At 41.5% G+C, this 71906-nt stretch overlaps 1 protein-coding gene across 1 annotated transcript; it reads right to left on the minus strand.

Moving 5' to 3' along the window:
• Positions 1 to 28034: 28034 nt before the first annotated feature.
• Positions 28035 to 47770, minus strand: ADAM28 (ADAM metallopeptidase domain 28). Its single transcript, XM_084302150.1, has 24 exons — positions 47682 to 47770; positions 44853 to 44953; positions 44119 to 44195; positions 42493 to 42571; positions 41428 to 41504; positions 40447 to 40645; positions 39991 to 40053; positions 39337 to 39408; positions 38594 to 38763; positions 37744 to 37828; positions 36405 to 36535; positions 35405 to 35582; positions 34815 to 34904; positions 34190 to 34385; positions 33445 to 33547; positions 32697 to 32853; positions 31988 to 32068; positions 31351 to 31429; positions 30366 to 30456; positions 29868 to 29958; positions 29525 to 29590; positions 29124 to 29201; positions 28630 to 28692; positions 28035 to 28533 (listed from the first exon to the last, which is right to left on the minus strand). Exons 1-24 carry the CDS (start codon positions 47731 to 47733, stop codon positions 28501 to 28503), a joined length of 2412 nt encoding a protein of 803 aa, XP_084158276.1. The 5' UTR covers positions 47734 to 47770; the 3' UTR covers positions 28035 to 28500.
• Positions 47771 to 71906: the final 24136 nt, after the last annotated feature.

Raw genomic sequence — 71906 nt, forward strand, 5'->3', positions numbered from 1 at the left:
GCCTAGACACTCTGGGTTTTGAGGAGGCAATTGTACTGTGTGATTGAGACCACTGAGAATCCAGGTGAAGTGGCAGGAGGGTAATATTTATAAAGGGGGAGGAGACGTGATTGCTTTGCACCCAAGGTACTGGATGCTCCGTCCACTTCTGTACCCCAAATGTGGAAAAAAAAAATGAGTCAATCACACAAGCAAAACTGGATGTTAATCATTCTCATAATTTGCCAGTCCTGGGCAAGGATATTTTGGAAAGGCCAAATACCTTTGCTGTCTGACAGGCTGACCCTGACCTGCCAGTTTTAGTTGATAGCTCCATGCTCACACAGCTTGTTTGTATAAACATCGTTTGGGTAAAGCAAGACAAACAACAACAAAAATACACGAATGCTTGAAAGAACTCTGGCAAGATTGTCCTTCTTTGCAGAAGGCACATGTATGGGGTTGCTATACTGTGTAAGCAGGCTCTGTTGTATTCCTTGTGTGCTAAATGCTACCAATTAAATTTGAACCATATGAAATGGGAATCAAAAATATCTCTAGAATGATTTTTAAAATGAATTTGCATAATACAGGTCCAATTTAAGTAACTTTCCCCAAGGCACAGCAGACCTGTGAGCTCTCTGGCTGGGCAGGGTGGTTATATCTTTAAATCTCTTCATTCTCCCGTAGATTTTTTTTTCTCCCCATATAGAAAACCCCACCCATATCTCTGCAGTATCTGCAGCATGAATTAGGAAGTCCATTGGGACATCTAGGTCAGCATGAGCAGATCTGACATCAGCCTGCAGATTATGCCCACAATCAACAGTGCTGCAGTTGTTTCTTTCCTTCCTCCCTCCCCCTCTTTGTACTAGGAGAAAATTATTCTCAAATGGCAATTCTAAGAAACATTAAAATGGCTCTGCAGACGCTCTTGTCAAAATGCCACTCTCTTCATCAAAAAAAAAAATCCTCCCATGTCTTGTGTGTAGAGAATTTATATAATCCAATAATGTATATTTGCTAATGCAGTATTGACTGGGATTCAGAAACCCAGCAGAGAGAGAAAAAAGGAAGGAAGCTGAAAGCTGATGATGGTGCAGAGAGGAAAAATGAAGCTGGTATCTGATAAGAGTTTTCACAGCAAAACTGGTGGCCAGGTTGAGAGCCTGGTTGCACTGCTGTCTAATGAGATTTCCCCGCTGGCTTCAGAGTTGCTCCACCTACTTCCATAAATGAATTTGCCCCACGTTGGTAGGTCTGTACAAAAAAATACCACTTCTTGCTTCTGCCCGCTGTCTTCCAACAAGGCCCTACCCGCATTAATTTCAGCCCCCATGCTCCCTGTCCATGTATTAAGATATTCTTATAAATTCTTCAATTTCCTGTGTTTTTTACAACCTCAGGGTCTCTCTTACATCCTTGTGCTATTTTTACAATACTTTAATTATACTGGTCTCCGTGGAATTATGCCTGATGTTTCCTAGGGTAGAACTAAACTCAAACTCCCCGATTCTGAGCCTGGTTATACATTGGTGTAATTCGGTGGAATTAACCTTAATTTTTACCACGTTGTACCTTGGGACAAAGATTGCCTCCAAGGATGTGAATAAAGAAGCTGGGAATAGTAGCATTCACTTATAGTTTTTTTTCAGGTATGGTGAAAACCTTAAGGATTTCTTCCTTACGGAGTTGGAATTTGGATGATAATTCCCCTGTGGGTCATCTAAAAATGGAGTGAGGTAGAGACATCAGGCCTGCCAGCTTGTGGTTTAAGTAGAGCTGATGGGCAGAGACTGGGAGAGGAAGGAAGCTGCTGCACAAGGAATTTAAGGGATTTGCTCAGGGTTCTTCTGCAGGTCAGAAGCAGTTCTGGAAATACAACTCATTTAGTGTCCAGGTCATGTGTCCTATTGGAAGAAAATCCTTTTTTTTTTTTTTTTTTTTTTTTTTCCCATGGGGAGCTTTTGCACACCATAAGTAGCATTTCCCTTCTAATGCACAACCATGATTTTCCAGTATGGGAAATGTGCAGGAGAAATGCCAGGATTGTACCCTACCTGGTGAATGTCCGTGTCCTTTCAATGAGCTGCAAAACCGAGCCTGCGTTCCTGGTGACCTAAATGCTTGGGATGGGCCAATAACTCTGCACCTGGGTGCCTGAATCAGGGCACAATAAAATTCTGGGTGACTTCATGTCAGTCTGTGGAATAAGTATGTCTTATTGCAGCAGTATTGATTATCTGGTGAGGTATTTTGGTGTCTTTCCCTGCTGCTAAATGCAGATTTAAACTGCAGAGAGATGCTGCTATGCTTATAGTGGGATAAATAATAAATCAAAGCTTGATGGGATGGCTTTTTCTTAACCAAAGGCCAGTACCGATCGGTGCTTTTCCATCACATGAATGGTGGCATGCTTGCGTTGCTGTCCAGAGGAGCCTTTGTTCCCCTGCAGAGTCCCATTAACTTCCCGTGGACATAACGGTCTGTCTTTGAGGAGTTGGTTGCGGACTTATCTTCTGCTAGAGATAACTATAAGTGCTTTCTTTTATTATTTTCCTGACTTGAACACCTTCCAAGGTTTGAATGCAGTAAAAATGACATTTAGGGAACAAATTAGGACATAATTCTAAATTCTGAAGTATATTGGAATAGAAAGCTGTGTAGAAGGACAATGGGGGAAAAAAATCCTTCTAAAAACCATAACCTTTCCATCCTATAAGGAGACAAATATTTTTAAGCTTCTCTGCTGTTATAAGTGCACTACACTAACTTTATTCTTTTTTTTTTCCATCTTCTGGAAATTTCAGTGTAACATTAAATGTTGACAGTGAATGATCTGCTACAAAATTGTTAATACTTTTCTAACCTCTTTTTTCCTAATTATGGATCAGAGGGGGAGGGGAATAGAAGTCTTGAAAGTGATCTTGTATAAAAGACATTAATATGCTTTGCTTGCGATGCATTGCACGTTACATGCCAGTAACAGAAGAGCAGGAAGGCAAAAGTTGGTACCTTGATGTAGCTTCTATATGCCTAGATCAATCAGGAAGCTGTCTTTAATTACTTTAAGTCCTTCAGCAAAAAATGTAGATTCCTACGCTTAAATGTAAGGGTTAGCTACATAGTTTTTATAGCAATAGTGAGCCCAGGAAAGTATTAATTCTGAGTGGGGATGTAGCTGTTACTGATCTGGGTAACGAAAGAGGAAAAATTACAAAAGAGGAAAAGATTTTTGGGATAAGGATGAGTGAAGAATAGGGGTTTTTAGAAGAGAAGTCTTAAAATAAGTGGATTTGTAGCCTTGCTGGAAAATGTTTCTATTTAAGCACGGTGTAATTCCAAGGAATTCTGACTAGCAAGTAATCTGATCTGTCTAGATCAATTTTTCCTCTCACTTCCATTAGCATGCAGTTACTGTCAGGTTATTTTTGTCCACGGTTTCAAATTGGGAAGAAAGTGGTTGAGCCAAGGTTCAGTGCTTTCCACTTTGCAAGGTAACTGCTTTTGAGGCCCAGAAGCCAAATTTGGGCTCTTTTGGGCACTGCGTGCATCTCTAGCTGCCCCTCACACTTGTGCAGAATGATTACTCCTTTTAAACCCACTTAGTAGAGGAATTAATGCTCATGTGGAGCAGAAGATTAAATGGTATCATGGTCACGTGGCTTGTTGAAGAGAATTATATAAATCACTGGGACCTGCAGACACGGTGCAAAAGGTGATGTGACTCATGATGTTTAATGGCTTTGAATCTGTTCTGAAATATTTGGTGCTCATAACCTCTCTGGAGCAAACCACTTCATATTGATTATTGGCTTCATGCAGCCTTGTATCTGATATCAGCTGCGAAAGCATGGTGACTTCCTCTTATAAAACCAGGACCAAAATGTACTATTAAAGGGGTGGCTACCCTGTTGCAGAGTGAGTAGGGATGCTATCATAGCAAAGCAGTCTCTCAGAAGTGGTTTTATATATATGCTTTTCTCTACGTATGCTACAGATTTGCTGGTATATTTGAACTGGAGCTGCCTCTGGGTTTTTATCGAGAGCAAATGATCATTTTTGAGACAGCTTAATGTGTGAAGCTCCTCCCTGAAGGGTTAAACAGAGACCACTAAACTCTATCTACCTGCAAGCTGAAAGCAGATTGCCCTAAGGACTATATATACTCACAACACTTGTCCTATCCCAATGTACGTGGGATCTTACGGAGCCTTTATTCAGCCAGCAAGCACACAGGTATTGGAGTTCAAGTAGGCAAATTCTTGAAGACCTTTGCTCCCTCTGCAGATCAAAGCTTTTAAGTGAAGCCACTGATGCTGCATGCAGGTGGATGAGCCTTTCTGCTGGTTCAGCTCTGGGGCTGTGAAAAGTGCTAGGGTTGTAGATCTGCAGTCCCTGCAACAATCCATATCTCTTTTTAGTTTTCCCCTTTAAGGCTTCACACTATGAATTGAGTAAGAGTCATGGGACTCCCAGGCTTTGGGTAAGTTTGACCTACAATTAATATGGATCATCTAATTTTGCAGCACCTGTTTAATTGATGCAATTAGAACAAAGTGCCTGGACTCACCTGGTGCTTTGAGCCCTGCTGGGAAGCATTTGTATTTGCTTTTATTTCTGTGTGACTTTCTTTTCCATTTTGTATTATGCAACTTCATTAATTAAAATACCTTCCTCTTACAAATGCAAAGCAGCTTTCAGTGCTGAGGGCCATTGGGCTGAATGTGCCCAAAAAGATATTATACCAACACATACGGCATTAAGGACCTGATGAGATTATTAACAAGTAATGGGTAATTTTCTCCCAATTAGCATGCTGTGGCTATTATTAAACCTTCTACTAAGGGACTTCTGCATTCCAAGTCACAATACTGTTCTTATCGGCCATTTCCAAGCTCTGACAGGTCAGTCAATGCTTTTCTGACAATAATGGAACATTAATTCAGTCTCTCTTGCCCCTGTGAGTTGTATTTGGCAAAGCCAAGGTGCAGTAGGAACTGAAAATTGACATTTCAGAATCATCTGAAGGCAGGGCTCAGGACTCCTAGTTTGCAGATGTGTCCTGAGCATACATGATGTACAGAGGGGAATTAAGCAGCCATCTCATCCCAGGATCTTGAGCTTTTTTATGTGCTCAACCTCTCTCTTAAGTTTGTATCTGGAATTATAACGAAATTTAGAGTTGACTGAGCTGGCAGAGAGGCAAAAAAAAAAAGCCAGCTTATACCCAGAGCTGCTGTGGGGCTGACTTCCAGCCCTGCTAACTTACAAGGTAAAAACAGCCACAGAGCTTAGAAATAAAAATTATACCAAAGAAATCCCTAATTCCATGTGAGCTTAGCGCTGTCCCTCCATGCTGTAATCCAGGTCCAAACTCCAGGGTTTAATCATTTTGCTTCAAGAGCCATTTAACAGGAACTGGAACAGTTTGACATATAAATAAATAAATCTGTGAGATTGTTCTTTCCTTGGCATGGAGATCAACTCTGCTGACAGAATGCCATTAAAAAGAAAAAAAGCAATAAAGAAGGTGGCTGAAATGTGCTCGGTTATATTCTGAAGGACGGTAAGACCCTGTCCCAGACCCTGAGGATTGGTATATGAATCTGGAAGGTGCACACAATCCCAGTTCTGGAGGTGACGTGGCTGTCCCTTCCATGCTCCTAATAGGCTGCACTGGTGCCTTGCAGGGCCAAGAGGGGAATTGTGCTAACTGATAGCATCCACCTGTGGTTTCTATTTCTTCAGTCACTTGATTGCTTTTTCCAGCAACTCACCATTATAACCAGAATGACTTTGAGCATTGTATTTATCTGCAATTTTAGAGGTGAAAATAATGAATTTTGAAAGAAGACTTTTTCCCTGGACTCAGTCCCTTAGCAGGTAGCTCTGCTAACTCGTAGAGCTGTTCTTGTACAGTCAGGGCAGAACTAAGTGCCAAGCAGTAAGACCGCAGCTACACTCACCTCTGTGCAGACAGTCCCTGACACAAGCAACTGCAGGACTGAGCAGATAGAAGGGTTGAAAGGAAAAGGTTAAAGTTAGTCCTGAGCAACACAGTGTGCAGGGACAGAAGCCAGGGCTTGCTGCTTCAGTTCAAGGCTTTAGCCAAGCCACAGCAATGTCCCACGCTGGCTGATTGTTTTGGAAGTGACATTAATTTGTGGTTACACTGCGCTCTGATTTCATCACTGCAGTGCTTGTAACAAGCATGTTCCTCTGAAATAGCTGATGTAAAGCTCGGCCTCTGTATTGTCAATTCAAGGGCAAGTCATCTTAAAACAGTACTGCCACTTAAATTGCTTTGGTTGTCATGTCGAAGGCAAAGTGACGTGAGCCTTATTCAACAATAAATTGAATATATTATCTGTTTGAGCTAAAGTTTATGAAGTGAAGCAGGGGGGACGTCAGTTGATGCCAAAATATTTGGGATCGTCTGGGCTGGTACTCTTGATTTAATGGTTATTAGGGCTTAACATCTTAGTGTAACAAGATTATGTGGACCTTGATCCTTGAACTTGATTCGTGCACACTATTATTTTTGTTTTAATGGTGGTTTTAGATTACAGCCTAATAGATTAATTTGAATCTAGTCAAAAATCCAAGATCTAAAGGAAGCCTAGTGTCAAATAAAATCTTTGGAAAAAGGTGATGTGAAGTGATCAGCAAGGTTAAATGCCTGCAAGAATGCATGGATTCTACTCTGAATAACAATAATATATCTGGTATGAAGTGTTGGGAATGATCTGTGGAATATGGATCGGCAAGAGCCGCTGTGCTATAGCTAAGCTTCCTTAGTTATTAAGTGAATAGCTGAGCTTGTATTTTTTTCCTTCTGGATGACTTTCACATCTTCCTTAATCGAGACAGGCCTAGCTGCTCTTGCATTAGTTGGGCTTGGCTGGCGTGACTCAATTATACCAATGCAACGCAGCGGCGAGCCAAGCCCATGAAACCAAACCTTCATCAAGCAACTCAAGTCAGCATGTCGGAGCACAGGGGCCAGCTTCTGCCCTCCAGTGTCTGCCTGCAGGGTTCTCTGCGTGCTGACATCCAGCCTCCAGATACAGTGATCGATTTAAAAAAAAAAAAAAAAAAAAAAAAAAAAAAAAAGACACAGTTGCAGAGAAATTCAGGCTGCCTAGAACGTTGTGTTCTTTCCTGACAAATATTGTCTCATTAAGGAAGTAAATGATGATAACATCTTAAAACTTCAGTTGGGATGTGCCTTTGAATAAGATTGAATCCTGACTTTTTTTTTCTGATAAGCTTGGAAAATCTCCAGAAATAACTAATTGGCTTCCTCAGAATCCGTTGAATTCCTTTGTGTCCTGAGCAAGTTTATCTTTGGAGCACTGTAATAATGTACCAAATGAACATTTTCTCCACTGATTCTGTGAGTGAGCCACTGCTCTGTCCAGTAACTTTTACATTTTCAAATAGGAACTTTCATTAGGATTTATTCAGGACACAAGGAAAGTATAGGTAGCTTGTGATGCAAGTCCCTAATACATGTTTTGTGAAACCAGTGAGCTGCTACAGTTGATGATCAGTTTATTTTGAAGAGGAGGTGCACATCTGCAGGGGATTGTAATGCTGCCTCATTTGAAGGGGACAATTTTTATGGCTGAGGCAGCCTGCAAAGTCGTGCTGACATGCCCCAGAGTCCAACCGTGGCATTTCCACTTGGTCATTAGCCAGCAAGATCTTGTACCTCACCTCCTGTTGAATTCTGACTTATTCCAGGACAAATCATGTGGAAGGCTACGAGATGGTGCTTCAGGACTGCAGTTAGCCATCTGCACTAAGGGGCTCTGCAAATTTCCAGTGCTCCCATGTTCCCGAAATATCCAGCTCCTTGGTTTGTCTCAATGGGCAAAGCTTTGACTTCAACAGAATTGGGCTAGGGAAGGAACTAGTGCTAAAAAAAGCTCTTGAGGTGGACTGGGGACCCCAGTGAATGCAGATGAAAAAGTGAGACCTAAGGTGCCTGTGGGCATTGCACAAACATGCTGCACAGGGAGGAGTTCTCCCCTAAAGGCTCGGAAGATGAAAGGAGAGTACAGGGGAGAGCTGCGTTTAGTTTAGGGGGAGAGATCATAAATGCTGTGCTATCTTATGATGTGCTTGGAATAATTATTAATCGCATGATTAAGTGTTTGATGTTCTTCATAACCAACTTATCAACATGTTCAACATTAATTTTGCTTGTACTGCTTTATGCAACTTTCATGCCCCATAAAATGCATGTTAAGTACTAGGGATGTTTAATAATGATGTTTTTCACTTGGGCATGATTGTAAAACTCCCTTGGGCTAAAAAAAAAAAAAAAAAAAAAAAATGAAAAATAGCTATGGCTAAACTTTCATTGATAGGTTAGGTGAGGAAACAGGCCAGTTGCTATTTGAGAAAGGATCTTGAAACAGTGAAGGTAAATGGTAAAGGAGCTTTTATTTACTTTGTCAGTGGCACAGATTTGAATCATCATCTAAGTCAAAGTAGTGACTGGTTTTCCTTGCATTAATATTAATGTGATATTAAATAATTATAGTAGGTATAATTAATTATGTGAAAAGCTCATTAGTGGTGAATAATGAAAAACCTGATTCAATAGGAACAGATCTTTTTAGTTATCTCTTCAAGTTGTGTCCTGCTTGCCTGTGATACAGCAGGAATGATTTTCTTTGGTCATTTTAGGATGTATATATTCATGTATACACTTAGCATTGGCAGATGTTAAGTGGGTAACAAATGGATACAGCTTCCTTTGAACTGCTCATTGACAAAATGAGATGAGGAAGATTCTCCGCTTCAGAATAGCTGCGGAACATATAAAAGCTTCAAGCGATGTTGTTTCAGATTATTACGGCAATTTTATGGGCCAGTGGAAAGCAAAAAGTCTATTTCTCATACTCTGTTCCTCAGTATAGTAAATCAATAAATAACTAATGGCAGTCACTTTAACTTCATCCCTAATGGATTGTTGTCCTGTTATTAAATGTGAGCAAATTGAAAATCTAACAAGACTAGAGGAAAACGATCTTGTATGAGTGTTAGTTACCCCAGAACTGCTGGGAAATATGAAATATAATTCAGGGTTATTGTTTGATGTAAATATTTGCAATGCAATCCAAACATCAGTAGGAAGCACTGGAGAGAAGAGTTTGAACGCATCATAGTGCTTTATAATAATAATAAAAAATTGAACTGTAAGCTGGTTTGCCTTGAAGTCATGCGAAGGGCAGCTGTTGGCATAGGTGAGAGTGGGAAATGGCCCTTGGGGTGGCCAAGGAGATATTAAAATGAAAAGTAGAAAAATGAATTGCAGATCTAAATGCTGAAGCACATTTATTCTGTAGTTTCAGCTAGGAGTGTAACTTGCTTTCACTTCTGGCTGTAATTTGATTTTATGCATTGTTATTGAGCAACTTCTTTGTTCTAACCTACCTGTCACTTTCAGCGTTTGATAGAATGGTTTTCTCCTACTATGTGGTTTACACTAAGCCTTTGTTTGTAATGTGTTGTTTTATAAATATCCCTGATGTATTTACAATGTGCTAAAATTAGCTGCAGAAAGAGAGCATTAATCAATTGTTAGCTATGCCTGATAGTTTACTGCACCATCTCTCAAAGAAGCAGGACTGTCTGCAAAAACTGCAAGCCATTCCCCTGAACTGATGTTTTAGCTGACTAACCTTCCAATTCTGATGACTTTGTCATAGAGAACTGCCTCATAACCCATTTGGCCTAAATGTTTTCCAATTCAGAGAATTTGTTCTTTAAAATAAAAATGCCATGGGAAGTAATCCTAATTTGTCCACATCTTCAAAATGTTACTTATTTTTGCAGAGAGTGCCTGTCTTTCACGTATTTCTACTCTTACAATGAAAACAGTTCAAAAAAAAAAAAAAAAAAGCCAACATAGCAATAAAATTCACAATTGATACTTGTCTTCAGCAGGGTCGCATCTATTTCTCCCATTGGCTCAATCTGTCTTTGAGGTCGCCTTCATCTTTCTTCCTAGCAGGGATGATTGTTCTTCCTGATCCCCTGCAGACAAAGGGGCTATTGTCTGCACAGCACAATGCAGTGCCAAGCAAGGATAGCTGAGCTAGCTTTAAAATAAAATAATAAAATAATAAGCTAGTTTACTAGATGCATGTAGTTTCTCCACTGTTTGATGGTTTCTGGTATCCACTACAGCTTTGTTAGAACGTGATTTTTTGTGCTTAGCTCTGTATGAAGCCAGTCTTGCCTCATCTAATTCACATGGTAGGGACTTGCAGGTTGGTACTTAGTAGGTATAATTGAATTTAGAGTGAAATCAGTGTACAACAGAATGAACTTAGGAAGGAGGAATGTGATTTCACTGGCTGAACATGCTAGGTCAACTTTGCATGGTAGTTTTAACAAATTGCCAGATTGCTTACAAGTGAGAGAACTTTCACGGAATAATTTAATGTATTTGACAACATTGCAATATGTAAAGGTTTTGTTCCTGCAACTGAGACTTTATCTTGCCGCAGTGCCAGTACTTATAATTCATCTCTTCCTGTACATAAGGCTGGACCTTCTGTCTAACACAGATCTCTTCAACCTTCAAGAGCTTGTCAAGAGTACCCAAAAGTAGGACAAAGCCGAGCACTGTCCTAGTAATGTGTTGCAGCATTTGGTTTCAGTTTCCTGCCAGTCGAAATCCTGGTTGGATGCATAAACATTTCCGTGCAGTCGTAGTAGCAACGTGTCACCGTTTAACTGCATGCAAATAGAGTGGGTAGTTCCTAGGAGCTTAGGAGTCAGTGTCATTGCTGGGTTGTTTCTCAAATTAATTTGGTTTCAATGCTAGAAATTCCTGTGTCAGAGAGAAAATAGCTGTCATTTGGGTTGTACATAGCTTTGACCTTGCTGGCTTGTCATTCAGGGGCTGAGATGTCTGTATTTCAGTTCTAGCTCAATAAATAGTTTATTACTCTGGCATCTATTTCTTTGGAGACCCTCGTTTGGGGAACGGCAAAGATTTTTCAAGTTTCTTGATGTGGTGCATGTAGCAAACTTCTTGCAGTTGCCCTTCGGGTGACATTTCCTTACTTTCCGGAAAAGTTTAGTATAATATAATACTGTTTTACAGCATTAGCATACTTGAAGTAGTTTAATAAAATAAACAGAAAAGTAAAATGCTGTAATATTTTATCACTTGCAAAATATAATCTAAAATTACCTGTTTGTTTTTTTTTTTTAAAGAGATCAGGGAGGGAAAAATTTGGATATTAAATCAGATAATCAGCAAAGCCAGCATCTGATGCTTGAATTCTTTCATTCATTCAGCCCATCGAGTTGAAAGGAAACCAGAGACCCAGACAATGTTTCTTTATCTGGATCCTGCTTCAGACAAACTCTGTGAATGAGTGGAGCTGGTGCAAGGGAGTTGCCTACTCTAGCCTGACTGATTTCCCAGTTCTCTGTAAAGACAGGAGACATTGACAGTGTCTTTGCAGTGTCTTTAAATATGAAATATTTAAATATGAAATTAAATTCATATTTCATGAAATTAATTTCATGAAATTAATTTCATATTTAAATATGAAATTAAAAGTATTATACACACAAGGAATTTGAGAGAACTTTCACAGTATAAACAAATCTACATTAAAATTAAAATCTGATTAAAAATAAATATCTTCTAGTTTACTGCACATTATGAGGCTTCCATGGTTGTGTTCTCCCACATCTTTCCATGCCTTTCAGGGACTTCAGTATCATAGCTTTTACTATAAATGAGCGTTTGTTTTCAGTATAATAAATACTGATGTAAATATGATGTGCTTGTGAAAGATGAAACAGGAAAAGTCTAGGAGGAAGCATTTAGGTAAACTTAATGTCTAAAGATCTAATGAGCACACTCATTTTCAAATCATGTATTTTACAGCAAGAGAGATTAGGCTGTGCAATTGCTGTAGACTCTTTATTTGGTAGGACTCCAGGCACTGTACAGAGGGGGGTAATGATGTTTGCTGCCTAGTTAGAGAAGAACATTTAGAAGGTAAAATGTTGATTTTTTTTTTATTTTTTTTTTGTCCTGCATACTTCACTGTCTGTTCTTAGGCATTCTGGAATACATTCTACAGCTGCATTCATGAACTTTAAAATATTAAAATATTTTTGTGCTTTTTTCAGAATTAATATTTGGTTATTCATAATTAACCTCTCATTAAAATGCATTGTTTCTCAATCCCATTAAGAATATTCATAATTAAATGAGCAGCTGGAGTGGGCTGCCTGGAGTTGCAGGCAGCAGTGTAACGAGTTATAGCAAGGATTCAACTGCAATGCAGAAGTAAATTCGGGGTGGGTGGGGAGTCATCCACAATTTATGACACATAATTCAGAATTAATTTACATTGAGTTATCTTCCCATATCTTCAAAGCAGAGTATTTACATTAATGTATGGTTTGGCATCAGTAGGCTTCTTCGCCCCTCTCCCTTTCCTTCTGGGAGAAGGAAATGCTGTCCTATGAGTCTGAGTACAGTAAGGGGTTTAGGAAGGTCAGGTTGTGAAAATGTGACGTCATTTGTCCTATCAGCATGGGGGACAAATGCTGATGCCATCATTTAGCTGGTGAATTGCTGTATCTCTGCCTTGCTGAGATGGAGTGGGAGAAATGCAGCGAGATGAAGAGTGTCTGAGGGTGGGTGAGATAAGAGGCTGATTGAGTAAAAGCTAAGATGCTACACTGACTTCTAAGGCTTCTAATTAAACTGACCTGTGTCTTTTTTCAAGGTTAGGATGTGGTTGGAAGGAGAAAACCAGTAATTCCCAAGAAAAATGATGTGTTGATGGGAAAATCAGCTAAGAGTTTAAAAAATAAATCATACTAACAAGCAGTGCCAGGGAATTGGGACAATATTTGCAACCAGTGTTTTGCATTTAGAACCCAAACATAAGCAAAGCCCTTACTTCTAACCTCAGTCAGAGGTATTAAAGCAGGTAGGGTAGTTGTCATTTCATAGGCAAGGCACAGCAGATGTAATTCAGATAAATGACTTATTTCTGGTCACACACAGTACCTGTGACAGAGTTGCATGAGTTTCTGCATCCAGGATCTTTAGTTTAATTTCCCTGTGTTGCCGTGTTGAATGAATGCATTCCCTGGTGATCACGCTGTACTCTCCACCTGCAGGTACTGCCTGCTTGGAGGTGGGAATACAGAAATAAAATTAAAATCCAGCCCTCTAATAAGAGGCTAGGAGGCTGTTACAGGCAGAGGAAAAAATAATTACAAACAATTTATATACTGCAGGTTGCTTTTTTGCTGTAAGCAAAGAAGAGGTTCTTTAACCATGGCTGAGTTGAAAGAGCTTTGTGGTTAAATTACTGCCAATTAAGTAGGTCTTTAAAATAGAAATGTTAGGCAACATTTTCCATTTGTCAGCTGAGTGTCCGCATGCTTTTGATTAATGCATAAAACAAAACAAATGTTATGGGAAAATAAGCCTGCTGTGTTTATCTATGTAATTCTTCATCTATCACTCCACGCCGTGAAATCAAGTGCCATCAATTCTCTGGACGAGGTAATCAGAGTGCAGTTCCATTTAATCCATCCATTATTTTTAACCTTGACGTGAAGTTTCTTGATGCTGCTTTTTTCACCCTTTTCTGTTAGTTTTTCTTAATTGCTTGTCTTGGCAGCAGGACATTTCAGCTGTCCCAGTGTAATCTACAATACCCGCTGGGAATGCTTCAACAAAGGTTTCTGCAGAGTCAGCCTTTCTGAAAATAAAGCAGATACCGAGGTTAACGTAAGAGGTGCATGCCTTGAGGTCACATTGTATTTTTTTTTTTTTTTTTAAACAAGTATAGCAAAGACAAGATTGCCTTGAAATCCTGTCTCTCCCTGCGTTCTGTGAAAAGAAAAATCTTAGGTGATATTAAAGTGTTGCTTGGCTATTTGGAACCTGTTTTTTGTTTTTCAAGCTATGATACTCATGTAATCTTGAAAACTAATCAAAAATTTCACACTGAGTCATGAGTTGTATGATAAGTAATGTTCTGGTCATTTTGTCCTATTTGTTCCACTATTTGTGTTTTTTAAAAAAGTCCTTTTAAAAAGGCAATTCCCTATTTTAAAGGGGAATGAAAACCACAGCTTAGAGCTGGAGATGTTCATACTGCTCAGACACACATGATAAATTTCACAAAGATTAATTCTTTGAAAGGAAGCAGCCTGCTGTTCTCAATGGAATCCAATACCTGCCGTGGAAGGGCTCTCATCAATCATGCTATTTTGAGACATTAATAAAGACATTTAAGGTGTTACAGTTCATCTCAGGCCTGGAGCAGCCTGCGATATATGTGTCCTTTCTGCAGCAAGTGTTTTGTTAAAGACCAACCTTCTTAAGATTTATAGGACAAACATTCAGCCTGCTGCTTGCAGATGTACTTATAAAATAATATTACTTCTCCTGTTGCCTCATTTCAGTGAAGTACTGAGAATTAGTCCCTGTATATCTACACTTTAACATCTGTCTTTGCCGAAGCTGATGTTCTCGATGTGTAGGATTTCTTAGGCATCAATTTTCCTTCTGTTGAGATTTGTCAAGTTACTGTAGAGATCCAAAACTGCTCGTAGAATGGATGCTAGTTTTCAGTGTGCATGCATGGAATTAAAATAATACTAGGATTTAAAGTTTGGAGTCCTGCTTGGGTGCAAACCCATACGTGTTGGCTGCAAAGCAGTCAGGAACTGGAATTCTTTTCCTTGTCAGTGTGTTACTGTCAGCAGTGCTCCTTGCTGCTTCTGGAGTTGTTGGGCTTGGCTGCTGCATGTGGCTGCAACCCAGGCTGGGTAATTTGATGGAGAGAGCGGCTCCCACCTCACCAACGTGCTGGCAGTGATGCTGCATGTGCCACCCTGAGGTGGGTGGGTGAAAACGTGTCAGATGAAGCAATGGATTTTAAATTCTGTGTAGTGAAGCTGTGGGGTTCATTGCTGTGTGAAATCAAATGTGCTTGTATTCTAAATGTACTGGTATTCTCATGCAATGTGTGCTAATGTAATGGTAAAGGATGTAAAGTAATTCTCTACAGTTAAACAATCCTCATCCCCGCGTACAGTCTTGCACAGGTTTATATCACTGGATTTACTTCTTGCTCTCTAAATGACCTGATCCTATAGTATTTTTGCCTCCAACTCCTTCGAGGATTAAGTCTTGGATCTGCACTGACAAACCTTATTTCTAAGCCATCTGTTTCAAGCCCTTTCCTCCCCGCTGTGCCTGATGTGTTATTTCTGTAGAGGTTGAAATATCTGCCAGAAGAGGTGTAAGGCTGCCTGTGAAACCTCTATTTTCAGGTGTTCCTGATTTAAGTGCTTTTTGCTGAGGCAACCCTCTCGTTCCAGGTTTGCTCAGCTACTAACACTCCTCTCTCTGACAATGTAATCAGTGAGAATGTGGAAGGAAGTTGTGTCAAATCATGCAGTGATGTAGTAAGGTTGCACAAGCTGGGAAATGAATTTTGTAGTCAGATGAGTCCTGTTATGCAAAATAAAGCTGGTGTGTGCACCCCCAGATCTGGGTTTAATTTGGTTGGAGGCACTCAGAAATGATGCAATGCTGTGACCTGATACTAATCTGACAATGGTCTGTCTTTGAAAGGATGTGGTCCTGTGCAGGCAGTTCTGGGATGATTACCAGCCTGAATAAAGGCTGTAGCAGCCAGGGAATTGCAGGTAATCCTGGCCTCGTGCTTGGACATCTCTCCATCATCAGCAGAGCACTTAAGCACGCACTTAGCTTTGTGATCTGAGCCCATTTGGAAGCACTTTGACAAACAGCAGTCACCGAGAGGGTGCCTCTGCTCTCATTTCTGAGACATCCGAGGTTGGCTCCCTGCGGCGTGATGCCCTTAGCTCAGCTCTGACAGCAGATAAAGCATCGGGGTTCAGCACAACGACATGATATCTCCTTGTGCACTGCGCAGCACTCTTCCTTTTTTTCTGTATGGAGATACTTACAGCCTTGAGTTTTGCACGTATTTACTCTTACAGGGATAGCACGTTGTGTATTCCCAGTAAGTCATTACTCATAATTCCAGGCATTCGTAAATATTATGATAATTTGCTAATAACTTAATAATGTGATACTAATAACATATAAGATAAATGAATAGCAATGCAAGCTGCTCCCAAGGATAACCAATGAGAAAACATAACTGATGAGAAAACAGCACTTAGTTCTCTTGCTCAGTTCCTTGTCTGTCAGATTCCAAACAAAAAAATTCCCTTTTCTACTGATTTAAGTGATTTTTAGATCAGCCCCACAGTAAGAAAAATTCCTTTTTTTTTTTTTTTTTTTCTAGACTAGGGGATACCACTGATAACTTGTTCAAAAGCTGGTGTCACAGAAAATTACCCTCTTAATTGACAGCACGGGCAGTTTGTTAGGTGTTTAACTGATGGCTTGAAAGGTCGTGCCACTGCTGCTGTGCACTTCAGCACTTCTCCAAAGAGCTGACCTTACTGAAAAGCACCCTCTCGTCCTGGGCTTGGAGGTGAACACAACACCAGGAAAACACCCAGCTCGGCATTTCTTTCTTGCAAAGCAAAGGTTTTTCTCAGAGGCCAATGTTAACAACTCTAAATCAAACTCAGAAAGCAAGCACCAGCACAGAGCAGCCTCCCCGTTTTTAACAGATGTGTAGCTTTGGGAATAGACTATTTCCTGCAGATCAGGAATTTGGGATTGTACATGAAAGAGGTGAGGAGGCTGCCTTGTGAGCACAGATTGAGTTTGTACCAAAAGGTTTTGTCCTCAGGCTGCACAGGGCATTAGTTACAGAAAGCTGAGGTTTAACACCTTTCTGTTTTGCCCTTGCCAGCTGCTTCCCTTGTGACTTTGGAAAGATTGCATAAAGTTGCTGCCTCACTTTACCCATCTGGAAGGCTGCAAGGCTAAACTCTCCTGTGCTGACTGTGCAGGCCTATTTGGGGGATTAGTTAGTGCTTTCAAAGTGGTTTGTAAATCCCACGCACTAGTCAGATAACACGAAAGCAAGCAATAATCTGATTTTTTCAGTATGCTGCTCAATATTGAGTTTTTTTTTTTTTGTTTGTTTGTTTTTGTTTGTTTTTTTTTGTAACTTTACATCTGCCACAGTGCACAATTGTTTCTACTTCTCTTCACATGCAGTTTGTGCTCCTGTTTATTGGACGTGAACAGTGCATGACTCCAAAGCAATTCTGGTAGGTTCCTCTCACTGAATCATCGCTTCATAATCATCACTTAATTTCCAGAGCCTTCTCCAAAAGGAGACAGACATCCCTCCATATGCAGAGTCCAGCAAGTTTTCTATGCACCATGGAATCTGACTTTCAGCTCGAATCCAGCCCGTGTGGAGCTCAGGGCAGAACCAGATCATGTCCATACCTATTAACACACGCACAAGTTAATGAAATTCCTGAGGTTGCTCCAAGTCAAATACTGAAACCTTGCAGCGTGGCAGGTACAACTTGTCTAAAAGTCACTCTTGAGACCATTTAGGCCCCATCCATGTGCAAAATGCTCCTTCATACCAGAGGCTCTTTGGGGGAGCAGCGCTCTCTGCAGCCTGGAGTCTGATTTCCCTGGCTTTGGGAGTGATGTGCTCTGCTGGTTCGTGGCACCAGTGTGCTGGACCGAGGTCTCACAAGGCTTACGTGTGAAGCAGTGCTGCCTACTGCCCAAAAATACTGTCAGCACGGATGGGAGCTGACAAGCTGGCTCACGCAAGAGAAGCTGTCCTCAAGATGTTGCAGCTCATGTTGTTCTTACAGGCTGGGGTAGCTTCAGGTACTTGCAAAGAGATGTTACCTTATGTGCACTGAAGGTTTTTAAATTGAACATGAAGGTGCAGAACTTTAAGCTGCACGGGGGGGGAAAATAAATCAACCTTTGGTCTAGTCCTAATGCCTTACAGCCAAGGGTCTGCCAGTGTTTTGGGTGTTGAGGAATGGGGGGCCAGATTGCCTGATCTCTCTCCTTCCTTTTCCTCTGCAGACACACCAGCAATCATAAAGACCTGTCTAGTTTGAACCTACAAGTCTGACTTATTTGTCCCTCTTTATTCAACTTTTGGAGTCACAAAGGCAGGTAGAAAATTATCTGGTTCAGTTTTCTATTGGGTGAACAGCCCCAACCTTGGTCAAAGTGCTTCACATCAGTGGTTCCTCTGCTCCCTTAGAAACTGGTCCCTTAGATGCTCTGAAAGTAAATGCTCAAACTATAAATACAGCCTGAGATAAAAAACTTTTCTGGATGTCCTAACCGTAGTTCTTAAAGCTAGCAGATGACAATGGGGGGAAGTAACTTTTTGATGCAGCCATCCTTGCAATATAACTCATGTAGCTGTTCCTAGAAGTCCTTGGAGCCACAGATTGTACATCAGTCTGTTGGTGAGTGGTGGTCTGCGGGCTTGGAAGCTCATTGTAATGTGTGTACTGAGGTTGGGTATTCAAAAGTATCTAAATATTTAACTTCCATGTTCATCTAAATAGTGTTGATTTGGGTTTTGTAAGACTTGTGCTATTTTTTTATCTGAAATAGGTTCTACTGTTTGTAGAATAACCCCCCTTCCTTCCCCACAGCCTTTGAATTATTTATTTCATTTTGCATGTCCTTTCAAAATCCTTTCTAAAGAGGCTTTTTGAATGTATTTACTTTTCAGGAGTCTGTCTCCACCTGTGTTTAATAAAAATTTACTCTCTGTCCTTGCTGACTACATTAAGCAGTCTAGGGTGATGGACTTTTTAATAAAGTGAATATAGGAGACAGATTTGATAAAAGACTTGCCACATCTAATGATGTTTAATGAAAATAAAAGCTTTTGGTTTTGGTGTCCTGCCCATTAACTTAAGTGTGATTATATTTATTGTCTGTCAGGCAGCTCGACGCAAGCTCAGTCAGAAAATGAAATTTTAGTGTTACAGTATAAATAGAAAACAGGAGTGTTTGTGAAGGTCACGTTAAATCTATGAAAGCGTTGCCACTGACCTCTGCAGAGATCGAACTGGGATGCAAATATTGCCAGGGAAGCAGTAAGAGTAATGTTACAGATGTTTCTGGTTATGGTTGAAGTTGTATGTGTGGTGTCTAACAGCATCCTTATCGCTTTCCCTGATGTCACAGTTGGAGGAGCTTTGTCAATGAAAGGGAAAAAAAGGGCAAAATCAGTGATGCTATAACAAATGAATGTTTCTTATCTAAGTATGTGCTCAAAACTAAATATAAAGATTGAAGGGTGCTGTTTACATTGCAGTCCTCGTACCCTGCGCAAAACACTTTGTCCCAACCTGAGGAATGTGGCACAAAGACACCGAGTTTGTGCTTTAATGCCAGATCTCATACCTCTGCTTCCCTGTTCATACTGCAGAAGCAAATCTTGTCTTAAAAAGCTTCTAGAGACGGTTGGAAAAGCATAAAAGATTTAGGGAATGTAGTTTTTTAAAAATTCACTGAAAAAATATTTAGAGCTTTCCATTTGATGTAATAAAAAGTGATTATTTCATGGAGGGTAGAAGAGGTCGGTTTTATTCTTTTTCCCTCTTCTCCTTTCTTTTCTTTGCGTAAAATAAATTAAAAAATCAGGACTATAAGTACCAAGGAAAGGGAAATAAAGAAGCCTGGAACAGGGAGTGAAACTACTTTCATTCTTCAAAACAATAAAATTCTGCAGAGGTTTAAAAATAAATAAATAAATCAACAACCATTTTGAAGATGGACCCCCCCCCCCTTTTTTTTTTTTTTTTAACTTATAAAAATCCATGGTCCCGTTAATTTCAGAAATACCACAGGGTGAAGTACTGTTTGTCCAGCTGAGCACAGTGATCCAAGTCATACATGCAAGGGAAAAATTAGTAAAGAAAACTACCTCTTTGTTTTTTTTTTTTGTTTTTTTTTTTTTTTGTTTGTTTGTTTGTTTTTTTGTTTTAAGTTTAATTACTATTTCAGCTGCTCAGCAGTTTTAGAACTGTTTATAGATTTTATTCCATATCTGATTTACCTAAAAAACAATGTAAAATAAATTCTGCTGAAGGGTTTTTCTAAATGTCATGTGCAAAACACACCAGGCTCCGCTGGCCATCTATCAAAGGATTGCCTGGAAGAGATATTAGATGACTACAAATGTTGGGCTTAACAGATTGAGTAATACCTTGTGATGGAAAGAAATAAGTTGGCCCCAAAACATAGTGATACATATATATAAAATTGTAATAGTTCCATGTTATGTTAAATATTTTCTAAATGAATATCTTCTCTACACGTAGATGACATTAAATGGCCAGTGCTCTGCACTTGTATGCACATTTCTATCTGGTTTATATCATAGAATGATTTATCTATGTGTCTTTAGCACTTATAGATGTTTATGTAGCAGTTTACATGTGCCTTTACATACCGAGTATTCTGGGTATGAGCACAGTATTCTTCTCATGCTTTACATGTATTCTTAAAGACTACAACTCTCCTCCTTTGTTCCTGTCCAATTCCAAGCCTGGGCGTATGCAGCCCTCTCCAGAACACAGCAATACTCTTAAATTATAAGAGCAGCACTCATGATTTATTCCATGAGCTGATGGCAGTGAGTGTCTCTGTGAATGCAGCCCTACGGGGGGGGGAGCTGCCTGGGACCACAGGGCAGGATGAGGCTCCACGCTGCATTTCTGGGCTGCACAGGGCAGGTGCTTTTCGTGGGGAGCTTGTGCAATGAGGGGCTGGCTCCTGGCACCCTGTTTTGGGGAATGCAGCAGCTCGCAGGGAGCCCTGTGCTGTTCCAGGTCATTTTTTGTCCATTGGCTTAAACCTCTCTTGTGTGCAGGGAGGGCACAGCCCAGCGCTGGGGGCTCCGGGGAGCAGTCAGAGGTTGAATCCTGCACGCGGGGATGAAAATTTGCTAGGAGACAGTTGAGTGATAACTTCTCTGTTGCGGCTAACATTTTCAGATAAGATGGGCTGAGTCAAAGCCTCACAGCAGCCCTGCTCCAGGTTTGGGTGGATTCACAAAGCACACCCTGGCTGAAGGCTCTGGGATGTGCCATCAGCAGCAACGGTGGCTTGCAGGGAAGTGAGCAGCGATAGCAGTTCCAGCCAGGGTCTTGTTTCTTCCCAGGCTCACAGCGACAGGACACGCTGCACCACCCACGCTTTGCAGCAGGGTCGAGCACCAGCAGCTCTCACTTCACGGGGAAAAGGGTGGTCCAAATCCCAGCTTTTGCAAAACCTCCCACTATCTGCCTTCTGCTGCAGCTGCTGGGGTATGGTTTAGCAAACTGTGTTCATGCAAACATGTCAAAATCAATCTGAGGGAAAGATGCTACACAACTTTGAGATGGTTTCCTCTACCCGGGATTGTATCCTCTCTTTCCTAACGAAACGTGGTGTATAAATTCAGTGGGCCAAATATATCCACCATTTTTTTCACTTTGAGTAACACTTTCTACCAGGTTTATTCTTGGTGTAAAAATGCAACTGCTGGCCCATTATTTATTTATTTTTTTTAATACTGGAGCTTCTACTTTCCTCCCCCACACCATGGGGTACTCTGCAGATGCTCAGAATTTGCACGTGGATACCTGCTTTTTCTTCCACTTTCTGTTGGGCATAATTCAGCGTATATCTTAAACATCCATGCTGCTGGGCACGTTTTAAATAAGTAATGAGAAGGCACTACTCTTCTGATTGCAGCGCTCCTAATGATGGCAGTGATTGAGTAAATGACTCTAACCCTGTGTCAGGATGGCTTTTAAGGCAAGGAAATGGTAACATGAATAAGGAATAAGTGTAAAATCAGTAATATAATCATTCAAGGGAAACAAAAAACATTATGGTGGTATGAATTAGCTCTTGCTTGTTACTGACATAGAGGTCTTGTGTTTCCACTCTGGTTAAATTCAAAGAGTTTGGGGTCAGCTCTTATCAGTGAGAGGGGGAAGTCTGCTGATTTACAATGTCTAGACAGCTGCCCAGAGGTACTGATAAGCGCAGAACGAGACCCATTCTGTCCTCTTCTCTGTGCTTTGTCTGCCTTGTGACTTGTGCTGCTCAGCCCCACAATTTGGGAGGACACACCGGGTGTCAGTACCAGCCAAGCTGTGGTGGTTGAGCCCCAAAATCACCCTGTGAGGCTGAGCTAACCCAGGTTCCCTGCGTGGTGCACCCAGAGCAGCTGCTGCATGCCCCAAAACCTGGAATCCATCACTCTCCCATCCTAGTGCCTGCGGGACAAAGCCTGTTATTTTAACTCACTTGTTTTAGACGAGAAAGGAGCAATTCTAGCAGGCTATCTAAGGTTCCCTGTCCTCGTTTATGGATCTCTTCCTGCCTGCACTCTGCTGTGGATCATGAATATTTCAGGTTTATTTTCCATTCGGCTGTGTGCCTGCCGCACACAGCTGATTCTAGCATGAAAAATTCACAGTGAATTACAGCTCTCTGGAGGTCTGGTGATTGCCGGATGATTCAGGCTTGAGGTCCCCACTGCGTTTTCTGCCTCTCCCTCACCCTTTTTGGGTGCTGGGCTGCTGCAGCGTGCCTGGACCTGGGCAGAGTTATTTGTTACCCTTCTCAGGGCTTCACCAGAGGGATTCTCAAACAAAGATCTCTCCCAGCAGAGTGGTGTGTCAGTATATTGCGTGTTAGGTGGTCACATCAGTGGTTTTTTATATACACCTTAGTATGGTTACTGCAAGCCATTCTTTTTCTAGGGAAGATCAACACAGAGCCCTTAAAGCATGTGCTACAGCAAACACCTAAAAAAAAAAAAAAAAAGAGGAGAGGGGATCCCAAAAGGCATGGGGACACAGCATGAAAGTTTAGATACCTGGTCCCAGCAGGTTCAGCCCAAAATGGAGCTGGGCATCCCCTCTGCAGCCTGCAGGGGCGAGTGAGGGCCTGAGTTTGGAGAGGAAAGAGGAGGTGGTGTCCTCATTTTGAACACGTGGAGCTGAAGCACAGGGAACTTAAGGCTGGAATTGAGTTTCCAGGTGAGTGAGCTTGATGGACTGGGTGTATAGGAGATGCTAAACTCTTCTGAAAAGCCAGCCCTCGACTGCAGCTGTTAAGTGCCAAGAAATCTGACCGCTGGCATGGGAGCCAGTCCCTCAGCACCTTTGGAGAGTCACAGAGGGAGCGGTGCCTTGAAATCTGGTTGTAAGCTACATGAACGGTGTCACGCTGGCAGTGGGGATTTTCGTGCTGTGCTCAGGTGTGTGTAACAAGAAAGAAGGCATCAAGGCATCGTATGCAGTGTGAGAGCTGTGGACTCAGATGCCCGCAGCCAAGTATGTAGGAGCTCAGTCGGCATCTCTGCAGGGGGGGAATCTTATTCATCTGTTCCAGCACCTTGACTGGGAGACTGTGCTGTGCTTTTTCAGTTTTCTCGTCTGTTCAAGTCATCCCGTGGGTCTTCTACTGTTGTGAAGCCTTATCACGGAAGAGGGCTGGGTAGTGGTTTTTTTGGTGTTTTTTTTTTTGGAGGAGCTAATTTATAAAACATGTTTAGCAATTCGTCGCAGCACTTTGACGGGAAGTACCCGCTGATGGGATTCGGGGACATGTCTGTGACAGCTGCAAATTGACATGGAAAATACATTACTCTAGTGCACTTAAGGACTTGAAAAGATAGTTTCAGTGCATGGTAGGACAGTTGTTTTCTCTCTACATGCATGGACGGATGTAAGAGACCTTTTCTGTATTTGCAGCACAAAGTAAGCACACACAGACCGTCCTCACCTGTACTGGGGCTTGCTGGAAAAATTCTCCTGTCTTTCACATCACTTTTTGACCCCTGAAGAGGGGAAACTGCTGTTCCCAAAGTCCCATTAAGCGGTGCTATTCCTTTTATTTATCTTGCTGCTTTGTTTTCTGTACTCAGATCTATTTCAGCAGGCATATGACCAACGTTACCCTTTGGTCCTGGGTATCAGCATAGACCAATCCCATGGCAACTGCTCTCCCTTTTTTAATAGCTCTTGCAGACACATCTATCAATATTTCAGCCTCCACTTTTTTTTTTTTTTTTTTTTTTTTTTTTTTTTTTTTTTTCCCTAGACCTTCAAAAGGCCGGGGCCATGCATTATGCAGAATTATTTATGGATCTAATGTCAGTAACAGCCCATTAATATCTGTGCCACTTTTCTAAAGATTGCTTTAAAGTGATCCGGGGGCTGTGGCAATTGCTGGCGGCCCGACAGACATCCCTGCTCCTTCCCCAGGGCCTCCCATTTCCCCGGCACCGGAGGAAGATCAGAGGCATCCAGTAATGCTGTACTTGGGAAGTTATTGATAACCTGACGATTAAAGCCTGGCACTTCTCAGCCCCTGGTAAATAATACCAAGGAGCTGATGGCTGGGGTTCACACTTACTGATATTACCCGTCAGTGGCAAGTGACATCGTAGGGAGAGACATTTTCTTTGTGGCACTGGATAGCCATTACCCCAGCTGGGTAGTAGAAAGACAGAAGGGCCTGCATTTTCAGGGTCTGTCAGTTAGGAAATCTGCAATATTTCTATGAATTTTGACTGATTTGCACATCAGTAGACTCTTTCTGCAGAAGCTATGAAAGATCTACTGGCATAAGGAAGCAAAAAGAGGAGAAAATCTTTAATTTCATGTTATAAGTGACATTTGCTATTTGTTTTGATAGGTCTGATTCTGAGTTTGGACAGTATTTTATTTTCTGGTCAGTAAACCCAGAATCAATTAGGTCTGCCTCTTGCTGTGTGGAGCTCAAAGCATGTACTGTCTGTGGTGTCATGTTAGGGCTGGGTTGAGGCTATTTATTAGATGCCTGGTGCCTCCGTGTCTGAAAATCTGAACGTGCTCCAATCTCCCCACTCTTCCTGGCTGATGGTGTCCTTGCTAATGTCTCCGAATCCATAGCTCAAGGTCAGAGGATGTAGTAAATTCAGAATTGATTTGTTTGAGGTGATAGCAGTCATCAGATAGCCAGCCAGAGAAACTTCTTTTCCATGTCCCATTGCCCTCTAACGGCCAGTGTTGCATTTGCACATCAAAGTGGACAAGTAAGAGAGCCAGACGAGAAATACTGAGGAATCTGCTCTGTTGTGATGGTCCAGTGTTTGCCTGTTTCAAATAGTCCTCCAAAACTATTAATAATGAAGGTCGATTTGGGGGTGTAAGAGCAAAGGGCTTCTGCTTTCTTGGTAGTGACATCCTTCAGAGACTGAGGGAGGGAGGGAAAAGAGGGATGAGAGAGGATGGTAAATTCAGAGGTCAGAAAGAATCAGAAGAGATATTTTGGGGTCCCCAGGAGTAAGGGGAGAAGGAGTGCTCACTCATACAGACAGAAGAAAGGACCAACAGTGTGAAACGGCTTTGCTTTTGCACTGGGAGCAAGACAAAGGTGCTGCAGGTGGTCCCTGTAGAGAAGATGCAAATTCAGCCAGGGCCAGTTCTCTGAGGGTGACTGTACCATGCTCAGGATCCCTTCTGCATCCTTCTGCATGATGCCAGCAGATGGCTTGCTGCTCTCCCGCACCACGTACATGTGGCAGACTGTGCTGAGCAAGGGACCCTTAGCCAGGAATAAGGGGACAGCTGGACCCAGATAAACTACTGCAAGTCAGCACAAAGTGTGAGAGCACAGAGGGAAAAGCAGCTGATAACGCAGTAGTCCTTTGGGACTACGTACTGCGGGCTCTGGACAACTGGAGCACTGTAGAGGCCTTCACTTTTCTTGGGTTCACTTTCCTCTTGCAGTAGAGACTTTTTGACAGTAGATGTCACGTTTGCATAACAGAACAGCAGGCTGTACGTACAGCGAGCGCTGCTGTGCGAGGCCTGGCTGGGAGCTGTAAGACACGTGCTCCTGCTCCGTCGCAGAGGATGCTATCATCCTTTTTTCCATCGGATGCTGGGGCCAAGAAAAGCTGTAAATCATAAACAGCTACAGGTGTGTTCTGTAATACATTTTCCTTAGGTTTCTACTGCTGAAGATGTTTGATAGCAGCACAGCATTTGTGGTTGGGTTGCAGACTCTGCCTATTGAAAGTGTTCAGATATTAAGGCGGTTTTTGCCCATGCAGGTCAAGCACAGTCAGCAGGAGAATGCAAGCCCAAGCTGCATGGTTTGGGAGTTGGGTCTTGGAAAGGTACTCACACAAACACACGTCTAAATTTCAGCTTGCTTCAAATCTCTACATCCTCAGAAAGATCTTGAGTACTCACAAAGTGGAAAAGGTTGAAAACCATGGAGAAATAGGTTTTAAGTAGGTAGAGAAAATGTGATGTAGTATTTTGTCAACCCAGCTTTACTGGATAAGCTGGCAGGGGTTTGAAATACTTGTGAATGATCTTTTTGGTCCAAACTGGGAGGTTTAGGGATTTGGTGATTGTTTTATATGATTCCACTTTACACTATTGTCAAGTGTATTGGATGCAAATGATTGTCATTAAACTGGAGGTAGTTGTTTTGTGATAGAACACTTTTAATACAGAAAATATTGTAAATACATTAATTACAGTTCATAAAAAAAAGTTCTAAATCTTTATAACAGAGTCAAATACGGATACATTAAAATCCATTTTTGACTAAAATAACAAAGCAATTATACAAAGCGGAAGAAAGCTATGCTCTTCCAAAAGTACCTCGCTCCTCAAACTGAAGACGGTAATTTCATCACAACTGTATTTTGCAGGGTCTACCATAACTGATTGGCACTGTCAAAGCACACCTAGCCCCAAAGAAAAAAATGAATTTTATATGTATTTCTGTCTCAGAGATGATGCGTCTGCAGTAATGATCACAGTGTGTAAGGAGGCTCTGTTTTTAAGAAGTGACTGTCCCGTTGTGTGGCCAGCACCAGAACAAGATAATACGGGTTGGGATTTCAGCGGGTGTGAGCTGGTTGGTGAACATGAGTAGAAGTTCTCGCACCCTCTGAGGATCAGGCTTATTTTAAAATCCTAACGTGTGCTGGGCAGAGCCAAATCCAGGTACAAGCATGCACAGTGCTGGCCTGAGGCCCCAGATTTTGTTTTGGCAGTTTGGCAGCTGTGCCATCTTCTCTGGCCACTATGCCCAAAGGCTGGAAACTGCACAGGCACAGTGTAATTGATTTGGAAAGCCAAAGGACTGCTCTGATTTTGATCCCGATCCAAACACAAATCCAGTTCAAACTGGAATCTCCATAAAATCTTGAGTACTTTGGGTCGAGGACAATTTTGTTCCCTTTTTTTTTTTTTTTCTGGTAAAAATTTTTTTATTCCTTGAAAAACACTTCTGTGTGCTTTAACTTAAAAATATCGATGCCAACCACATGAAAGGTATCGGTGCCAACGGTAACAATAGCATCAGTGCCAGCACCCTCACAGTATTATTAACAGCAATGCCAACAGTATCATGCAGATCTATGCCAGCAGGCCAAGAGTGTCAACAGTGTGGATGCCAACAGGCCAGAACGAATGAAGAACCCCTCAGTAATGAACCAGTGTGCAAAGCCTCATGCTGCGCTGCAGTCCCACAATAACAAACCCCTGTGCCCAGCCGAGTTCTCATTAGCAACTTTACAATAACACACCCCGGTGCAAGAGCAATTAAACGAAAACACCAAGGTGTGTATACCCTGGAAGGGAGAAATATCCAGATATTTCTGGAGCTGAGGGGTGAATAAAATTAACGATTAAAGATTTTGTTGACTGCGCTTTTCTAAATTTTTCTGTCCAAGTGCAATGATGGCAGCTGGAGCTCTTTTTTAAGCTGGCACAGCCTGAGCTCTGGGAGCGCTTGCAAGCAGCAAGTGGTTTGATTCCCGCGTGCTTTGCTGCTGAGCATAACTCCAGTCCTACCAACTGAACAGAGGAATCCTGTTTAACAGGTAATCTAAGGATTAATAAGAGTATCTGATCCCAAAGAATCCTTCCAGAATCAATTGGTTTCCATTCTGTAATCTTATTATTCCAAGGCTTGTTCAGGCCTCAGGGTCGCAAACTTTTCTCCGAAGGGCAGGAAGGATTTTTCTTGTTCCGGAGGTTGCAACTTTGCACGTGAAGCAAAAGGTCTGGTCTGTTGCTGAAGAGAGGGCTGGCAAAGATCCAGAAATGCACCAAATAGTTTGTAATTTACAAAAATAATCAGCGTACCGTGCTTTTCCCTGGCTTTCTCAGGTCTCTACAGAGAAAAGCAGCACATGTGCAGGTATCCCAGTGCAGCCACTTCTTGTGGGGGTGGCCTAGGAGTTGGGACATTAAGCAGCTTTCATAATGTACTCCTAGTTTACACCTCAGTGCAAGTAGCAATTCTGCTTCGTTTCCTTTCAGACAGCAGCTTGATGTCATCACCAGAGGGTTTCTTGCTGTTTGAAAACCAGACTTTTCATTTCAAAGCAGCTGTCAGTAAGCCATTTTTTTTATATATTAAAAAAAAAAAAAGGAAGCCTTTACCAAAAGTGGAGTAATCACTGGACATTTGTGATATTGTCCCTGAACGTTTCAGGGACCTTGATCAGCCCTACTTCGGAAGCTTCATACACGGGGATTAACTGGAGGTTTTAAAGCCTGCATGAAAAAGAATCAAACAAATGACTGTGCCTGATGCAGTTTCACCAAATTACATCCCAAAAGATTTGCAGTTCACATTTAAACTCGGGTTACCTTTGGTGGAGGTGGAGGTTTGCCTTTGGGAACTGGGAGGCAAGCAGGTTTTTTCTCTCGTGCCTGTAACAAAAATGTAGTTTAATAAGCATTATGCTTTCATGTCTAAGCAGCTGCACAACCTCCTCAGACCTCAGCTGCTGCTGCAGTTATCTCGTATTTACTGCAGCATTTTCCTAGTGGAAAAGCTCGGGGTGAGTCAGGTTAATCTGACTGCATACAATAATATAAGTACACAGGGGAAATAGATATACTGCTTCAGAAGAGCACTGGGCTATTCTCAATGTGTAAATTCATCTTTATCAAGTAGCTGTGCTCAAATAAACTGCTCAGGAAGCTGAAGCTGGTTGTGTGCTCAAGGTACATGTTGAAGAAAGCATCTCTGAAGACGGGGATTCCTTTAATCATAGTCAGAAACTGAAAATACTGGTTGGCGTCTGCTATTCATCTGCAGCTGAGATGAAAGATGTGAAACATTGTAGGGTTATACTTACAAATAGCTCTTGTGTGTGAGAAGAGGCTGGCTTGGTGGGAGGGATGGGAGGTGGGGGACCCTTTGGTCTTATGATGGGCTGTAAGAGAAGAGAGTACAAAACGTGTTGGTCCTATATACGCATCTTGTATGTGTGCATCTGTATGGTCCATGGGAATGTGTGGGCTTGTGTTTTATACAGAAAGTACATTGCTGGCGGTAAATGGATGTATTCATTTCAGAAATAGATCTGGGATGCTTTATGCTGCCTGGCCCTGGGAAACATGCAGGGCTTTATCTAGAGTGCAAAGATTTCCCCTGCCCTTGGGATCAGATGGTCACTGCAGGTCTCCACGTGAGCTCCTGTGTGCTGCCCTGCCCAAAACCAATATAAAAGCCAACACTTTCTCTCAAAGTACTTACACTCCGAAGCTGTGGTTTGTTTTCCTGCGGTGGGGGTACAGGAAGGAGAAGTTTCTTATCGTTCATCTGAAAAAAAGGGAACAGTTAAGTCTGATGGAGACCTCATCTTGTCTTCGCATGCACCCTTTGCCACAGGCAGGTCAGTTAGGGGCTTTTCTTAATGTCATGCGCTGTACCCGCTTCCTCCCTGTGCTGGGACTCACAGCACGCTCCTCTCAGCCCTAAACAAGCACTTTGAAACCCTCCTGCAAGTGTAGGCCACTTCAGCTGGTGAGTTTTCACATTTCAGCCCCTCATTTACAGCAGAGAGGCTGTAGCTGACCCAGCACCTCCCCGCTCTTACCTTCTGGGCAGGTATGGCCAGGCCTGGGTGCTCTCCTTGTTCTTGATCCACAAAGACTTGGTTTGTAGCTCCAGGTCCCCTTCTGGTCTGCCTGCTATGTGAATTTACAAATAACTGTAAATCTTACCCTGTCTGAAGTGGGTTTTTTGTTTTGTTTTTAAATAACAACAGCAAAAACCACCCGCTAAAGTCAAATGCCTGTCTTAATCCTACTGGTCTGTTATAAAGTCATGTTTTTTCTTTCCTCCCTCCCATCCACTTTTTTTAATTACTGCAGAATTAATCCTGAGTGCTACAGATTCAAGTATACAGTCCTCTCCTAAATTCAGGACCTCTGAAGCAGCTCAGTAAAGCTCCTTGACCAACTTCCGTGGTTGTCTAAGGTTTCCTTCACCCACATTGAAAGCCCCAGCTTAAAAACTATCGAGGAATTCCTTGGTTTTAGTGTTGTTGCTTTTTTTTTCTTTTCTGTTTTTCTCAATAGGGTAAATACTTTACCTCTTCTTGAATACTCGGAAGTAGATAAGTAACGCTGCTGCAATTATTGTGACAGTAAGGATGACCAGCACAACAGCAATGATAGCGAAACCTGTCAGGAAGACACAAGTTGTTATTTCTTAAAAGATGTGCTATTACTAAGCAGATTCCTATTGGCAAAGTATTTTTTTCTTCAAGGTCTAGACACTATTTATCTTAATAGTTGCTCAGGCTTATAGCTTTTTCTCCTATCACAAGTAATCATTAAAATTTGTTTCTGCTGTTTTTGAAGGCTCTGGTTATTGCTTGGGCTGTCTTTCAGCTAAACAAATCCATCCTCAAAGATCATTGCGCTGTCATTCTTCCTCTCTTTCTTGAAGGGTGTTACCAACATAGGCACAGCCCTTTAGCATAGCGTACAAGTGAGGCTTCACAATTTTCCTTCAACAAAACTACTCTACAGCCTCAACCAAGACTCAGTGTTGAGAGCTGCTGGTGCTTTAGTGAATGTGAAGAGAGGACAAAGATAATATCAACAGCTTAAAATTCTTTCCTTAAATCTTTTTTTTTCTTCCCCTAGATAGTTGGGTATTTGTACAGAAGGGATTTTCCCCAAGAGGTAGCTCAGTTACAGATCAGCACCATGTAAATGCTAAAGCAATGACCCTGCCTGCCTCCTTCACAGCAAAGCCTCTGGGAGCTTGGCTCCACTGAAATTTGACAGCGTGTGCTCGTTATCTCAGGACGGAAAAGGAAAAAGCTCACCACCCTAACGTTATAGATACACCCAGGAGATTATTTAGAAGAAAAAATAATTTCCTCCAGTCGTTCACACAAGCTTTAATTACTGAAAGATGCACAGAAATCAGAAACCTAGATATGCAGTATTTGCAAAGAAACAGTCTGACAGCCAGGGCAAGTTGGGGCTGTTTCACTAGAGTTAAAGAAGGTCTTGTTTCAACCAGTTGATGGTAGTCAACCCCATGTGTGGACATACAGCACTTACTGGTAACAGCTGATGAGCTGTCACAGGTCGGTGGTGCCCATCCTTCCTCACACTGACATTGCAACTCGTGGTCGCATACCTGGGGAAACACAAGTATGGAAAAACTTCAGGATGGAAATAGGAGTGAAGGTGATGTAGTAAAACATCATTGGCTCAGGAACAGGGCAGCATTAAGCTTATTACAGTTAGATCTGGAAACCCCCTCTTATTTTGCTTGGACTAAACTTTAGCACTGGGAGTAGCAATTTTGCACAGGCTTGGTTGTCTTTTGCAAGTATTTTTACACTGGAAGCTATACCACAAAGCAGCGCCTTTGGTCTTTACATCTGTAGGTCTCTCAATGTTCAATTGTGAGCACGGTTATCCTCACAAAACGGGAGGAGACCTGAACGTATAGGTGTGATACTGGTTCAGAGGCAGGGCCAGGCAGAAACTGTGTCAGCCTCCTGTGAGCTCCTTAAAAATATTGGTACCCTATCAGGTTAGATTTGGTTTTATAAAAATATAAGAAGCTTCTGACTTTTCTAAATTCCTATTCCAGTAACTTAGATACTGGCATCAACAAGGTCTATAGCTGGCGTGCATTATTATTATTATTATTTTTTAAGTTAATAGCATCAAATGCTTATTATCTTACAGCATGTCCTGGACACTTAGCAGAGCAGTCACTTGATCTAAAGACATCTTCAGCAGAGACACATTCTCCATTGCTGCATACCTGCGATGTACAAGGCAAATGTCACCGAAGAGATTTATAGCTTTCAGAAAACACAGAGCTTGCACATTATTGTGTAAAGGTATGAAGTGTGAAAGGAGGTATGCAAATCACTTAGACTTATAATAGCGTTTGATATGTTGACAGAATTTTTCATTTGACTTTGGATACCTTATAGCAAGGGAGTGACAAAGATGTAGAGATATCATTGTTTTCCTGTCCTCTGCAATCCTTTTTTTCCCTTAATAACCATCCCAGGTGAAAATATGACAAAGAAATTGGACATAGCACTCAGTGAGGCCTAACACATCCATTATAGAAATTATTAAAAACAGTAATCTATATATGGTCTTTTAACTTTTCAGTACAAAGTATGTTTCTTCTGCCACATATATTTTTGTCAGTGAGAAATTAATAAAATAGTCAAACGAAAGGAAGTCAGAAGGACAGCAGTTCCTGTTTGCTGCTGATTCATGCTAGATGTAAGGCAGAAGTTATGGCAAATCTGATCAGCAGAAGCTCCACATCCACTTCAGCCTTTCTGGTTTAAAGTCCTTGTCTGGCAGAAAATGCTAATGATATAAGCAAGACTGAAAGAGGGAAAAAATAAGAAAAAAAAATCTCTACTAACCATTCCATCTCCACACTTGGTTCCATTGAGGATCATCCCCAAATCTCCTTCTCCATCCCTAGGAAAACTTGCTTTGCAGGACTCAAAAGTCACCAGGCTCCCATACGTAGGCATCTCCTGCCCTCCGGTACAGAACAACTTCCCACACATTATATCTCTGGAAGGAGAACAAAAGCCACTAGAACAATGCACAGCAAAACCCTCTGAGCTGGTCTGTTGCACAGCCTGAATTTGCTGTGGCTATATGGGATCTCCAAAGAAATAACTGCAGGTATCAGTTTTGTTTCGTGATGGTTTTGGGGTCAGTTTGTTAGTAGAATGTGGCAGGTCCCTAATACCTCTTGAGTTTATTAGGGAGCCCACGGGAATTTGCAGAAATGAATACTTAGCTGGTCTGGCTCAACTTCTGAGGTTCACCTCAGGTTACCTATTCAAAAATCCTTTCCCAGTCCTTACCTACACACACACACGTGCATGTACACAGTCATCCTCACAAGCAGGCTTGCACACATGCATACTCTTGTTCATTCTCAGGCTGATCTTGAGATAAATTACTTTGCTTCTTTCCCTGGATAGGAGTACTACTTGGAAATTAGATTTCTTAGAATTATATTTCAAATGGAATAAGAAACAAAGACTTGTAGACTTATGTGCCACCTAAAATAGAGTACTCTTTGCTTCGGTCTCTTAATTCAGATGGGAATGATCTCTCTTCACAAATTCTAGCAAATTCTGTAACAGTGCTTACTTTTTTTTACACGGGATGTGACTACCACTTTTTTTCTTGCAGTATCCGTAATATACCCCTCTCTCGTTCATCCGGTAACAGGAAGCTGCACCTTCAGTAGCCTCTGTTAAAGAGGAAAACAAGAAATGCAATGATGCAAAGAGCTTAGGAGAGGAGCTGGGATTAGTTTAGGTTCTCTGCCTGCAAAACCTGTTAATACTGCATTTCCTTTATCTGTTTAGGATATGGCCTTTTCCAGTAAAGTTACCCATGAGCCTAAATGACTCACTGACACTTCATGCATTAATTCTGTAACAGTAATGTGTGCATTCAGCAGCACCTATCCCTCTGTTCACTGCCTAGTACAAACCGATGGACTTTGCTAAAGAGAAAGGACATAGTCAGGACTAGGAAGCTGGTAAGCCACCACTCCTCTCGAAATACAGATACTTCCTCATTTTATCAAGTGCACGTTGACTGTATCAAAGTCATCTTAATGTTGTGCAAAAGAGGAATATGCTTATGACTTCCTATTTCTCTAGAGGTATACTATATTATATGCCGTGACTTTCAGTTTGGGTGGCGATAAACTTTTACGATGTAAATATAGAGCTGATAAACTACATGGTATGAGCGAGAACTCAGCTATCTAGCTGTGCTGTTCCTGATTTCCAAAAGAGCTTTGTTGGGTTGCTCTCAGGCAAAGCCTCCTATGTCTCTCTCTTTTGACCTTGACAACAGTTTTTCAATGCCAGCTTGTACTTACGTGGTCCAAAAGCAGCTTTGCACTGTTGTTCCCGGGTGGGGCAGTTCCCCATGTAACAAAAGCCTTCTCCCTCGTTGCAAGGATGTCCATTCATACGGAATCGATCTGATGGGCAATTCCCAGAATAACCGGTGCACATCTCAGGCAGGTCACAGTCATCCTTAACTGCTCGGCAAACAGCTCCTGCTGCTTTATACTGAAGTGGGGGGAAAGCAATGCTACACTTAATTTTCTTCCTTGCCATTTAAAAGTCACACTGAACCAGAGGGCTAAAATTAGGGGAGACAAATCCCATCCTCACTGTAAAAATTGCATTTTGGGCCAGATCCCTATCTAATGTAAAGTTGGTTACATCAATTTACAGGATTTTGCCTGGCTGTGCCTCAGCTTTTCTTCCCAGGAGAAAATGGGTAATCAAAAGGCTCATTTCTCCAGGGTGAACTGGGTGTACTGGTTGTTGTGGTGTGCATTGGGATGGGCAAAATGTGCCTGTAATTACAACGCTATGTCAGTAATTACCAGTAACGAGGATTGATTCTCTTGAGAGATGTATCAGTGCTTTCTCAAAGGCAGAAAACCCCTACCCTAGAAAATATGAGGAGACGGAGATGCAGAGGAGTCTTACTTGGCAATTCTCACAGCACTCTCCATGAGCACACTTGGATCCCGCCGTCAGTTTGCACGTCTCGGGGTTGCAGCAGGTGTTTGTGCACTCCTGTGACAGAACAGGCAATCAGCTCTGGTACAGCACGACGTGTTCTTGGTCCCCTCCTCACTGCACTCTCAGTGAACCACCCTGTACTGGCTTATTGAGGGAGGGAGGGATACCTCGAACCTGACTTTGCTTCTCTGAAAACCACTGTTTCTAGAAACCAGACCAGACATCATGAGAGAGCACAAAGGATGCTAAGTGGGATTACAAATGCGCTGACAGAAGTGGGGAACTTGCTTATTTCCTCTGAGACAGTTTCGAATGCATGTTTTTTCCCCATTCTCAGTTCCTGTGTCGACACAACGCAAACCATGCCATCATCTTTCTCATCACGCACTTCATAGGCATGTCTGTAGTACATATAAGCAATTTGATGACCAGCGTTCCTACAGAAGTATTTCAGCTAGCTTTGAGCTGGCTACCTCAGAAACCAACTACTCTACAGCCTCAATAAAACTGTTTGCCTCTTCCAGGTATTATTTTATCCCCAGTTATGCAGATACCTCGGCAGTACCGCAGTCGCATTCCTCTCCTTTTTCCACAAAGCCATTTCCGCAGGTTGGAGGTGCTACGATGGTGTTTATATCTGGGATGTTGGTTAAGCATTTTGGCATGTCATTCAGCATGTATTTCTCAAAGTCTTGGAGGCTGCAAGAGCTGAATACCTTGGGGATGATCGAGCTATATTGAGAAAGGAGGAGGACTCGTATTAGGATCAGCATAGAAACAGAGAAACAATACCCCTCAAAAGAAAAAGGACACAAAGTGAGCATAACCCCAACTACTGGGTGCAGCCACTTTTCCAAATGTAAAAAATTAATAAATATAATGGCTATCTCCTAGCAAGAAAAATTAGGGAAGCAAATCAGAAGAAAAGTTGGGGTAAATGTAAATATTTCACATAAAGAATCCTACATCTCAAAGCTTTAAGCCCGGTCTACACGATTTGTGTCTGGATGCTTCAAGCATGAAGAATTTTCCCCAGGGCTGTCCAAATCAGGGTATTCAACTTAAGATGAAAATCAAATTAAGCCTCTACCAATTTAGTATTTATTGAAGATGACAACATTCTGTGTGTTTTTTACAGGAAATATTTTCAGGGTTTATAACAAAAAGATATTTTAGGTAAGTCTTGGAGAAACTCTGTCATCTGAGATAACCACAACAATTTCATGCTAACAGTTTTAAGGAAGAAGCGATTGCTGCAATTTATGGCATAATGCCAAGGCCACAACAATGCATGCAAAGCAAAGGTCATCCAAAAGGGACTAAAGATTATTATTTTGGGGGATGTCTATCTAGGAATAACTAAGAAGGGCCTGGAACTGAAAATGGGATGCTCACTACTTTGTGGAGTTTCTTCCTTTTTCTCTTTCTGTATAATTGGAATGAGATAATCTTAAAGGACAAAACTAATGACTTTTCTATTTTGTGAAGCTTATCCAGAGCCCGTGCTTTACTACCCCTGTTCATTAATGCACTTGCCCTTTTCCAAACTCCTACCTGACGGTATCTGTCATGATACAGATTTTAGCATTACATATGCAGGCTTTGGTGTCATGACTCATGCCGAGGTTGTGTCCCATCTCGTGTGCCATGGTAGCTCCAACTGCAATTTCATTCCTGCTGTGATCCTGTGGAAACAAGAACCACCTATTATTTCTACGAGCATTTTAGAACAAATAGGAACATCAGAGAAGCTGTGTGGCTAAGAAAAACATTTTTTTTTTTCAAGTGAAAACATCCTTATCCTGTGTAATGTGATAACATTGGTCTGTTCATGCATTTATTCCAATGTTTATGCTGCATTCTGTGTAACAGCAATGAGATCACACCGCTAACCAACATCAGTAAATTGGTGTAATTAGTTTTTAAATAAACATGAGGGAGTTAGGCAGCCAAGTAACAACTGAGCGTTAAGGGGAACTGAGCATCTCAAACCCTTAATCCTCTCTTTGGATAGCTGTCTTGTGCTTAGGGTAATTATGTGGGTGTGCTATAATTACTGCTCATTACACCAAGTAACCGTTGTGTACACTCTTGTGCGTGCACAGAAGGGAAAGGCAGATGCTGTGCTCCATCTTCGCCATTAGCCTGGTGCTATGGTGGGAGGGAGGAACGGAAAAGTCCCACTCTTTGGAGTGGAATGCAGATGTTTAAAAGCAGCTGGCAGAGGAAATGCATAAAGCATGTGATGCAGTGTACTGGTCGTGCTCTTCCAGCGTGGCATGGCAAATCGTGCTGCTAAAAAATGCATCTGCCCCCCAAAATAACATCCTGCATTTACAGTCATCCCAGGATTTCCTTATGGTGTGGGAAAGCTGGAATTTCATGTGATGGGTTGTTCCTCTTACCAACAGGCCCAGCCTCTGAGGCTGGGCACAGCAGACGAGTTCCCAGTTCTGTTGGTAAAGTTTGGGGTCTATGTTCCTGTTTAGGCTGAGGCTTATTATAATAATTTAGGCAGTGGTAATATAGTGGCTAAGTGCTATGACAGGCACAATCAATTCCCCATTTGTAATGGGAACCTTAAGCTGGAGGCATGAAATCATTTATTTTTCTCCTTTGACTCTACAAGTGTCTGGAGCTCTAAACACAGGTGTCAGAGTTTGATGTTGGCATTTAGATAACCCAACTACCATGCTTTGTTTGTGCTTTTGTTACCTCTGCACTTCATTTAAGATAAAGTCTGTGATTGTGGTTTCTGCAGCCTGATCTAATAATGATATGAACCGGACAGAGAAGTGAAAATGTTGTACACCACCAATTTCCATAACCATCCTTTACTGGTTGCATGAAAACATAGAAAAGCTTTCAAAAATTAAACAAGAATAAATCAGACCTGAATTATACCTGCAGAGTATACATCACTGCATATGGATTTTAGAAAAGCTAATCCAATTGTTGTCCCCTCAAAGTCATAGCCCCTGTAAGGAAGAAGAAAGGCAGAGTGAGATGAAGTGTTATTACAAGGGAGAACATCTGAAGGCAGCACCAGCTCCATTAACCAAGCAGAAGGCTTGAAGCATGAACTCATTTCCAGCTCTGGTTTGCATCCCTGATTTAATAAAATGTTTGAGGACATGCTGAGGATCACTGCAAGCCAGTAAACAATTAAATACATTTTCATTTTATTTTTTTTTACCTAAATTACATTGCAGCTCATGAGATCTGAGCACCTGTTTGGGTGCAAAGTGCTTGATGAAGTGCTGTAAATGCAGCAGTGCTTGGATGAATCAGGGCCATTGAATGTGAGCCAGAATAGTGAAGTGAGCGTTGGTTTGGTTTGGCAATCTGCATTTCCCAGCCTTTAAGCTTCATACCGTGGCTCTTCAGGCTGTCAGACTATGCTGCAGTCCTCAGGACGCCCAACTGTTGTGTGACCAGAGCAGGGAAAAGGAAAGACAGAGATGTGACAAGTCATTGCCTGGCTTTGCAGTGTTTCAGGTAGAAGGGTTAGATAACATGTCCTAACAGTACGTCCTAGGAGCTAATCTGTGCTCCGTGAAGAAAACAAAAGCAAGAAATGAGAGCCTGCATTTATCTTTTTGTCCTAGAATTAGTGCAGCTGGGTGCTGGAAAGGATGAAATCCAGTTCTGTACAGTGTCTCTGCTGGGTTGGTGACCAATTTTTTTAAGAACAAATTCCTTTAACACGTTTGGACATGCAGTTAGAAAACAATGATACACACGTGATTAGCTGAGCATTGTCGTTTCTTTTCCTCTTTAATAAATCTGAGTTACGCCACTTTGAGAAGCTGTCCAGAGTGAATCCTGCAGTACGACTCAAGAGGCATTTATCATTATCTGTCCAGATTTCTAGGCCAATTAGAGCCACGTAAATATTTATGGCCTTATAAACCTGCAGCAGAGAAACATTTTTGCTGTAAAAACAAAGTACTTTATGAAGACTTCTGAAACACACTCAACTTGGTAATTGGTTCGCTTTTGTCACTTGCAATACAGTCCACTCCAAACCTGATTTAAGCTTTTCTGCACTTCAAAGTTGCAACAACAACAAAAAAAAGACCAAACAAAACATAAAATCTTATTTTTCCCCACTTTAAAACCATTTTTATAACTGGTTTAAAAATACTTGAAAAATCCTTAGATTTAAATTGTGAAAGAAATCAAGAATCAATTCATTCTTTGTGAAGGATTTCAATCATTCACTTTAGCAGGTGCTAAGAAAATAAGGTATAAATCTTTTTTAATAGGAGTTTATAAAAAAAAAATCCAGTCTGAAGGCAAACAACAGGATAATACAGATGTGTTAGATTTGTTATAAAAATGACAATTACATTACAATTTTCAAACAGTACATTTTTCATTCCTTTCCAGATGTATTAACAAAAAATCAGGACGTTTGTAAAAGTAAAAAAAGTATATATAAATCACATTTATTACAATTTCACTTTGTTGTTTTTTCTCTTACCACGTTGATGTAATTGACTATTCCAAATATCCTTTGTCTCACAGTTTCAACATCTTGGTTATACTTCTTATACTAAAAAAATTAAATATATGATATCAGGAACAGGAAAGGAAAAATAAATGCTTTGTCGGAGAAGAAATATCCCAGAGCAGATTGCATTGCAAATCACACCATACATGGCCTAGTTTTATCTTTTCTACTCCTTATTTTATCAGACAATGTATCACAAAGCCTGGAGGAGAGAGCTGGGAAAAAGTGCAGGCATATAACTCCACGTTATAGAGATTCTAAGCATAGGGGAATGAGTTGCATGCGTGATAGGGAGAGGAAAATGTGTCTATTTTTTTCTCCATGTTCACTCCTGAGCTTGCCAGGCAGCGCTGGATGCAGGGAATTAGCTCGCATGGGGTTTGTGCATGACACTGAGGAAGGAGGGAGCTTGGGTCTGTCAGCATAGATATGCATACCTTACCTCGAACGGTTTTGTGACTGTTAAAATAGCCATAAATCTCTGATTTGGTAGCATCTGGGACTGCTTTCAGTCCCAGCATAGTGTAGCACTGTAATTGTGGCAGGAGCCCAGAATGAATAGCACCGGCTTCAGAAAGCTTATCTCTAGCTGATGAAACGAGAAAAACTTATTTCAATACTCACCATAGTGTTGTCTGCGACTATGTACACTTCCAGATACTTTTTTGCTTTCAGATATGCCTTCATCTAAAGAAAGGATAAATTTTGATAAATATTAAAGCTTGTTTCAGTCTCAGTCTTTGCAACTTCACACCTACGTATTGGTTGTTAGGCAATTTCTTTCAATAAGTAATTTATAATTGGGCTTTCTAAAATGATGAAAATTATTAAAATGGTGAAAGTAGGTTAGATATTTAAAAGTATTTAGCTGTTTGAAGATGCACATGGGCACCAGTTAGCACCAGTTGGACAGTGATTACAAAAACTCAGATCTGTGAGATTCTGCACTGGTTGTTTAAGGTTTGGTTATGCCCCACTGTTTGCAGTTGCATCTCTCCTGGAGGTGCCACCAGGCAGTGGGAGTTGTGCCACTCATGCAGCTCTGCTAAGCCCTTGACTTCTTTTCTTCTATGTACTTACTTCTGGACTGTTGCTGGATTTGAAGATGTCACTGATGCGGTATTTTGAATGAACATCCCAACTACTATTGACTACACCGCAGGTTTTTATGGGCTCATCTTCTCTGAGTTTCTCATACTCGTAGACCGCGTGTTCGTCTCTGTCTGAAGATCCCAATGGTTCAATAAGGTACTTCTGACCACGGGTCTCAAAATACCCACTGTGAAAATTTTCTCTAGGTTAGACTGTGATGTTTTAAATCTAGAAGACTAAGTCAAGAAAGCAACATTATCTCTAACAACGTTTTGCATGTTTGTAGGGATCGTGGCACACATTAATGCCATGGAACATGGTTTGACAGCATGCAGGCAGAGTGTGCAATGGTTTAAAGGCAAAAATCAAAGGTATTGAGTAAATTGGAAGCTCTGGCTGGTCAGGTGAGGTCTCTTGAATAGGAAACTGTCAGTCAAAATGAAACTGGATTAGGAATGAATTAGTTTTACGTTTGGGGGTTTTGTGCTTGAGAGGGATGATTGAAAAGTGAATTTCAGTTCATTGGGGAATTCAAATATAAGTTCTAATTTTCAATTCAGATGAAATTTTGAAATATTGAAAGCAATTTAAAGTTTTGTGTCATTTCAATCAGTAAGTGTTAAAATAAGCATTCAGTGTTAACACGTAAACTGGACAAGCTAAGAACTATTCACAAAGAGTCTGCTATGCTATGATTTATGACCTGATCTAATATGGAATTAGTCACATAAATTTGACATAGAAATTCCTTTAGCTTCTAATTTGTAAACTCTGAGACTGAAGTAGCAAAGTAACTTTTTTTTTTTTTTTTTACTTTTTCCCCTTGCCTTTGTAAACTAGTTTCCTCATGAGCATAAACGAACAAAAGATGAAATCCATTTATCTATATCCTGATTCTATTTACATTAGAAAATATATCCTCACAGAACATGCTATCTGTGCCCATTGGAAACCAGAGCCCCACCTTACCTTAAACCTGTGCAAGCACTGATGCTTGCTATTGAATCAGCATCATCCTGAATATAACCTTCATAGTAACAGTGATCCTGTATAGAAAAAAAAAAAAAATCCTTGTCAAATTGGGCCAAATCTCACTGACTGCAATGAATTGGCCTAGTGATTTCAGAAAGCCATCTGAGAAGATCTCCCATTAGGGGAGATTCTTAAAATGAAAACAGCTGGTGACCGTTTCCATATTTGCTACAGTGCTATTATTGTTATCCTTCAACACAGACCCAGATGTTGGTAAATCCAGTTAAGGTGGGCTCTGGTTAATACAGAACACAACATGAAAATAAGAATAAGCAGATTTAGTGCTCAAAATGAAATGTAAACTAATGTGCTCTGAATTGGGCCGAATTTGGCCCATACGGAATTATTTTATCGTGGCCAGAATTCAGGGAAACACCCTTTAAAAAATAAGAGAAAAAAGTTTTGCATTCCAAACGGTATGGATTAAAACACACAGTGTGACATTGGACAAAAAGCTTCAGGTGAGAGCTTTTTTTAAGGATAAGACCAGTGGGCAGACAGTTAATTAAAAATTAACTAAAATGGAACAGCCACTTCCTCTGTGTCTGTATCTGAATAACTGATTTGTCATGGCTCAGAGAAACCACCTGGGGTAACCTGCAACGCGTGGGTGATAAGGTGAGCCAAGGAGGAAATCTGTGTTTATCAGAGCCCATGATCTCACTGAGATTAGGGTGTAAGAGCAAGTCACCGAGTTGCACAGAATGAGCAAAGTCAAATGAGCAGGGAAATGTTTGGTCTGTCCTAGCTCCACTCCCTTTCCTGACAAAAGAGAGAAGAAACCCAGCTCAGCAAGTGCATTCATCAAGCAGTGAGCTGAAAAGTGACTGCCTGGAGTCACGAAGAATATCTTCCCCTGACCCTTCTGAGGCATCCAAAGTTTCAGCATATCTTGATTTAAAATCTTTTATTTCCATATGATTTGTGCTATAATTTCAGAGACCCGAGAAATCTCATATAAACCTCAATACTGCAAATACAGGGGAAAGAAACCTTTATTACCTTGATCTGAGGACTTGTTGTTATTTGTTGACCATCATCTGAATAAACTGTTTCAGTATAGTCTTTAGCTAATAGATCCCTGCAAAGAGTAAAGCACAGTTATTATTCAAAAAAAAAGAAAAAAAAAATTAGTCATCTAGAAATGAGACAGTTGTGTCACACGTGAAGTATTTAGGGAATTCAAATGATTACTCAGGTTATGGTTAGTATCAAAAGACGGAGGAAGCAAAACTGCTGGGTGGGGAATTCTGCCTGTTTGTAATCCTTACTCAAAGAGACATTTCTAAAATAAGAAAGCAATTAAAGTCTACTTATTTCGTCGGTATAAAGTAGTCTCCTAGTAGATCTGAAAGTAAACATATATAAATCCAGTATTTATTCTTTTTTGGCCTCCAGTTTATGCAGACACTTCCAGCACTCCACAGTGGTACTGTTGTGTTCTCCTCCTGGTTTACCTGCACTAAGCTTAAATAGCCAAGACAGAGGTCAGTGGAAGAGCTGCCTTGTCTGCTTCACACACGTGTATGCGTGCACACAGAGATACTGCTCAGAGATCACACAAACATATATTTTCAAGATTGGTGCCACACTTAACTCAAAACCAGGGCTGCTGATCTAGCAGCAGAGCACTACTCACTTCTGTGCAGGCAGCTACCCCCAAATCCCACAGCCCAACTTCTTTTTAAAGAGTGGGGTTTAGTGCAAGCTGATTTCCCTTCCCTCCTTTCAAATACCCAGATTAGATTTAAAAAGGGGCAAACATTGAATTATAATAAATATTTGACATCAACTGATTATAGCTCTGTTGTATTTACACAGTCATTAGAAAAGAACCTACTAAAGCTGACTTGTTTGATACCATGTTAAATATTATGGTGGAGCCAGCAAGCAGAAAATCACAACTGTGCTTTATTTTGCATTTGCTCTGTACAGTTTCAGGTTTTTCTTTGTATGCTTTGTTCAAAGCCCACTGCTTCTCCGCACCTTCTTCATGGCCTGTTAAAATGTTGTTAATCTTTCCAGCAGAACAGGCAAGCTCTCCTTGCTTTCAGTTTCCATAAAGCATTTTGTTGATGCCTGTGTTTATTACACTACTCAAAGTTCAACAGACATAGTGCTGAGGTAGGGCATACTGGAAGCCTTTTCTGAGGAATACTGCACTTCTTATTAATATTTTCCATTTTTGAAGCATTTATAGAGCTAACACAGCCCCGTTTTCATGGATGTTTCTCTGGTTCTTCTCTGTATTTACTACCAGTATAGAACAACAAAAAAAAATACAACCCTGAGACTACCCATAGACACAGAAATCTTGTGAAATAATATGACCATCTTAAGCATTCAGTGGATTTAGCCATTTAAGGAATAAACAGGAGAGTACGGTTAGCGGTATAGGCAAGTCATTCTGTCATAATAATTTTGCATGCCTATGTGGTTATTTCTCATTACCAAAACAGTGACATGATGTTTTCTCTTCCCCTTTCTCTCTTAGGACTGGAAACCATTATAATCCATAATACCTTTATCTTATAAGAGCCCAAGTCCTGTTTCTTTGTATTCTGCAGGCCCTACAAACCCACTTACAGTGAGGATTAATGTTCAAGGAAGGAGCTGAACTGAACATACTTATTTTTTTCGAGGTGCAGTATGACTTCCTCTCCATTGGCTTTGATTCCATACTCCAATGTGTCATCATATTTTTTCTGTAAACAGATTTAAGTGTTAGAATATGGACTGTTACAATTTCTGGCCTCACCATGAGCTGGCAGTTGCTGAGTTGCCAACTGCATTCTTTTCCTCCTCTTCCCACCAAAAATAAGTGCTCTGGCAGTTACAGAATAAGAAGGAGGTCACCTTGTTTCATACTTCTTAGTTGGAGGAACAAACTTAACTTTGCAAATGCATTTCTACCATCACAAGCACATATTTGCACATTCAGTAAAGTGCTGAAGTGGATATTGAAATTCAACCATTTTCATAACTCTGTTGAAATATGGAAGAATGTGCTTAGTTTTAAGCATTTGATTTAATTTACTACAAATCAGGATGCCCACAGGTTATTCAAAATCTGAGTACTATCAAAACCTACATCTGTGCAGAGATACAAGTACAGAAGATGCACTTACTGCATACAGGTACTTGGCTGCCCACTGAGCCCACCTCACAGTCTATTTTTACCAGACATGGAATCACTCTTCCAGGTTTTCTTTTTCCTTCCTCTTTTGTAAGATTAAGTGTCTGGCTCACCGTTTTCTTATCCTTGAAAGCCAAAAGTGCTCTGACTCCAGAAAACCTTCAACCTTCCCCATCTCCCAGAGAAGAAGAAAAGAAAAAAAAAGAGTAGTTCTCTCTTTTAATACCTCTTTGTTTCTTTCTACATCTCTTTTATGTACTGTGTGCAATTTCCGTGGATAAACTATTTCATATCGCTCAACTCCAGGTAATATCTTGCTTGTGCTTCCTAGGGAGAAAGAGATGTATATTTATGAACACACAGCATTAACTTTCTAAACACCATATTTCATGTCTGCCATGACTGCTTCTCTGGGGCTGTATAGTCATCGATCTGTTGTGCCACTCATTTCTCATGCATTCTCTGCTCTGGCTTTGGTGTGTGGTCATCTGCTCTGCAAGGCAGTCCCCTCACAGTGTGAGCTAACAACGTTTGTACAGCCTGGATTTTGGATGAGTTGCCATACCTGGCAATTTCTTGGTGTCAAAATATCCTGTGCAATTCCCTCTGGATTTCTTTCCCCAACACCAACCAGCAGTTTCGTGTACCAACACGCTAGATCAGCTACGCAAGGTGCAACCTTCATCTTTTGCAAATGACATAACTTAAGTTGTATGGTTCTGTGAAATTAATAACCTTCAAACTTTATCACATAATGACATACAAGTTAAGACTGCCTCGATATAAGCAAATAAACTCATACAGTTCCCCACAAGTCTGGAACAAGCCTAGATTTCTGCTTCAGAAAGCTTTTCAGCTAATCTTCTCACATAAATACTTCCCAACAGTTCTTCAATAGACTTGCTCTTATCTATTGAATCAGACTGAGTGACAGCAGAAGGACTGGAGAAGGCATTTCAGCAAGGGCAGGTGAAATAATAGGGGATGACGAGTAAAATGGGAAAATCTTGAGGGTGGTAAGGAATCCAGATTAAATAGCTCACGTAACCAATTTTTATTGGTCTTGCTTGTGAGGTGTGATGTCTGCAGTGGCTATAAAGAACACGGAAGAAAAAGTGCTGATGAGCAGTGTTGCATTTTGTTCTCTGCTTTTGAGCATGAGTGAATAATGACAGAAGTTAATTTGTGGCACGCTTTGCAGGGGTGGTCAGCACGCACTGCAGCATTTGAAGTTAATGACAGTAGCTGGTGTACAGCACTGGGGAGAACAGGATCCTACAATGGATGTGTTAGTTTCCAACCAGTCAACGGGAGGTCTGTATGCTTCATAAACTCCTAAATCTCCTACAAAAGGTAATTTCACCTGAATAGACAAATTCTTGAGGGCTCAAGCACAAGAGACTGTGTTAAACAACAACAACAACAAAGAGAGAGTGCAACTCCCATTTTAATTGCCTGCCTCAAGGCCAGATTTTTACAAGAGTAGGGCATCCCATTACTGCAATTTTCTATAATCCTTAATCTCTGCAACAGCAGAGTACATCCTCATGCACATTGTTCCAGTAAAATAGATAGATTAATTCTTCAGAACTGGTTTATTTGATTAAACCCTTTCAAAAAAAAAAAAAAAAAGCAGAATAAATGTGGCTGTATGTAGATAAAGTTGAATGCTGGAGAGAAGGGCACGATGGTATGATGGTAATAAATCCTAAATTATCTTAGATCAGCAGAGCAATTACAAAGTACACAGTAACTATCCATGTGCATGCTGTTAAAGAGTAAAAAATGCAAGTCCATTACTGTAAATAACAATAGGGCTTTATATTTTAGTTTAAGCAGCACTTTTTTTTTCTTAAAAAAGGGAACCTTTTTCTTTGGAGACTTGGTCTTTCTATGATCTTAAAGCATGTTCTCATGCAATGATCAAAGTAATATTTTAGGCCTCTCAAGAGCTGAGTTCTGTGCTCCAATTTTATCTGCCTGCTCCCTTTTACAAGACCAACTGCAGCCCAGATAATTCAAGTCTAGGCTGGAATCAAATAAGGACTCAAAACTAAACTGGTGTTTCTCCTGCAGAGGGATGCAAGTCGCATTTCAAGGAAAACAGTTTTGTTCTGGAACAAACAGTTTCTTAGAGGTCATTTTTTAATCAACTCACTGCATTGCCTTTGGCTAGCTTCAGCCATTGTCTTGAGTCAGTAGCTTTAAGGAGGAAAGAAATTCCTTAGGCTTTCTATAATGGCTAGAAAAAAATGTTAATAATGAGCAAATAATTAAGTAATTTTCCAAGAGCCTGAACCAGGAAGAAATATCATTAGTGAGGATTTCATTGATGATGGAGGTTTGATTTTTTTCGAGGAACTAAATATATAATGCTTTAAGCATTAGTGCTGTACACATTTTCAGATATTCTGTGCAAATAACGAAATCAAAAAGATACCTCCTGAGTACAAATTACGTGTGTAATTATGTGTATAAAACCTGTGCGTGCTTGTGCATGCCAAGGTCTGAAAAAAAAAGTTCTCTGATGACATGAATTGAATGAAACAATGCACATGGGGAAAAAAAATATGGTGTGGTCTGTTAGGTTAAGCTTCTCTACTCACAGCTTGAAGTATGCCACAGATAGTGAGGGTGGTAACTGTTTTAATTCAGGTAATGTCATTAACTGAACTCAGATAAAAGTGTTTTCTTTTATAGCCAAAAGGCTGTCAGTGTAATCCTTTGCCCCAGTTGGATAAATTCTCCAATCACTTGCAGAGGAAGCACATTCTTAATTGGCTCACAAAACTAACCTGTTCTGGGTCTGTAGCCAATGTATGGTGAGTGTTCACACAAGTAAATATTTCTCTAACTAAATAGTCACTTTGAACTGAAAGAGAAAAAAAGCAAACTCCCCAACTTCAGTAATACCTTTTTCTTAAATGGCTTTAATTCACTGTTCTTCAGTGTCATCTTCATGTTAATGATTAAAAAAAAATCATAAAAGTTATACAAAGTTATTTAAGATTACCCATAGTAACCACTGATAAAGGATTTAAAGAAATAGACATACCTTGTTGGAGAAAACATAGCAAAAGAACAGAAATGAGAACTTTGTTTGTCATCTCAGTCGCAGTTGTCTGGCCGTGGTCTCCTCGGGCTGGGAAAGTTGGGTTCCCAGTCCCTCTGCTTTGAGCAGTCCTCTTGAGCAGCGAATGAGAAGGAGTGAGCTGCTCAGCTTGTTCATGTTCCTATATGAGGAAGTGTTTACTAAAGGTGTTGCACAATTTTCAAGTCACAGAGTGTTACAGCAAGCGGAAGTTCCTGCTGGTTAGTTAATGTCACACAAGTTGTGATGTATTGAATACCTCTTAGGAATAAGTTCCCTAAAACTGCTTATCAGGGGGAAGATGAGATACTGAAGTTCTCATAATGTCTTTTTTTTTTTTTTTTTTTCGTCTGGCTGGTGAAAAGCTAAAATAGAAACAGCCACTAATTTTCAGCTGTGTGTAAACTCAGGAATTGATACTGACAAGAAGCAAGCACCACTGGTGGAGGAATGGGGAAGTTTGCAGGAGGTCTGGGTTAAAACAGGTGGTCAGGGCTGGTGATACAGATGTTTCAGTTTCTGCCAATTACCATCTGTATGGAAGGGATGGGTTTAGAGCACCGGTATAGGTAATTCTAAGTCCATGAGTCATAGCTGTGTTATGAGCACAAAGTGCATCCTATTCTGCCCCTTCTATCCGTATTAATAATGTTTGCTATCGGTTCATGTGACAGATACCTAAATAAAAGGGCTTGTAGACAAGTGAGCCATCAAGGTGATTTCTGCCAAATAATATCCTAAATGTCTATGCTAAAAACTCATTGCATTAATTTAGCCAGCTGTAATATAATAGTACTGTGCTCTTCTCAGGGCCACAGCTATCAGTATAGAGCTGCTTTATAGAAGAATAACTTTTCATATGCTTAGAATAGGTATTGCAGAGCACATAGAACTGGAATGGATCATGCTATATACTGCAGTGCATGAATATGTATTAGTGATACCCATTACACAATAATATATATATTATTAATTTATTACATTCATTTATAAATTAATAATCATTTCAGTGTAAATCTACAGGACAATTTTTACTGCCTTAACCGGGTAAAAAATGTTCATACTTCTAATAGAAATAGTTTTGCAATAAAATGTATATCCCAAGTCTCAGGTATGTGTTAAGAAGTTCTGATTTTTTGAACTTTGAAATTGTAAATGTCCACTTTCCCCTTAGAATAAGAACACTTCCTAAATCTGCAGACATTCTGCAGACAGACTGGGAACTTCCAACAAGCAGACTCTGAGCTTTCTCTAAGAACAGTTAATAACATTTTATGTCCACTGCTAATTGCATTAAAGGTGTAGAACTGTCAGTTTAATAGTAAAACTTGATTCTAGGACAAGAGAATCTTTGTCTTTATTTTGTTTAGTCATTATAGCGAGGCAAAATGATTTTAAAATGGATGTCAAATGCCGCTGACTAGAAGCAGGCGAGCCTCATGACTCTTTGTATTTGCTTTGCAGAGATTCAGGTTATTGAGGCTGTATTCAGAATACCTGTCCTATAATCCCCTGTGCTAACATCGCACCCGAAACGCATTGTTCTGGCTTCAGTTGCTCCGAGGGATGCTGGGCTGCATGCACCAACAGAAGCCCTATGTGTAGCTTTCCTTGCCACCTTGCTCTTGGGTCTTTCCTCAGCATTTGTGTTTTATTTATATTATTATTCTATTTCTATATTTTCTGTATATTTTATATCATTTATTATTATTCTAGTCAACATAGCCTGTTGAAGGCTATGGCCTCTGCTTTGGCAGTTGCGTGACTTATTTACAGGGGGTGTGGAAATGTAAAATAATCCTTCACAAGAGTAAGTTTAGACCAGACTCGTTGTCTGGCCTCCAAGCCTGCTCCAAGATGTGTATATGCATGTGTGCTTACTGTGTTTTTCCTAAATAACATTGGGTTTGAATGGTTTCTACAGGGGCTGGAGAGCCCCTGGAAGAGTTTAGTGGCAGGAAGAGGGTCTGAGAGAGGAAAAGCACATCTGTTTGCCAGCTCTGGTAACAGGACTCAAACCTTTCCTCTGCTGTAGGACTGGAACTTGGGAGTTTTGGTGAGCTGCAGCAACAATGTCATAATTCAGGTCAATATTAATATTTTCTCCCCTGCTAGTATAACAGCATTAATTTTAGCTGGCACTGTGCTCTGACAAAGGACATTTTTGTAGACTTCCCTATCTCTCCCCATTGTGACCGCAACCTGACACTCCTGGGACAGAAATGTTTTGGTGGCAACTTCCTTGGGGCACCATAGCCAGGAGCCAGAGCGAGCTGATTTTGCTCTAAGGAAAAGGGCATACCATGCCAAACCATGTCGCCACCCTGGGTTATGAAAGAGTGCTTCAGGCAAGGAATTCATAAAGTGTCCTCACTAATGGTATGGACATACCCCTGACAAGGTGTTCGTTTCAGTTGCAGAGAACATCAGGGTTCTGTGTAATTTAATTGGTATTTTTTTACCCAAGTGCTATCTGCTTAATTAAAAGAGGGAAGCGGAAAAGGGGGAAATTCCCCCCTACACTAAGGGTCCTAGAAATCCTGCCTGTGTGAGGTTAAAATGTGTATTAAAAGCAAAAAGATAGTAAACGCAGGGGCACTGGGTTGAGCTGTGCTACTGCCTTGTCCTAAATCTAGGTCACTTTGAACTAGGTGTGCAAACATGTTAATGCACCTAAGAGGAATTTTCAGGCGTGTGTAAACAATGCAGGTATGTGTTTCCCCTGCGCTTCAGTGGATATAAGCTCTGGCACGGCAGTAAGGAACACCCATGCAACTCCTACAGCCAGGGTCAAAAAGTTGAGAGATGTTAACTCTGTTCTTCCCCATATCTCCATTTGTTCTGCTCTGCTTTTGCCCCATCTAACCCTGGGAGAGCTTCAGCAAACAGCTCGGTAGCTCTGCTTCTTACTACAGAGCAGTGTCCACATCCTGTTCCTCCTGGGAAGGCTTTCAGGGAAAGAATGTGGTATTTCGCACTCAGCCGTCACCAGACCAACCATGGGTCTATTGCTTCAGCTCAAACAGTAACCTGCCTTCCACCTTCCTCCATTTTCTTTTCCCAGAGCTTCAACCCAAGCCAGCTTGCAGGTTATTTTTCTCTGACATACAAACAAAACCATGTGGCTTTTGCATCTGCCTTCCAGCCCTGTGCTCCTGTTTGCTTCCTCTGTCTCTTCGCAGCTGCATTCCAGTCTCCCCACAACCTGCCTCTCCGTGCCAGCCCCAGGCCCTTCCCCTCCATTTCCAGAGCTGATCCAAAACCCATTGAAGTCAACAGAAGACCTTCTATTGCTTTCCAGGGCCTTTGGATCAGCTTTACAGTTCCTCTTTAAAACCTGATCTTTACATAAAGTATTTTCTTGTGTGTGTCTCTGTTGACTCACACAAGGTGAATTATCCTCGTTTTCCTCAGCTACCAGTCTTCCGTGTTTTGTCCTTCCTTTCTGGATTTCTGTTGAAAGACATAATCAGATTAGGCTGCTAATCAGAGCATTTGAACATTTACCTCCCTTCTAGCTTATAGGTGCCTGTTCCTCGGCTTATGTGCAGCACTTGGCTATGTTTCCAGGCTTTAACATAAAGTAAAATGCTTTCAGTAAAACTGTAATTGAAACTAGCAGCATCAGCTGAGATATTTCTCAAGTGACTCTAGCTAGATCACCATCTTTCTTCTGATTCATTGTAATGAAACCTCATTACAAACTTTTTACATCTCTCATCCTGTGTGCCTTGGAGAAGTTAGACATATATGGTATGCTCCAAGTATTAAGCTTCTTCCTTCTTTCCTTCCCTTTTTTTCAAAATAAATGATGAAAAAGGTTACATCAACTTCCTTTTAAATCTCTTTGTTAGCTACATTTTGCTTAATTCTCTTGCAGCCGGATAATGTGGTATATATAGCAGCAGTCTAATGCAGACTGTAGGTATCCAAGTCAAGGTACATGATAAAAGGTGATTTTCCTAAAGGCTAATACTTTTCAGAAAACACACAACCCCACTTCTGGCTGTGCTATGTGTTATACAGTTGTGGGCATGTGTATGAGCTGTTTAATGTTCTCTGCCTGCACAACATGAGTGGCAATGCAAATCATTGCAAATTAAGCACCATGGTCTTAGTTCCTTTTGTTTTTTTATTGCTTATTCTTGTAGTACCCAAGGCCTAGCTCAATTTTGCCAAGGTTTTGGGGAATCCTGCACTATACAGCATGGTATCTACAAGAGCATCCATCTGGGTCTAGGCACAAGGGCGAACAGTAGCTCAACTCTTTGAGCTGGGTTTTAGAAGAGAGAAGACACCACCCAAGGCTGTGGGTAGGCTTTTTAGGCTGTGTTAGATCTGTACAAGGCAATGTGTGTGCATGACAAAGAATAGGATGCACACCATAGACCTCCATTGTCTGGACCTCATTTCTGCCCATCCTCTCCCTCCTTCACCCCACAATATTCATGGAGGGCCTTGCACCTGCCTGCCACCCCGGCTCTGCCACAATCAGGCCTTTCAGCTCAGCTCCTTCCCTCCTGGGGAAGCTGGAGAAAGGCAAGACACACAGCTTTTTTTTTTTTTCTTTTTCTTTTTTTTTTTTTTTTTCTGGCAAACAAATAAAGGCGAAGCAGAGCTATTTTACCTGGATGACCTGTCCTGGTGCCTCCAGTCTGATGGACTCCAGTTGCTTCCCACACACAGAGTACATAGTGAACATTTTATTGAGTCATCCCATCTCTGCACTTGAGGCAAAAACACGAACAAAGAAGCAACTGTCCAACCTGAGCTAGCCCTGCAGCAGGAGGTTTTTCCTGGCATGGGAAACTTGATGTAGTTACCGACAAAAAGCTCCCAGTGTGGACATGGCTGTCCACCAGCCAAGCTGTGCTTTGGACCAGCAGAGTAAAGATGCCTTCTGCTCGAGTGAAACAAGCTGGAGTACAGCTATGGTGTGTCTACATTAGGATGCCATGTCTAGCAGAGGGTATCTTTACCCCAATTAACATCTTTATGTGACATAGACAATGTAGTGAAGGTAGTCAAGGCTTTGAGAGCAACTGTGGCTTCTCTATCTGTAGCCTAAGCTACCACCTTGGCTTGGTCTGCTGCCTCAAAAAACAATGGGTGGGTTTGGTTCATTTTTAATGAACCTTTTAAGGCCCCGATCCTGCCAAAGAATTTCCCCCAAAACACTTTTAGACTGCTCTGGCCTCCAACATGCAGATTTTGCATCCCAACGGTTTGAGAAATGGCTTCAAAAGACACAAAGCAGGCAAAAATCGAACCCATTAATGACCTCTTTGAAGCCAATCTGCTCTCTGTGACCTCAGCGACGTTACAGCGAGCAGTTAGGTGTGCAGCACCTCCAGACAAATACAGGCTGGCTGAATCCCTGCCCCAACCCACTTAATGCAAGCAAAAAAGAGGAGACACATGTGGAAATAAGTGCTTGGCAAGTTCTGTACACCCCACAGTCATGCTCATTGCACAACGAGAGACACCGTGACCTGCAGCGAACAAGCACGTTCTTTTGTTGAGATGAAAGCAAGTGTGAGGTGGTAGCTGGGGGGGTAACCTGCAGGTTTACCCCATACCTTTGCAATAACAGTTGTACGTGCATGCTCTAAGGCTGCTGAGAAGGCAGGCTGGTGAGAAGGGAGCTGTCACATGCCAAGTTGCAGGCCATCTTCTGCTGACCTCCTCGTGGAAGTGCTTGCTGTGATGAATGCATCCCAAAGCAGCGTTTGCATTTTGTTTCCTGTTTACCGCTTCCTCCTTTTGCTTCCAGCTACTTGGTGAGTCTCAGCCCAAGAGAATGACCAGGCTGTCTGCCTAGACAGGACCTCTACCCACGTGGGTGAGGACCATAGCTTTCCCTAATTGTCTCTAGCCATATTAGTCTAGGCTAAAAAGCCTGTAAAGCAACAGACATGGCTGTGACTGACCCCAGATATTCTTTGACACCGTCCTTGCAAGGTTAACATTTTCCCATCTTACAGGTGGGAAAACGTGGGGCATACAAATTGGGTTGTTTGTTGCAAGTCTGTCAAGTCTGGTGGCAACCTTGTGGACCAGACATACACCTCTGGGCTTGTTTGAAACTGAGCTGCAACTTCTCGATGAGCTATCACACCTTGAGAGAGAAAAGGGACCTTGTTTACACTCAGGGCCAGATATTTCTCATCTTTTTTTTTTTTTTTTTTATTGTTTTTATGTGAACGACCACACTGAAAACAACAAAGCCAAAAAAAGCACTGATGAGCTGCAGCATCTGTTGATATTTTGGCTACGGGGGCTTGCAGTACTTCAATGTGTTTCATTACTTCTTTTGTCCTCATTAGATGAGCCTTGAAAATACTTATTTAGTATTGCTGACAATAGGCAACCCCTAATCAGTGTAATAGGCTAACTCAAGAGATTGAGCTGTGCTGTATCCTTAAAGATGAATTCTGCTCTGTATCCATATCACCTCTTTTTACTTATTTAAACTGCTCTGCATACCACAGCTGTGCAAGCAGTGGCTGAACATTTTCTTAGCTAAGAGCATGCTAACAATGTGTTTGAAATGTTGTAGTATGTCAGGGAGTTTTGATCCCATTGTATTATGAGTGGGGTGTATGAGAAGTGTTACTTGTATAATGATGTTCACGTTGAGATGAGTCCCTGAAGTCATAGCAAAGTAGAGGGACAAGGCAGCTGGGGACTGAAAACCATGGCTTGTCGGGGGATTTACAGCGCAAGGGGTGAGGATGGTGCCAAAAGCCCTGTGTGATGAATGCGGATGTATCTTCCTTTGGAGAAGGGAGGACCATTACTAACGATGGCAAGATAGAAATTATAAATCAGCGTGTTTACCTCAGCCTGGTAGGCGTGAGGCACACAGTGCCTGCCAGCTCACATGGTTTGTGATGAGTCTCAGTGTATTTATTGTTTTCCTAAAATCTTGATCCCTGGAGTCATGTGAATAGGTCACAGTCTCAGTTTTCAGTGATTATTATTTTCCTTAAAAAGAAAGCAGTTTTCTAGGTCTCAGGGATCTGGGCAAATGCTTGAAAACATGAAGTTGAGCAACACAAACCTGAGAAAGCAAATAATAAGAATTCCAAATGACTTTTTTTTTTTTTTTTAATCCATGTGTTTTTATGGGTTTGTTTTGTTTGTTTTCTTCTATTTTTTTTAGTCCTGACTGATGGTTTTGAAGGCTTGTAGTTGGCAGTCTGAAGCCCTGATCTGAGCCATTCCCTTTTCCAAAGAGGCTGTGAGCCACGAAAAGACAAAAGGCAAATTAAAGCATATATTTAATCCGACTTTACAGATGGCACGCTCTCCTGCTTTGGAGAGTTTGAGACTAGGGACTCAAGGTCTCATGGGTGGTCTGTAGCAGCATGAAGAACTGATTTCACATCTTCTAAGTCTCAGTCTCCCCTGCAGCAAAATAGGCCAGGTTCAGCACTCTACTAATGATGCTGTGTAGCTTCTGAGCAGCTCAAAGTGAGCTGTTCCTAAGGTAAAAAAGATAAAATATTGTGAATGGTCCTTGGTTGGGTATATAGGAGCAGAACTCTGGTGATTTTGTCATGGAGGCATTAGTTCTAACAGGAATGTTCCTGGACCCCAAATGCAATTCAGTAGCAAGGGATCTCTGCCCACCAGATACCCTCTTCTGATCAGGAACTCATTTTACATGCATCATGTTTCTCCTGCCATCCTCGCCATGCCCGTGAGAAGGACAGGCACCGAGCATAGAGGAGAAAGAGCAAAGGCAAAGCCTGGTGTGGCTGTTTACTTAACTTCACGCGCTATTGTCTTCCATCAGATAAGCCTTGTGGCCGTGTGGTGAAGCATTTCTAGATCCAGATCAGCCAGAAAAAGTGAGATCAGAGACTAGGACACAAACACCAGACCTCTCAGGTTTCTTCTGTCCCAGGTGTGTACCTGCCCCATCAAGTCATGTGATGGGAACTGGTTGTGATTCTCGTGCAGAGATTGCCTTCTAGTTTCATCCTGCTCCAAGGTGTGCCTGCGACCTGTGTATGGTTTCCAGCACCAGACCTGTCCCACTAGGCAGGGTGAACTGTGCGGGGGGATGGAGGAAAAAGCGTATCTGCCATACAGAGGTGGACAGCTGCCCTAAATCTGCAGAGATATGAGATACAGGAAGGGTACAAGAGAGGGATCAAGCCTGTAAGTGGTATTTTGGGTGCATGGGGCTTGGCAGGCAAGCTTTGTGTTCACTGTCCACATCTTTGGACAGAGGCAACTGCTTAGTCCATCGTCCTCACCTATCATTACTCAGGTGTAAACGTCAGCTAACTCAAAACTCTCTGACTTGAGTTTGTTTTTCTTTCTAAGCTGGAACACGTCCAGTTTTTAATTGATATCATTCAGCCAAAACTTATTTACCACCTTTTCCTGGTTTCTGTGTGACTTTTGGCCTGTCTGAGTATTTTAATTGGAGGCAAAGTAAAGGCTGCTTTAAAATTACATTTGTACAGGAGGAGTTTTTAACCGTCCTGTTTAAAGAGGACATTTGCTGAGCGCCAACCCAAACGTACACAGGTACATTAAATAGAAAAGGTCCTTTCAAATTATTACCTGCAAAAGGTAAAATGCTGAAAATTAAATCAAGTAAAATAAACTTCCAAATGCATTTAATTGAAAGTTAGTATACTTTGCAGAATAGTGTACATTTATTAGCTGAGTATTTTTGAGCTGTTAATCCACACTTTCCTGTTATTGTTGCTGTTCTGACACTCAGAAAACAATGAAAACTCTTTTAAAAGAACAAACTTAGTAAAATAATTCCTAGGAATTCAGAAAACAGCAGTGATGTGCACTCCAGCTTAGCACAGCTCGCCAGCACTGTATGAAATATTTCATGTTCAAAATGGCAGTAGTTCCAAGGTTAACACTGACAGGCACTTGCTGTAGGGCAGCTCTAGTTGTCAGGGTCTTTCCTTAGCAGCTCCTTGCTTTGGTTGACTTTTCCTATGCTGCCACTCTTCATCACCTCATTTATTTGAGGCTCTGACAGGACTGATAGGATCGGTAAAGATTCCCCACATTCCCACACCATATCAATGTGCTGTTAGCAATTACTTAGGTTAGCAAACAGTGCCAGAGATATTAAGGTATTTGCTAATACCATTCAAATATAGCCATTAAAGTGTTAATATAAATGTGAGATAAGAGCTAACCAATTCCTTTTTCACTGCCCCGACTCCATTCAAATGAAGCGATGGCTTTAAATTTCCATTGCTTTAGAGAAGTAAGGAGAGGATGTTTTGTGTATTTTGCTAAAGAGCTATACCTCTTCCCTGTGTGCCACCAGCTGCAGGCATCACTGTCCCTAAACTGAGCATTTCGTTGGCTTTGTAGTGCCAAGGATGAACATCCAGCACTTGTCTTCCACACACAGCCAATATATTATTATTATTCACATTGGTATTGCTGCCTCCGGGTGTACAGCTATGGGTTTAGCTCATGTGCACAAATGAAGGAAGAATACTAAAGCTAAATACTAAAATAAATCACACAAATTAAATTCTGCTGCATATTCGAACAAATGGCTCCTCACCTGAGTCTTCATCATGGATATATTGTGTATATTCATTATCTTCATCTAGAGTCTTGTGCTTCCACATGTGCATAGAAAAGACAGAAAGAGAACAAGAAGAGGTATAGAGGAGATTACAAAATCTTTAAGTAAATAACCCACGTAGACCCTGCTTTTGTGTGTGTGGCAATTTCTCTGGTGGGTTGAGTTAAACATTTCCAAGTGCCTTTCTTAAAATAAGTTTGGTAGACATTTTGGAGCTCTGATCTGATGCCTAGTAAAATTAATGCTTTTTTTTTTTTTTTTTTTTTTTCCCCTTTTTGTTTTCAAGCATAAAAATTTGGAAAGGGCATAGTAACCTTGGAAGCTTGCTAAAATACTAATCTGGAGCCAGATTATTTTTTATTTTTTATTTTTTTTAAACTTCATAAAACTTTGGGGAAACATTTTTTTAATTTTTGTTTTCTTCAGAGCATCCTGGCCTTGGTCATTTCTGTGCAAAAAAGTGCCAGAATGCCTTAAGAAAAGCTGATTTTGCACTATTTCCAAGTTCGCTAGTGCTGTGAAGTAGTAAAAATTCATGAGAAAGAAATGTTACAAGATTTCTAGAATGAAAAGTTTGGGGATACAATTGCCCAATTCTTCTCTTAAAAAAGCACCCTAAATTTAAGAACTTTTGCTGGTTGTAGAACAGAGTATGAAATTGAATAAAAACCTTCTGTGTCTATTCACATTAAAGGTAAATGGTTTTACAAGAGATTCCAGGGCAAGTCCAATAGGGATATGAATAAAAATGGGGAAGTGTAAAATGTAATAATTTTATTGAATTGCAACATATTCTTGGTCTCTTCTATATAAATAACATCCACGGATATATTTAATCATTATACCTTTTCATCTATTCGGTGTTCAAAAATGGAAGAAAACAAGAAAAAAAAGTCTCTGCTTTCTGATTTTTGGAGGGCTTTGAGTTACTGCTAGAAGGGGTTTGGTGTGCAGCTCCTGCAGCAGTGTGTGCCTGGTTCAACCCAAAATCTCACAGGACACTTGTGCTCCAAGGGAGCAAGTTGAACTGAGAGTTGACTTTTGTCTGCCGTTCTTCTTTGACCATGCAAGAACATACACAGAAATAAATTAAATAAAAAGAGCCCAGGGCTAGTCATCTACTTCTAATCTCCCGTAATACGCTTCTTGTTGAAGTACCTGGCTGATTTTAAATAATCCTGTGTTCTGGCAATCTACCTTTATCCCATGGAAAGGATAGCCCTTTTCCTAGAAGAATGAGTACTCTAATGCAGCATGCAAACTGCTGCCTGTGTTCCGTATCTCCAGTAATAGCTGCAAAATTTAAACAAAAGCTTTCCTGTGATGGGTGAGAAAGTCTTTTCCTTGTGGTGGCATTTGGATAGTAAATATATGGCAGCCTAGCCCATAAACAAATCAAAACAGGAACAACCCTGAAGCGAGATCCTCTGTTCCTCGTGCTTTTCACCCTGGTTAGGGCAGGAAATCACCTGCAGATCTTGCACTGTTGATCATTTTTAGCTACTCACCATCTTGCAAGGCCTGAATTGGCATCCTAGGGGATGCTGCAGCATGACCTCAGCCAGTTACAGATCCCCTACAAGCCGTCTAGAGGTGGCATGGGACAGAGGACAGGCAGGACATGAAGCTCACCAGACTTGTAGCTGTTCAAGAGACCTCCCTTTCATTGCAGGGAAGGATTTACTATCAATTCTCATTGACAGAAATGCCTTGGACCGTCAGCCAGCTTCTGATGGGAGGAAGAAATCGAGAGCCAGGTCACTGAGACAACTGCCAAGATAACAGCTTATTCAAACAGTTCTGTTTATTCTGCAATTTATTCAGTAAATTGGCCTGTCCAAATGAAATTTGATGGGAAATTATTCCGGACATGGAACATAGCTTACATGGCAGCTGCCATGTATCTCCCTATGCAAATTAGAGCATATTTGATCCTTAGAAGATGTTACTTTTAAAGCTGAAATCTACTTAGCACGTTTCAGAAAATCTGTCCTGCTCATAAATGCCTTGAAAGCAAATTTCTACAGTACAGTGTTTGCCATAGCTTTAGGCTGTGAGATCTCTGCCACATCACTGTTATTTGTGCTCATCAGAGCCTCACTACATTCATATTTCCTTCAAAAGGTTCTGATGGGAAATTAAACTATTGCCATAGGAGTTGATGCAATGAGTCTGATAGTCTTTCAGTTAAAATCTGAAACTTCAGTGTAATCCCCAGAATGCCCTTTTTAAAATTAGCCCGGTGACTTTTAAAGCTTTGGATAACAGGTAGAATGAATGGGGAGAATGAAGCCCTAAAAGGGTTTCTTGTTGCAGTTCGGTAGCCAGTGCTTCCTGACTTGTCCATATAAATACTGCCCAGAGATACACCTGCCTGCATGGTACCAGCAGTTCCGATGCAAATAAAGCAGCTCTGCACTTTAAAATCCATTTTTGGCTGGGATGCGTTTCCTGAACATTTCCTTCCAACTTCTTGCTCACACACAATGCAAGTATACATGAACACACATTTGCTCACTTATTCATTCACACAGCGCTCTGCTTCTCAGACAGACTAAGCCTCTTTGCACCACTCTGTTTGTAAGAGGAAATAAAGTCACCATAAATCACAATAATTTCTTCCTTAGCTCTACATCACTAACGGCCACGGCCATAGGGGGTTGGTTAAACGAGATGCAGTGCAAGTGAGCTTTGGGGACGTATGGAGAAACACACACACACACATCTAGGTGCACAGAGACAAGCAGATGTCTGCGTGTTTACGCAGAGAAGGTGTTAATCTTCTTGATAAAGATCTATTTTCTAAGAGAAAAAAATAAATAAGGCTTTTCTTCTCCTCCTATTCAGGAATATATATTTAATCCCTTGTTTTATAATAATTTTCTGTGGGTGCTCCTGAACCTCTTGCTCATAGGATCAGTTATTTTAGCCAAGAGAAGTCAGATGAGGATAACAGGTTTTACCAAGGACTCATTGTTTTACTGGGAACACTCTAAATGTGAACTTTTGTTACTACACTGCACCTTTTAAAGACGTGCTTGCTTTTGCTGTAACACCAAAATGTTCATGCTGAGCTTCTTAGTTTAGTAAATCTACCTTTGTGATTAATTGCATGAGCTTGTGTAAGTGTCTTGGACCAGCAAAGCTGTGTAAATGTTATTAGCTCTATTTCACAGGTGGAAAGCAGAAGCTACTTTCCTGAGTTGTTAACAGTGTTATTGTCAGGGCTGGGGATGGGCTGCAGGGATTTCAGTCCCCACAATATTCCTATACTGGGATGGGTAATGAAATCCAGAAGCAAGTACCAGGGGTGATCTGAGAGTGAAGATCAGCACAGTTCATTCTCCAAGCTCCCTGCAGTTTTGGGTTCTGTTGGTCCCCACATTATTGAAGTTGGAGGTAGCATCAAGGTCTCTGGAGGCAGTCTACTGCGGAGGCTCAAACAGCTCAATAAAGCTTTTATGTTCTGTTGCTTCTAAGAGTCCATGGGAATACAGCTCCTAAATGCCAATGAGATGGAAATCAAGTTGTAATGATCGGGAGGGGAGGAAAGAGTGAGGAGAGTCACTTCTCTCAGTGAATTAGAAACCACATCATCCTTCCATCCCCACAAAGTGACAAGTAGGATTTTTGGCTTCTCAGTTGTGCATTACTGACAGAAATGTTACCCTTGGAAACTATGGGCATTTAGGACTTTCAGTGATACTCGAGCACTTTAGAGAGGAACAGTTTCGCAAAACTGGAATTTACACTAAATTATTCTGAGCCTTTTAAAAGGTGCTCCCAGCTGCAACCTTCCTTTTGTAAATGATTTTCTTCAGTATGCACCATGACAAAGAAAAACAGAGAGGGAAAGTGGAGACTAAGACTCAGAAGTGATTAAAGAGTGCGAACAAAGTCAATTCCCCCGCTCTCTATAGCTCTAAACATTTTTTAAAAGTACTTAAGATAAGGATTTATTGCTAAACAGTCGGTCTATACTTTGCCAGGTTTCACATCGCTGACTAATGCAGTTTAGTTGTTACAAGCCAATGACTTTACATTTGCGTCATCAAAGCACTCAACCCAAGTAAGTGTGTAGGAATTAACACTAAAAAAAAAAATCAGTGGAAGACCTTATGGAAGGGAAGGAAAACTTCTATTTTACTGAACTTTTTAAAGCTGTCCTTACTCACATTCTCTCATACCTGCAAACTCGAAACCACCAATATGTATTTGTCCAAGAAGTCTGGGCAGGGTTATTACTTGTGGTGACACAGAGAACAAAGGATGGCAGCCACTGTGTCCCCATTACATCTGCTGCGTTCCTCTTGAATGGTGACAATGAACCGGGTTTTGAATAGGTCTTTTGTACCCTTTTGAAGCCAGCAGTTATTATGGCATGAAGAATCTTGTTTACTTCACTCTCCCAACATCTTAGGCAATTACCTTTTGTTTCCTTGTTTTGGGTATCTTGTAGCTACAGGCTGTTTTCCTGTTAGGGTAGGAGGAAGAGGCATGGTAGGTACATACAATTTTCTTTTTTTTTTTTTTTCTTTTTTTTTTTTTGCTATCCTCCTGTTATTGAAGCGTGGGTCTTCTGCTGAAAATTCATCTTGTGTTCTTGAGGTGGAAAATACTATCCTTGGTGTTTGCCAGCATAATTGCTCTCAGTAGATGCCATTCTTTTAACCCTTGCTTGTTATTTTTCCTGGTGCTTTCATGAAAGTACACCTCCATTCATGCTTAACTCTTCCATATCTCAATAGTTCTGACACTAAACTCTACAAGTGTTACTTATAGCTAGGCTAAAAACATAAAAAGCACCGGGAAATGCTCTGGTGACTACTGAAAATAGAATAGTCAGGAGAGAGGAAGGATGTGGGAGGAGAATTAAGATGTGAGGGAGATTCTCAAAGCTTTTTCTGAGACTTTTAAGCAGTATCTGTAAAAAAATCCTGCAAAACAAGAGATGATAGCACCTACTCAGGTCTGTAGCAACATTTCCGTTTTCTCCGAGATGAGTCACTCAGAAAGTGATATTTGTGCCCTCAGGTTTAGAGACAAGTGAATCAGTTCTGTTAAGAAAAGCTCAAGTACCTGGGGCCCTTCTGGTCCTACTTTCTGTGACAACTTGGAACCAACGGCGTTTTGGAAACTAAGCGAGTACAACTGATGCTAGCTAAGTTTCTTCTCAGCCTCCCAGTATGCTCCTGGGTTTCACATTACTGAGGAATATTTAAGGCACTCTTAAGACGTCACTTCTCATTAAGATATTTCAAGCAGAGAGAGATGGATTCATTTGCTAAAGGCAAAATTTTGACCATTAGGTAAGAGCAGAACTCTTCCATACAGATAGATTTGGGAGGAGTGGGTTTTGCCTTAAAGCAACTTAAACGTATCAGAGAGCTTTGATCCTCATTGGAGCCATTACTATTATTTCATTTCTTCCTCAGTTTGTACTGTCTGGTGTTTGTGACCAGAGCTAGATAGAAAACTGCTGATTCCATGTAACTTCATGTTATACAAGCCTTCCCAGAAACAGTTGACAAACTATGTTTGAAAAATATGTGTGGAAAGCAAATTATACATTAGTCATATTTAGTTCAGCTGCCTTGGGGAAAGGAGAATAATAAAGCAGAGATATTTCCTCTCTGCAATTAGCTGTGTGATGCTAGTGTAAGACCCTTGCAGGTTAATGTTTGTGGTTTTTTTTGGTAGGGAAGGGATAGGTGATGTGGTTGGAAGGTGAGAGTTGGAACTCATACTCTTAGAGGTTGCTTGACAATCTCTTTTTTTAATGTCATGCCTGTGCAGTGTAGGTATGAGGTCTGGATTCACATTATACTATAAATAACTGCTTTTGATAGTGTATGTATGAAGTTCATGAGTTGTGTTCTTCTTACAGTAGCTTTGCATGGGAAATATAGACTTTCTCTTACCCCCTTCGATTTAATTTCTCATCACACTAGAAACAGGTGTGATGGTTGTTTGGGAAGTGTCAAAGCCATCAGGAATCACAGAGGCAAAGCAAAGCTTTCTCATTCAGTTGAATTCATGCTGGGGTGCCTGTCCCCCTTGTTCAGGCAAAGAATATGATTTTACACCAGTCAGCATTGGGGCCAGGGCTTCTGTGTTGTGTGTTGCTGCCATCCAGAGCTCACTGGAGCAAGGTGCATTTGAAGATGATACTCCGCTAGTTCTAGTCATGCAAGGTAAAAGGCAATAAATAATAAATGCCATAAATAAAGGATGATGTTCTAAAATAGCTTCAGTTTCCAGTGAGAACTGGAAGCTGTATCTACCACATCTGGAACAAGTCTGTTTTCATTTCATATTCAGGCCATTCTCTCTTCCCCCAGAGACTGGTTTCAATGAGAACACGATTGCTTCAAAAGAACCTGCAGGGGCTTAGTGCTCATAGATTAGCATTTCTGTAACCTTATTCAGTTACTCTTAAAAGACTCTTGGTAGGTCTGTATAGAATATAGGTGTAACTTTGGCTGCTGCTGATTATGGTGATGTTAGACATCAAAAGTGAAGAGAAGTGTGAATCTATCGCTTGCGTTACTGCATGAGGCCTTCTGAATTCTTGTTGTAAAGAGAACAGAAACTTGAGAATTGTATCACTGGGAAAATTGCTGTTGGGCCAGAGGCAGATCTAAGAACTGAGGGTCTAGTGTTGTGGCCTTCATTTCAGACACAGCAGCTGTCTGAAACACGGTCATTTGTCCAGATATTCTTCTGCACTGCGGAATGAGGAGGAGAGGGGTTGACAAAAAACATAGCAGAGTTTATGGTTTTCTGCTTGTGTGTCTTTGTGAGCTCTTGCAATGTTCATCATGGTTGGAAGAAACCAGCTTCTAGTCCACTCCAGGTTGTCAGGAAACGCTTTAATGTTGCTTCTTTCTTGCTTATTTTTCAAGTGTTGGTTTGAAATCTAGAGAGTGGAGATTGTACGGTAATTCCTATACACCCAACACACTTAAATTGGTGTTCTGTTTTTCTGCTGCCCCATCCAAATGAAAGAATAGGCTTCCATGGAAGGACTTGGCTGTCCAACTCTGTTGAAATCAGTGCAGGTGACCCAAGTATCTTGCCTGGCATGTTTACTTGTAGCATTACCAGATTGTACTTGCCCAAAGAGGCACTTGTAACCCACTGTTACTGAGGCTTGCTGGTTAATTTTAAAACTACTGATCTGGTGTAAGAGAAAGTTCAGCCGTTTTACTGGAGAGCGAGGCTCGGTTGCGAGAGTGTGCACGGGGAACAGGGAGCAGAGGCAGCGCAAGCAAACAAATACCGAGAAAGTGAGTCATCCAGCTCTTTACTTGAAAGCTCCACACTCCCCCTCTAGCAATATTCCAGCTCAAATCCAGACTGTAAATCACTACCTGCGTGAACTCGTGAATTACTCATTCGTCATGTGTCCGGCCAAGCCATGCCAGGCCCCATTGTTTGAAGTGGTTAACCCCCTCGCCGAGGCTGCCTGAGTGCAGTCGGTGCGAGCCCGTGGGAGCTGTCAGAGCTCTTCTGCTCTGCTTGGACCCCAGGGAACTGCACAGAAAGCCTCAGTCTTTGGTTAATCTGGGGAAAGCAAAGCAGAGCCCTAGTAGGGGTGTGATGGTCACTGCCGAGGCCTTGTTTTTTTGTACAGTAGGTGTCTTTGGAGTGACAGCTGAATAATTCATAACTCAGGCAGACGGTGAATTGGTGGAGCATTACTGCTTTCCTTGCAGTTTTAAAACAGTCAGTATGGTCTCATTTCAATTCCATTTAAATGGGAAGAAACACAATAGGAGGGATTGTCTGTGTCACACGGAACAGAGTCTGAGAGATTGGTGTTAGCCCAGATCTTTTTCCCTAGGCTGATTTTGATGAAAGAGCGATCCAAAGCTGTGCAGAGCAGAGGATGGGCACAGCCATGGGGACACAAAGCCTTACCCGACTAGTGGCAGTGCCAGGGATTTGAAGGACCTGCTTTCCTTCCCTTCTCCAAAGGCTGCCAGGCAGGAGCAGGTCAGGTTCCCACCCTCTTAAGGATGCAGAAGGTGCTCAGCGCCACTGCTCCGTGGGTGCTGTGTGAGAAGCAGAGCGATGCTGCTGTGGGTGGCTGCGTGGCAGCGGGCCTGGAGCGGTATCACTCATCCGAGAGGCTGATCCGAGCACACTAACTTCTTCTGGTGGAAGCAGGAGAGGTGCCAGGACCCTCAGCTGTGGTGTTCACCTGGCCTTGGTCCTTCTCCGCATCTCCAGAGCAACTTGGGCTCTGCTGCCTGTTCTCTCAGGGTGCTTTCTGTCCTCTACTCCCTATCTCAGAGGCCAAAACCTCACACTTCTGAGGCAGGGATCAAAAAGCTTCTTAACTGCAGCACAAACCAAGTTTTACATGGCTGTTGGAGCAGTGCATGAACTCTGTGCTGCAGATGATGACTTCAGGCCCGGTTTGTGAAAGGAAGCTGGCAAGCAAGGAAGAAAAGTTACCGAGCTTTCAGTCATCCCTCTGTTCTTCACCAGAAACCACTAGAAAGTGTTGTTTGTTACCATGCCACAGTGGTATGATGACATGGCCTGGGAAAACTTGAAGGGGAAAACAGGTCCCCACTTCCCTCCTTCCCCTACTCCCCTGCAGGCAGATAAAACATCTGAGCTTTTCTTGCTTAAAAGTCTTTGGCCAGTCCTTCCAGCCTTCTCAGAGTTCAGGTGAGACTGAGCTGTCCAGGCAAGGATGGGTAATGCTAGCCAAGGTGTCCTGGAAAACCTCCAAGAAAGGCCATTTCAGTTCCCAATCCAGAAGGTTGTGGTTTTATACAGGGGCCATACTTCCCAGCCCCATGCAAATATCCTAGAACCTCAAATGGCATTAGCTATCTATGTTCTGGCTATTGTTCTTGCACCCCCTAAATTCCCTTTTTAAGCTATAGAAACAATGAATCTGGTACTGGACATGGTTAGTCTCCTATAAGAAATTATTAACAGAGAAGAAAAGGGATGAGGTTTGGAGGAAATTTTCCAAAAACCCAGGGGAGAGGTATCTATATCTCATAGCAAATGCTGCTACCTGCACCCTCGTTATTTTTGTGCTTGCAGAGAAACTGGCTGGCAAGTACACCAGCTCAGGCAATTAATCCTGGGGATCGGGGGGGGGGGGGGGGGGGGGGGGGAAGGAAGGAACAATTTTATGGATTGAGCAACATAGAGACAGAATTAAGTTGTTTTTTTTAGGGTTGGCATGATACATTTGCCTTGCAGTGGCCTAGAATTTTTGCTCTGTGGGAAATCTTCACAGAAGGGAACAGGGCAGAAACTTTGATTTCTAGTTCTGAGGAGAGGAGCTCCCTTTCCCAGCAGTTGTTTTTATTAAATAAATAACAAGAACAGCTAACAAACAGAGTTAAAACTCTTTGAGTTTACCACATTCAGTATCTGGATCCTGAATAGGAAATAAACCTGGAAAGTACTGTGTCAAACTCACTCTGAGAGGTAATAGAAAACTACACAGCAAAATTCAAAGCCAGTAAACTGTTAACCTGTATTTACCCAGGCAGTATAGCACTAAGACACCTCTTACGTACTCTAAACAGAAATAGTTACATGGTTTGGATCATTCCTGCACAGTTCTCTTGTTTTAAAACTGCTGTGTGCCATTTTCATGTTTCTATGACATTGTTGGTAATGCCTAAGCCGAGAAAAATCCTTGTTGGCCAGGTGAGTACAAGGCTCTGCCAAGGGCAGGGTGGACTCGGCTGTAGAATTAGCTGGTATAATTGTCTGGTTTAAATCAGATGTTTTGGAAGATGAGCAACGCTGGTGTCCACAGGAGGGAGCCAAATACATTACTCTCAGAAGAAACACCTTTGGCTTCAGTGTCTTTATCTGCTGTTCCTGTATGAAAAGGAGTAAGGCCAATGGCATCCTCAGTACATAGTGATGGAGTCTGATGTACCATGGCAAAGGGAACTAAAACTTATCCAGATTATCTCAAAGTATTCAGGGGAAAAAAAAAAAATCATGTTGAGATGTATCTTACAGCTGTGATACCAATTTTTAATGATGGAGAGGAAAAGAGTCCTTTCTTGACCAGCAGTAGACCTGCTTGAAAGAAATGTCTACTGCAATTTTTTTCTGCTCTCACACTGAACTGGAGAGGGCTGAGGCTGTTCCTCATCTCCTTTTTTTTTTTTTTCTGGATGAAAAGCCACATGGGTGTTTGTGTCTCTGTGGGCTGATCTCTTCTCTCTGGTGACCAGCAATAGGACCTGAAGGAATGACATGAAGCTGTGTCAGGGATGTTCAGGCTGGATATCAAGAAAAGGTGCTTCACCAAGAGGGTGGTCAGGCACTGAAGTAGGCTCCCCAGGGACGTGGTCATGGCACTAAGCCTGCTGGGGTTCAAGAGCCATTTTGGACAAAGCTCTCAGATGTAGGGTTGAATTTTTAGTTGGTCCTCCTTGGAGCCATGAGTTGGATGCGATCCTTGTGGGTCCCTTCCAACTTGGGAGCTTCTATGATTCTAGTTCCTCCACCCTTATCACAGACCCACCTGCCATCACATATCCTGGGGAATGGTGATTTTTAGATCAAAAAGATGTGGAAAACCCTCTTTAAGGAAGCTGGGCCCTTTGTGGAGTGGCTGCAGGAGGGCCGTGTCAGAGGCAGTGCCCTTGCAGGGAAAGCAGCCTCAGATCTGCAAACCTCTTCCTGTGTCTTGTGTTTCTTTTTTTCCCCCTCTAAACAAAACTTCAGCTTTGGTATGTGGCCTGTTGCTGAATGAGGAAAACATAACGAAAAGAAAGCTTTCAACTGACTAAAAATAAACAGTGTTTTTTATAAATATGCTGGCAAATTTCACAGAAGGATGGGATTTCTTCATCTTCAACTTCATGAGAGACACTGGGGGTAACTTTTCCATATTAAAAAGAATTCATTATTATTATATTTCTGGTATTTGTTAAATTCCGTGGGTTTTTGAGCTGTTTGCTGACATCTGACATTGTTTTGGGATTGCACTTGGAGATGAGGTAGTGTGCACATTTGCTTTTGCTTTGAGAAAGGGTGACCTTTCTCAGCCCACTGAGGCCTGCAGCCTGGTTCCTTTTATCTGCATCCCAAAATGGTAACAGCAATAGACAACACATCCTGCCAGTCCACAGCCGGGCTAACTGCTGTCATGCACGAAATGACCCGGTGCTGGTTTTTTGACCGTGACAGAGGTGGATAGGGTTGGGGCCTGTAAGTTGGCAAACCTGGTTCGTTGCTTCCTAAATGCTTCCAGAATGAGGTGAGGAATATTGATGCCATCTCTTCTCCTTCAGCTGCCTGTATAATCCTAGTAGGAGCTAATTAAAAATGCCGGTTTTCTTTAAATGCCTTTGTGCCTCTTGCGTGGATGATGCTGGTTAAGAGCAAAACCCTATCTCCAAGCGCTTATCAGTAGTATGGGAACACGGTGCTACAGCAGGATTCTGAAGAGACAAAACAAGTGGTATTTCATACAATTGCTGGATTAATGATAAAGAGAAAAGCGTAGAATAGCCAAAGTAGTCGCCCACAAAAAGGCTAAAGAACAAATGACGGCTAAATAACACTGTATATAATTCATAACAGCTACGGGACTGAAAAGAAAATAGATATTTCGTGCAATGTTTTTTCATATGTTAGAAGAATACATTCCTTTCCCCTGTGCTGTAGTTATGAATTTGTCAGGGTTCACGTTTTTCCTCTTATTATTTCCCATTGTTAAAGGTCATCAGGCTTTAAAAATATGGATAGCCTGCGTCTTTTCTCTAATCCATCTAATGTGCTGTATCCAAAGATTAAATCCCTGACAGAACAGTGTCGGATGAATCCTCCTCCTCTACCCCCAAGCTCTTGTGTGAGTGGCAGGATGGATTCTGGTAACACCAGGATGGAGTTTTAATGAAATACAGGTTATTATTCACAGTAATTGATTGTGAGGCTTGCAAGGAACAGAAGCAATTGCTTAGCTTTGTCCTGCTGTGACTCGGGCTGTCTTTGGCAAAACAGCAGAGACCAAAATAGCAACCCAAAGCTGAAAGGTAGAGCTTCCAAGCAGGACCCTGTGGCTGCAGCTGTAAAAGTTGACTAAACCACTCTTGTCACTGATAGCAGTAGATGGCTTCAGGGAAAGTGCTGTGAACAGACCATATAATTTGAGTGGTGGCCATGCAGAATCTCTTTCAACCCTGCTGACTTTCTGTAGGTGTTTTACCTCTGCTGGGACTAAAATGGATTTCAGTCTAAGGCCCCATCCTTTCGCAGATGTCACAGTCCTATGGTCATAAACCAGGGCCACTTATTGAGATCTTTTTGGTGGTGGCTGTGCCTTGGCTCTGATTCTCCACTGTTTTTATTCCAGTATGACACCAGGAGTGTTCCACTGGCTTTTTAAACAGACCCAGTGGGGGACGAGGCAAGGATTTTCAGGAAAATGTGTGTGCTTTTTGCATCTCAATGAAGATCAAACTTTCCAAAGTGCTTGGGTCCTACTGTGTACCCGTTGTACAGATTCTGGTTGCATCCTGTCCCTAAATAAACTTGGGGTAATACGTTTCTTGTTCCTTGAGTCCCAGAAGACCTCTCCCTTGGCTATGACGAAGAAAAGGGTGTAGTTTGATTGGACTTTTTATTTTTTTTAGGTTGGTGCAAGCAGTTTATTTTTCTTTCAGGTACCATCTCCCTATTCAAAGCTCTTGTGTGTTGTGGCTGACACCACAACAGTACCATTTAGATTGGGCTGCAGATAGCTAATTGAGCTTTGGGACACCTACACCAGTGTACCTTCCATTCCTGTAGGCAAACAATGCTCTGGTTTCAGCTGAGCTGGCCTGTGATGGCACAGGGGGATAGTATATTTTCCAGCATGGTCTAAATACGCCCTCTGGGACCCTGGCATCTTACTCTGTTTGCTAAATGGAATCTTCCTAATGAAATCTGTTCTGTACTGTCCTTCACTTGTTATTAATAAGCTGTCTGACTCAGAGCTTATAACTTTGAGTCTTTACTATGACAACAGATAAAGTGACAAGCTTTAAAGGAAAGAGCTTGTGTAAGAGGAGGAGGGATTTGTGAACCTTTTGGCCAGGCAGTTCGTTGAATTGTCCAAACTATTGTTTTGTACCAGAAACTTTCAGGGAAATGCTACCTTCTGGCCCGTACCTCTGAGAAGGCTGGTTATGCACAGATACCCTAGCTGAAAGCTAAAGCCCATACAAGTGGCAATGCTGAAATCACATCTTAAAATGCAAAGTAGCAAAACGCAGGCTTCATCGTAAATCTACAGGCCCAGGATTCTCCATCTTGTTATGATTTACATACCAGGGAAATACAGACTTGGAGAGGGAATCGTATTCATTCGAACGGCATCATGTTTGTTATTGGAAGCCAACTAAAGTATGCTGTAATTCATTTGCTTTATTGTTCTATTTTTTGTTAGTTTGCTGTTTGTTGTTTTTGTTGGTTTTTGTTTTCCAAAGGAAAAGCAAACACTTGCACTGCTGTGTACGGAAATGAGAATGTCCTGTCCTCTGCAGGCACAAGTAGGACCGAGGTTAAGTTTGTACTAACTCTGCAGAGCCATGGTGCCATGAGATGGATACAGCTGGGGAGCCTCATTGTAGCCACCCAAGCTTTTCTCCCAGCTTGTTTATTAGCAAGGTGTGTCCAAGCCTGAAACAGCCATTTCACTTCACTTCTGTGCAATCTTTTGTGTGCTAGACCAAGAAAATTTGCTCAACACCCCACTGCGCTTTAGGATTTACTAGGTACCCTCCCAGAGCAATAACTGTAGGACTTGCTGGGCCTAGATATTGGGCAATGCAGTAAAACAAAAGTTTTGAGGGTATTGTACACTCTTGTATTGTTATTCAGTGCTTCCTGGCCACTACACAGAGCCCTGTGAAGCACTCTACAACCAGAGCTTATTACTCCCTTGACCCTAATCACATCCCTTGCACGGAGCATGAAGGGGGTAGAAACTGGTCCATAATTCAGCACACATAGAAATTGCTTTGGGACAGCTGAAGTAAACCCTTGTGATTGCTGTTCCTAAACTGTCTCATCCCCTTTGAGCAAATGCCCCACAGAGAGAGCACGTGGCTCAGCTTTTGAGTAAACTGCCAATTTTTCGCACATCCCCCTTGTAAGCAGTGTGGATGGTAAAGAATATCAAAGCCAACTTTTGGTTGATGGCAAACTGCCTGTAGTCTTCAGTAACTTAAGAACTGGCCCCAAAATATTCACAGCTGAAGAAGAGATTTGAGTTGTAGTTACCCAGGGAAAGTTATTGGCTGAATCTTAGAGTTAGTGCTCACAGGGGCTGGCAGAGCTGATGAAAATGCGTCTTTTTCTGCAGTATGAACTCAGAAATGGGGTATTCCTTTCTGTGTTGAAAGGGATAGACTGGACTTAGGAAGCTCAGATGTTTGCAGTGGTGTGGGTAAGGCAGAGAGAGAGGGAGAGAGAAGCTTCTGGCCCCCTGTCATGTCTTGGTAGAACAGTGGAGGTTTTGGCTCTGGGGTCCTCAGGCTTTCCCTCTCTTTCTGCATCTCTCCTGGGACCTTGCTCTGCTTTAAATGCAAATTTGCTATGGAGTTGGCACAGTT

The sequence above is a fragment of the Netta rufina genome (assembly GCF_964035555.1).
Source record: "Netta rufina genome assembly, chromosome: 27".
Taxonomy (NCBI): domain Eukaryota; kingdom Metazoa; phylum Chordata; class Aves; order Anseriformes; family Anatidae; genus Netta; species Netta rufina.

What these genes read in the sequence shown, in the direction of transcription:
- ADAM28 (XM_084302150.1), bottom strand. Translation starts at nt 47,733, where the DNA reads ATGACAAACAAAGTTCTCATTTCTGTTCTTTTGCTATGTTTTCTCCAA. An exon ending in AGTGCTGTGAGAATTGCCAA is followed by an intron (nt 34,386 to 34,814) that starts GTAAGACTCCTC and finishes CCCCCACTTCAG; the next exon opens with TATAAAGCAGCAGGAGCTGT. An exon ending in CAGCTCATCAGCTGTTACCA is followed by an intron (nt 30,457 to 31,350) that starts GTAAGTGCTGTA and finishes TCTTCCTGACAG; the next exon opens with GTTTCGCTATCATTGCTGTT.